Source organism: Mobula hypostoma, chromosome 13 (assembly GCF_963921235.1).
Source record: "Mobula hypostoma chromosome 13, sMobHyp1.1, whole genome shotgun sequence".
Classification (NCBI taxonomy): domain Eukaryota; kingdom Metazoa; phylum Chordata; class Chondrichthyes; order Myliobatiformes; family Myliobatidae; genus Mobula; species Mobula hypostoma.
The window spans coordinates 43,852,300-43,924,388 of NC_086109.1; the positions used below are offsets into that span (position 1 = coordinate 43,852,300).

Below are 72,089 nucleotides of genomic sequence, written 5' to 3' on the forward strand. Positions count from 1 at the left end.
AATTCGAAAGTCCAACAGATTTATACATTCAATTGGGAGAGACTTCTCTGGAGAAGGATTTCTTCATAGACGCGACTTTCCTGCTGGTTCTGTCCAAAGGATTCACCATGAAGGAAATAAACGGCGTAAAAACAACTGACCTTTATTTCGAGAGAGCAAACCTTGCATGAACTGCCTTTCTCTTCTGGCAGGAGTTATCTTCGATGCAGGTCACTACTTCTTCGACGAAGACTCAATGAGGTCGATCCTTTATTAAACTGCCGAACATTACCAACTTCTCTTAATCCTTCAGATCCTGTACTTCGATAAAGTCTTCACTCTCCAATACTACTGAAAAGGTACATCAACAAACCTGACAGAAATTGCCAGTCCAGCACTGCTGTACCTTACAATAGAACGTAGAACTCCATTTTAAATCGAAACTGTGTCTTAAAAAAAACACGCAACAGAGCGGAGTCTCTGGCTAACATTCTAACTGGAAAACTAACTGCATCACCCAAGGGGTCTCACTTCTATATACCTGTGGAGAACAGGTCATCATGTGACCTCCCATTGGCGGGAAAATTACATCAGGTGACCTCCAACAAAAAAAAACATTACACCATGGTCATAAGACAGTCACAAGATATCCATGAGGTATGTAACACTGCAGACACTGCTAATGTTGAGGTAGCGGGGAGAGATGTACCTCTGATGCATTGGGCAGAGTTCACTGCTTTTTGCAACTTCTTTTTTTTACTGTGCATTCAAACTTACAGTACAGCTGCAGAAAGTGGCAAGCCAACCCTCCTTCATTTTCAGAACTGGGTTGTTTTCAAATAAGTGTGATAAAAATTCTCCATTTAATACAATCAGGGAATCTTGTCTTAAACTTGCCATTGATATGTACTTAGTGCAGAAAAGATGCAAGTCTGAAATCATTAGCGACACGTTACCTAACTGTATGAAAGGGACTGATTACACCTGAAATCGAGGGGGACCAATATGCTTGTGGGCAAGTTTGCTAGAGCTTTTGGGGAGGTTTTAAACTGGGTTGACAGAGGGATAGGAACCAGAATGATAGGACAAAGAATGGGGTAGTTGACGTAAAGGTAGAAGCAACGTGTAGAGAGACTGTGCGGAAGGATAGAGTGGTAGATGGGGCATAATTACAGTCAATTGGATGGGTTGAAATGTATCTATTCTAACGCAAGAAGTATCAGGAACAAGGGTGGTGAATTTAGAGCATGGATCAGTACATGGACCTATCAGAAACTGATCGGGGTCTATCCAGACCAGAAACCCTGGATCAACAGTTGCATGCGAGCAGCGCTCACCATGCGACACAGAGCTTATTTTGCAGGAACTCAAGAAATGCAGCTATGATCTGCGCAAAGTCATCAAGGCAGTGAAATGACAATACAGGGACAAGATCCAGGCAAAACTCTTCACCTTATGACACGGTCCACACGCCATCACAGACTTTAAAGCTAAGCACAGTGGTGTTGCCAACATCGCTGCCTCTCTCCCAGATGAGCTAAATCTTTTTTACGCTTGATTCAATGTTGCCACCACTGAGCCCCTGAGGAGAGCCACCAAAGAGGCCTCTGCCTTGGTCATCTCTGAGGCTGAAGTGTGCAGGTGTTTCCAACAAGTGGACAGTAGCAAGGCTGCGGGACCAGACGGCATCCCAGGGCGAGTACTCAGAGTGTTCACAACACAACTAGCAGGTGTGTTTAAAAACATTTTTAATCTCTCCCTCTCCTAGTGTAGAGTGACTCCTGCTTCAAAATATCCACTATTGTTCCTGTACCTAAAAATACCAAGGTAACATACCTGAACGACTGGCGTCCTGTCGCACTCATCGCAATAATAAGCAAATGCTTTGAGAAGCTGGTCAAGGATTACATCGCAAACACAAGGAAATCTACAGATGCTGGAAATTCAAGCAACACACATAAAAGTTGCTGGTGAACGCAGCAGGCCAGGCAGCATCTCTAGGAAGAGGTACAGTCGACGTTTCGGGCCGAGACCCTTCGTCAGGACTAACCGAAAGAAGAGCTAGTAAGAGATTTGAAAGTGGGAAGGGGAGGGCGAGATCCAAAATGATAGGAGAAGACAGGAGGGGCAGGGATGGAGCCAAGAGCTGGGCAGTTGACTGGCAAAAGGGATATGAGAGGATCATGGGACGGGAGGCCTAGGGATTACATCTGCAGCTTGCTACCACCCAAACTGGATCCTCCACAATTTGCCTACCGACACAACCAATCAACAGATGATGCAATAGCCACAGCTCTACACACTGTCCTTACACATCTGGAAAAGAAGAATGCTTATGTGAGAATGCTTTTCTTGGACTTCTGCATTCAACATCATAATTCCCTCCAGGCTCAGCAAGAAGCTCAGAGACCTCAGCCTTCACTCTGTCTTGGGTAGCTGAATGCTGGACTTCCTGTCAGATCACCGGCAGATGGTAAGAGTGGGCTCCCTCACCTCTGCCTCTTTGACCCTCAACACAGGAGCCCCTCATGGCTGTGTCCTAAGCCCCTTCCTTTATTCTCTGTATACCCATGACTGTGTTGCCACCCACAGCTCCAATCTGCTAACTAAATTTGCTGCTGATACTACACTGATTGGCCTAATCTCAAATAATAATGGGGCCAACTACAGAGAAGAAGTCATCACCCAGACACAGAGGTGTCAAGAAAACGACCTCTCCCTCAATGTCACAAAAAAACAAAGGAGCTGGTTGTGGACTGCAGGAGGAATGGAGACAGGCTAGCCTCTATTGACATCAGTGGATCTGGGGTTGAGAGACTGAACGGCATCCGCATCACCGAGGATCTCATGTGGTCTGTACATACCGGCTGTGTGGTGAAAAAGGCGCAACAGCGCCTCTTTCCCCTTAGACAGTTGAAGAAGTTTGGTATGGGACCTCAAATCCTAAGGACTTTCTACAGGGCATAACTGAGAGCATCCTGCCTGGTATGGGAACTGTACCTCCCCTAATCGCAGGATTTTGCAGAGAGTGCTCCGGACAGATCAGCGCATTTGTAGTTTTGAACTTCAGGACATTTACAAAGGCAGGTGTGTAAAAAGGGCTCAAACTGTCCCATCTGGTATCATCCAGGAAATGGTACCGCAGCATTAAAGCCAGGACCAACTGGCTCCGGGACAGCATCTTCCACTAGACCATCAGACTGATTAATTCACACAGATACAATTGTATTTCTATGTTATATTGACTGTCCTGTTGCACATACTATTTATTATAAATTACTATAAATTGCACATAGCACATTTAGACAGAGATGTAACGTAAAAATTTTTACTCCTTATGTATATGTAGGATGTAAGAAATAAAGTCAATTCAATTCAGTTCAATTCATGTTGTGAACATTATAGAAACTTGACTTTCATAAGGGCAGGAATGACTGCTGGAAGTTCTGGGATTTAGATGTTTCAAAAGAGGCAGGGAGGGAAGTAAAAGAGGTGGGTGAATGACAGTGTTAATCCAGAATAGTATCACAGCTACAGAAAGAAAAGACATTGTAGAATGGTAGTCTACTGATTCAGTGTGGGTAGAGGTCAGAAACAGAAAGGGAGCAATCACTCTATTATTCTGTAGATTACCCCCCTCTCCCTTCAGTATCTCTGTTTCTACTGAACTACTACATCGACTCAGGCCTAGGGGGCCGGCTGGAGGGGAGCTGGAAAGGGAGATTTTGGAAAGATGCAAACATAACAGAACTTTACCATGGATGGGCCCAAGCCTGGCTGCAAGAGGAGGATGGTCGAGCATGGGGCGAGCCAGTAAAAACTCAGAGCTACAGAAACATGAACAGAAGCTCCAAAGACCTCCTCCCTGGGAGTGGAAGGGTCTTCACGAGAAGATGTTTGAAATTGTATGGTAAAAGTAAAAGCTGCAGGACTGATCAGCCTTCCATCAGGCCAAGATAGTGGACTCTGGCAAGATGCCCCTGGTGGGCCGAAGACGAATAAGCAATAATAGCAGGGTTGTTGTCATGGGTGACTTCAACTTGCCTAATATTGAGTGGCACTTCCTTAATGCAAAAGATTTAGATGGGTATAATTTGTTAGGTATGCCCAGGGAAAAATCCTGACACAATATATGGACAGGCTGGCTAGAGGAGAAGCATACAGGGATCTAGTACTAGGCAATGAACTTGGTCGGGTGACAGATCTCTTGGTGGATGAGTATTTCAGAGACAGTGACCACAACTCCCTGACTGGGTTAAGAGTAGACAATGTGGAAAGGTATTTAACTGCAGGAGAGTCAATCATGAAGCCATTAGGCAGGAATTTGGGAGTAGAAATTGGGAACATGAGTACTCTGAGAAAGGTACAATGGAAATGTGGAGGTTGCTTATGGAGCACTGCATGAGGTTCTGCACAAGTTTGTCCCGTGAAGGTAGAGAAAGGATGACAGAGTGAAGGAACCATGGTTGACTAGAGATGTGGAACAGCGAGACAAGAGGAAGAAGGAAGTATACTTAAAATTCAGGAAGCAAAGATCAAACAGGGCCCCTGTGAGTTATAGGGTAGCCAGGAAGGAGTTTAGAGAGGAACGTAGGAGAGCTAGAAGGGAACAAGGAAGTAGGATTAAGGAAAATCCTAAGGCATTCTACACGTACGTGAAGAACAGGAGGATGACGAGAGTGAAGATAGGACTGATCAAGGATAAAAGAGGAAAAACATGTGCCTGGAGTGGAAGGATGGAGGGGAGGTCTTACATGAGTACTTTCCATCGGTATTCACCAGTGAGAGGGACCTTGACAATTGTGAGGACAGCGTAAAACAGACTAAAATGCTGGATCACGTCAACATTAAAAAAGAGGATATGCTGAAGCTTTGGAAAAACATTTGGATAGATGAGTCCCTGGGGCTAGATGGAATATAGACCAGGTTAGCACAGGAAGCAAGGGAAGAGATTGCTGCGCCTTTGGCAATGATCTTTGTGTCCTCACTGGCCCTAGGAGTAGCATCAGAAGATTGGAGGGTCATAGTTTATTCCGTTGTTCAAGAAAGGTAATAAGGATAATTTTGGGAATTACATCAGTGGTGGGCAAACTATCGAAGAGGATCCTTTGAGATAGGATTTACGAAGATTTGGAGATAGTCTGATTTGGGACAGTCAGCATGGCTTTGTGAGGGGAAGGTCTTGCCTAGTGAGCCTGATTTAATTGTCTGAGGAAGTAACAAAACAAATTGATGAAGGTAGAGTAGTGGATGTTGTGTATATGGATTGTAGTAAGTAATTCAAAAATTCTCATGGTAAGCTCTTTCAGAAAGTCAGGAAGCGTGGGATCCAGGGAAACTTGGTTATTTGGATTCAGAATTGGCTTGCCCACCGAAGGTAGAGGGCGGTAGTAGATGAAGCATATTCTGCCTGGAGCTCAGTGAGCAGTGGTGTTTCACAGGGATCAGTTATGGGATCACTGCTCTTTGTGATTTTTATAAATGACTTGGATGAGAAAGTGGAATGGTGGCTTAGTAAGTTTGCAGATGACAAAAGGTTGGTAGTATTTGGATAGTGTAGAAGGTTGTTGCAGTTTACAAGGGGACATTGACAAGATACAGACCTCAGCTGAGAAGTGGCAGATTGAATTCATTCCAGAAAAGTGTGAAGTGATACACTTTGAAATGTTCTTGAGTGCAGAGTACAGGGTTAATGACAGGATCTTATCAGTGTGGAGGAACAAAGGAATCTTAGGGTCCACATCCATAGGGACCTTAAAGTTGTCACACAAGTTGATAAGGTGGTTAAGAAGGTGTATGGTGAGTTGTCATTCATTAATGGGGGGACTGGGTTCAAGAACCATGAAGTAATGTTGCAGCTCTGTCAAACTCTGATTAGACCACACGTGTACTGCGTTCATTTCTGGTTGCCTCATTACAGGAAGGATGTGGAACTTCAGTGAGAATGCAAGGGTGATCTACCAGGACACTGCCTGATTTAGAGAGCATGTTTTGTAAGGATAGGTAGAGCAAGCCAAAGCTTTTCTATTTGGGGCAAAGGAGGATGAGAGGTGATGATAGAGGTGTATGAGATGATAAAAGGCATTGATAGAGTGGAAAGCCAGTGCCCTTTCCCCAGGACAGAAATGGCTAATATAAGAAGGCATAATTTTAGGTTTTTTTTTACACAGAGAAGGGTGGGTTCATGGAACTCGCTGCCAGGGGTGGTGATAGAGGCAAATACATTAGGGACCTTTATGAGACAGTTAGATAGCCACATGGATGAAAGATAAAAATAGAAGACTATGTGGGAGGGAAGCATTGGATTGAACTTGTAGTACTTTATAAGCTCGGCGCAACGTCATGGGCTGCAGGGCTTGTATTGTGCTGAATGTTCCACATTCTATGTTCTAATAGCTAAACCTGGAAAATGCTTACGATGCTAAGAATGACTATCACTTAAATAAACAAAAGCTATGAACAAAAAATATTTGTATTTCTCAGCCGCAAAAAGAAATGTTGACATCGTTAACACCGTTAATAAGGATAAAACAAATGGAAACTACTCACTATGCTGATTACAGGAAGCTCAGCTTGGTTGCTGGAAAAGACTCATTATTTTAATACAAAGCAGAAGAATATTCTGAATTTCACTAAAGCACATAGAATGGAAAATGAAGTTGGTTCTTGCTTATCAAAAAAAGCATTTGTTTTTTGACAAGCAATATTGTACCAAACAAAAGCTGCGTTACTCTGAAGATAACTAATGTGCAAGAAGTAATTAAGTTTGAGAGTGAAAAAATAACTAACATTGTTTGGTATCCTCAATATCTTTTGATTACAAATTTACTTATTTTATTATATCAAATGTATAGATAATGAGAGTAAGAATATTGAATTATATTCACAATCTGGCTCTAACTTTTTAAAGAATATTCATTGTATATATATATAGAATCAGAATCAGGTTTATTATCACCGGCATGTGACATGAAATTTGTTAACTTAGCAGCAGCAGTTCAATACAATACATAATCTAGCAGAGAGAGAATAATAATAATAATTAAATTAAATAAATCATAATAAATAAACAAGTAAATCAATTACGTATATTGAATAGATTGTTAAAAAATGTGCAAAAACAGAAATAATTTATATTAAAAAAGTGAGGTCGTGTCCAAAGCTTCAAAGTCCATTTAGGAATCGGATGGCAGAGGGGAAGAAGCTGTTCCTGAATCGCTGAGTGCATGCCTTCAGGCTTCTGTACCTCCTACCTGATGGTAACAGAGAGAAAAGGGCATGCCATGGGTGCTGGAGGTCCTTAATAATGGACGCTGCCTTTCTGAGACACCGCTTCCGAAAGATGTCCTGGGTACTTTGTAGGCTAGGGCCCGAGATAGAGCTGACTAGATTTACAAAATATATATTTATAAATATATACAGATATAAAATTTGTTTCCACCTCAATATGCACATTAGCTCTTTTAGAAATTGAAGAGCAGTCTGATTGAAGTTTCATAAATGACCATTGATGTTGAACAAGAGATGATAGAAATGATCCACATCATTCCATCAACACATGTAGGCATACTTGTGACTGCTTAACTACAATTATAATATGTGGCAGATATCATATCTGAGCCTATATCAAAATTATGTGCACAACTACTTCTAAAATATTTCTAATTGAATAGATGATGAAAATACTGAAAATAAAACTCCCAGATAGAAAATAAAACATACAGGTAGAAAGATTTGTAAATTAAAATCCCTGAATCAAAATAAGGAAAACTTAAATCACAGGAACTGATAGTTTAAAAAGTTACAACATATATTCTTAATGTTTCATGTGAAGCATTAAGTCAAACCAGGGTACATCACAGTGGGGGGGGGGGCAACCCTGGGGAGAGTTGTGGAACAGAGGGGCAGAGGAATACAAGTACATATAGTACTGTGTAAAGGTCTTAGGCGCCCTACATTTATGGTTTCAGATGGTATGGCACCACAGACCCCTGATCTCAAAATCATTGAAGCTGTCTGGGATTGCCTGGAGAGACAGAGGCAAGCGAGACTGCCAAGCTCTGCAGAAGAACTGTAGCAAGTTCTTCAAGCTGCTGGGAGAATGTACCAGATGATTTTCTTATAAAACTGCACAACAGTATACCTGACGAAGGGTCTCGGCCTGAAACGTCGACTGCGCCTCTTCCTATAGATGCTGCCTGGCCTGCTGCGTTCACCAGCAACTTTGATGTGTGTTGCAACAGTATACCTAACAGAATTGATGCAGTTTTAAAGGCAAAGGGTGGTCACAGCAAAGGTGGTCCTGCCGAAAGGTTTCGGGCGGAAGGTCAACTGCACTTTTTTCCGTCGATGCTGCCTGGCCTGCTGAGTTCCTCTAGCATTCTGTGTGTGTTACAGCAAATATTGATTTAATTTTGCTTTTTTTTACTGTTTACTGCTGTTTATAGTGATTTTTTTGATACTGTATTTAGAAACTTTTCATTTCATTATTTTTGAAAGCATCTTCACTGTACAGAATTCTTTTTTACAGGTGCCTAAGACTTTTGCATGGTACTGTAGTTCCTTGAAGGTGGTATCTGAAACTCCTTCAATAATTCCAAAAGACTGACGTAGGGTAAATACTGAAAGGCTTTCATTCGCAGTGAGACGTGACCTCCATGCTGAGTGTCTGCCCCTGGTCTGAGGGAGAGGAGCAGGGCGAAATCGCCTTTATTCAGGGGACTGTGGGAGGAGCCACAGGGGCAGTCAGCAGAGGGGCGTGTCCAGACAGTTAACCCAGTTACAACATATATACATGGTTTACCACATTCACCCCTCCTTTTTTTTAAAAGAGTTCCACAGGGTGAAGTGACTGACAATATTTAAAACAAGTATATTTACAGGTTAAGTCTATCAGGCGGTCGAGTCCGTCGCTGTGATCTATGTAGCACCGGTGGTGATTGCATCGGTGACGGCGGTTGTGCTGGCTCCGGCCTGACTTGAGGTGTCAGCACGTTAGGCGTCGGTAATCCCTCGTGCGTGTGCATTGCGCCCGGTATGGGAGTGTCATGTGGTGTCTGTGTAGGGCTTGGAGAGTGCGGTGTCTGGTGGGTATATATATTGGTGGATACAGGGTTAATAGTCACCATAGAGTGTTCAGGGTAGAGGCCCAGTGCACCTGTGGGCGCCAGGTCACGGATGGAGATAGTGTCCTCCCGCCCATCAGGTAAAACCACATAGGCAGACTGGGGGTTCGCATGAAGTAAGTGAACCCTCTCGACCATCGGGGAGTATTTATTGCTCCTCGCATGTTTCCGGAGCAGCACGGGCCCTGGGGACGTCAGCCAAGTTGGCAGGGTGGTCCCAGTGGTCGATTTTCTGGGAAAAGAAGAGAGCCGCTCATGAGGGGTGGCATTGGTGGCCGTGCTTAACAGGGAGCGGATGGAGTGGAGTGCCTCGGGAAGGACCTCCTGCCAGCGGGAGACCGGCAGTCCCTCTGACATGAGGGCTAAGAGTGTGGCCTTCCACACCGTGGCATTCTCCTTCTCCACCTGTCCATTCCCCCGGGGATTATAGCTTGTGGTCCTACTAGTTGCAATTCTCCTAGCCAGTAGGTATTGGCGCAGCTCGTCACTCATAAACGAGGACCCTCTGTCACTGTGGGTATAGCATGAGTACCCGAACAGAGTGAAGAGCTTGCGCAGGGCTTTTATAACTGACGTGGTAGTGGTGTCGGGGCAGGGGATGGCGAAGGGGAACCGCGAGTACTCGTCGATAACGTTAAGAAAGTACACATTGTGGTCGGTGGAGGGAAGGGGGCCCTTAAAGTCAACACTCAGTCGCTCAAAGGGGCAGGTGGCCTTGATGAGTGGTGCCTTTTCGGGTCGGTAGAAGTGCGGTTGCACTCTGCGCAGACTTGGCAGTCCCTGGTCATCATCCTGATCTCCTCAAGGGAGTAAGGCAGGTTCCGGGCTTTCACGAAGTGGAAAAGGCGGGTGACCCCCCCCCCCCCCGGGGTGGCAAAGATCTACATGTAGGGCATATAGCCGGTCGATCTGTGCGCTGGCGCACGTTCCCCGGGATAGGGCATTGGAGGATTTGTTGAGCTTCCCAGGCCTGTACATGATGTCATAGTTGAAGGTGGAGAGTTCGATTCTCCACCTCAGAATTTTATCGTTTTTGATTTTGCCCCGCTGTTGGTTATATAAACATGAATGCGACTGAGCGCTGGTCAGTCAGCAGGGTGAACTTTTTGCCGGTGAGATAGTGCCTCCAGTGCCTAATAGCTTCCACTATGGCCTGGGCCTCTTTCTCCACCGTGGAGTGCTGAATTTCAGGGCCTTGAAGGTTACGGGAGAAGAGCGCCACCGGTCATCCCGCCCTGGTTGAGGGTAGCAGCCAACGCAAAGTCAGAGGCCTCACTCTCTACTTGGAAGGGAATGGCCACATCCACCACATGCATTGCTGCTTTGGCAATGTCCCCTTTTATGTGGCTAAAGGCCGTGCGGGCCTCGGCTGAGAGGGGGAATGTGGTGGACTTGACCAGGGGGCGGGCCTTGTCTGCGTAGTTAGGGACCCATTGAGCGTAATATGAAAAGAAGCCCAGGCACCTTTTGAGGGCTCTGAGGGTGTTGGGAAGAGGGAGTTCCAACAGCATACGGTCGGGTCAGGGCCAATGACTCCATTCTCCACGACACATCCAAGGATAGCAAGTAGGGTGGTCCCAAACACACACTTGTCCTTGTTATAGGTGAGATTGAAAGCTTTAGCCGCTAGGAGAAATTTTTGGAGGTTGTTGTCGTGATCCTGCCGGTCGTGACCGCAGATGGTGATGTTATCCAGTTATGGGAACATGGCCTTCAGTTGGCACTGGTCCACCATCTGGTCCATTGCCCTCAGGAAGACAGATACACCATTCGTGACACCGAAGGGGACACACAGGAAGTGATAAAGCCTGCCGTCCGCCTCGAAGGCAGTGTAAGGGCGGTCCTCCCGGCGGATGGGGAGCTGATGGTAAGCGGATTTTAGGTCTATGGTTGAGTACACCTTGTACTATGCTATCTGATTGACCGTATCCGCGATGCGGGATAGAGGGTATGTGTCGAGCTCCGTGAACCTATTGATGGTCTGGCTATAGTCCACGACCATCCTATTCTTCTCCCCGTTCCGAACAACAACCACCTGCACCCTCCAAGGACTTGTGCTTGCCTCAATGACCCCCTCCCTGAGCAGCCGCTGCACCTCCAACTTAATGAAGGCTCTGTCCCCCGCGCTGTACCTCCTGCTTTTAGTAGCCACAGGTTTACAGTCGAGTGTCAGGTTGGCGAACAGCGGTGGGGGAGGGATTTTGAGGGTGGAGAGGCCATAAGTGGCGTCGGTCGTGCGGCAGTTGGCATGATGTTGGGTGGGATGCGCGGGTCGGTGTGTGTGTGTGGTCAGTAATGGGGTATGTGACGTATCCCTACAAAACTGGGGATTTACGACAGTGATTGGTGGGAAGGGCCCATCATACTCCATTGTCACGCTTTTCAGGTGGCTCTGGAAGTCGAGCCCCAATAGCACAGGGGCATACAGTTGAGGCAAGAGAGTAATGTAAAGTCTCGATATTCTGTGCCCTGCACCACTAGCGTCGCTACACAACCCCCTTGGACCCCCCGCATGTCTGTTGTATGCGACCTGGAAGCCATGGCGACCCTCTGACTATCACGCGTCCGCAATGCTGCACCGTGTCCGGGTGGATAAAACTCTCTGTGCTGCCTGTGTCAAACAGACAGCCTGTCCTGCGCCCCTCCACCAGGATGTCCATCATTGACCTTGCGAGCTGGTGAGGAGCGCTTTGGTCGAGGGTCACGGAGGCCAGGGTTGAGTCGCTGTCTTGGTCCGGCGCGGTGGGGTGCCCCGTGAGCACCCGTTGGTTGTAGGTGGTGGGAGGTGGCGCCAACCAAGATGGCTGCCCCCATGTCTTGCACGTGGTGGCGGCGTGTAGGGAAGATGGCGACCCCCATGTCTCACATGTGGTGGCGGCGTGCAGGGAAGATAGCGGCAGGCAAGATGGCGATCCCCATGTCTCGCACGCGGCGCTGCTTGATCCCATTCGCGGTTTGGCCTTACAGACCTTGGCGAAGTGGCCCTTCTTTCCGCAGTTGGAGCAGGTAGTTTGTCAAGCCGGGCAGTGTTTCCAGGGGTGCTTCTCCAGTCCACAGAAGTAGCACTTCGCAGACTCATGACTGGCAGCAGCCAAGGTCGATTCGCCGGCGGGTTGCGGGGTCTGCGGCGCCGAGGCCATCGGGGGATCGCGTACCTGGAGAGCCTTAGAGTTGTGCAGAGCGGCCTCCAGCATATCGGCCAGCTCGATCGCTGAACTTAAGGTAAGATCAGCTTTTTCCAACAGCCGCTGGCACACAAACACTGACCTGGTCCCCGTGATGAAGGTGTCTCTCACTAGGAGCTCTGCATGCTGTACTGCCATCAGTTCTTGGCAATTGCAGGATCGCAGGAGCGTCTGTGGGGCTCGGACAAACTCAGCGCTTGATTCCCCGGGCCGCTGGTTTCGAGTTGCTAAACGGCGCGCATAGACGGTGTTTACCGGCCACAGGTATTGTCCTTTGAGTGTGGTCATCGTGCTGTCGTAGCTCGGCTGGTCTCTGATCAGCAAGTAGACCCGTGGACTGACCCTGGAGAGTAGAACTCTGCGCTTCGCTACGGGGTTGGTCGCTTTAATCTCCTCTAGGTACGATTCGAAGCAGGCCAGCCAGAGTTCGAAAGCATTTCCAGCTTCAGCTGTTTGCGGATCGAGATCTAACTTGTCAGGTCTCAGAGATTGTTCCATGCTTTAAAATTTACTGTGAATAAAATTGAAGCACCTTCAATAATTCCAAAAGACTGAAGTAGGGTAAATACTGGAAGGCTTTTATTCGCAGTAAGATGTGACCTCCATGCCAAGTGTCTGCTCCTGGTCTGAGGGAGAGGAGCAGAGCGAAATCGCCTTTATTCAGGGTCTGTGGGAGGAGCCACAGGGGCAGTCAGCAGAGGGGTGTGTCCAGACAGTTAACCCAGTTACTACATATATCTGGTTTCCCACAGTATCATGAGTAGACAGGGTGATGAAGGCCACGTTTGGCTTGTACACCTTCATCACTCGGAGCAATAAGTACAGGAGTTGAGACGTTATTGCTGCAGTTCTGCAAGACATTGGTGAACCCACAGCTGGAACATTGTGTACAGTTTTGGTTACCCTGTTATTGGAAAGCGTTTATTGAGATGGGAAAAGAGCAGGGATTGTGAGAATGTTGCCAGCATTTGAGGGCCTAAGTTATAAGGAGAGGTCGGGCAGGCTCGGCCATTATTCCTTGGAGCATAGGAGACTAAGGAGTGACCATATAGAAGTGTACAAAATCATGAAGAGCATATTTCCCAAGGAAAGGGAATTGGGTTTAGACCAAAATTAAAATCTAGAGGGCAAAGCTTTAAGGTGGTGATGGTGGGGGGGGGGCGGATTTAAAAGGGACCTGAGGGGCAACCTGTTCACACAGAAAGTGGTATGTTCATGGAACTATCAAGTGTGGTTGAGCCTGAGGAAGATAAAATAAAAACATTTTGAACAGGTTAATTAACAGGAAATTTTTAAAGGGGAATGAACTAAAAGCTGGCAAACGGGATTGGCTTGGATGGGCATCTAAGTTGGCAAATACAAGTTGGGTCAAAGAGTCAGTATTTGCACTGTGTTACTCTATAAACCATATTTCACATTCCGTCTCTGATGGCAGAAAAAATAGGCTAGGCACAGGCAGGTAGAAAGCAGTTTAAGAATTGGTTGCTTAACTGAAACTTCCTTCAGTTAGTCCTGACGAAGGGTCTCGGCCTGAAACGTCGACTGTACCTCTTCCTAGAGATGCTGCCTGGCCTGCTGCGTTCACCAGCAACTTTGATGTGTGTTGCTTGAATTTCCAGCATCTGCAGAATTCCTGTTGTTTAAGAATTGGTTCAGTCATTTGTATCAAATTGTGTAAATCATAAGAGATAAGAACTGGTGAAAACATTATTGTATTATTCAAGGCGTAATTAAATGTAAGGAAATGTCTGCAACACATTTAGGTAGATGGTCTCCAGTACATGTGTACATTTATATTTTGTTTATTTCCAGATTTGAACATCATTGGCTAGGCTAGCATTTTATTGTCCATATAAACGAAAAGACTGCAGATGCTGGAATTCTGAAATCAAACAGAAAATACCAGAAGAGATGCAACTTGTGGAAGCAAATGTTGGTCATGGTGTATCAACATCAGAGGGAAACACTGAAGCAAAAGAGTCAGTCAGAAATCAAACAAAGAAATCAAGAGTCAAACAAAAATGTTTTTATCTTATCTTCCTCTGGCTCCTTCAACTTCCTTAAGAGTAGCATTGCTTCGAAGAGGAATAACAATGAATTGGAATCAAACTAAAGTACTTGTTTGATTTGTAAATTTGATCGGTAACTTGAAATCAGACAAACGCCAAAGCTGAAAACTGCAGGGAATTTTCCGACTGCAATTGTTAACATTGGTTCTCTTTCCCAGATGCTGCCCGACCTCCTGAGCGTCCCCAGCATTTCGCTTTAATTTCAGATTGCCAGCATCTGCATGTTCCTGACGCTCGTTTCCTGCGCATGCGTGCTCCCACCCTCGGGCGCTGGGGCTGATGGGAGTCTCACTTCCAATATGGCTGAAGATCCCGGAGGGTTGTATTTTATTCACCCAACGATTTTCTTTTTTCTTTCCGTTTTTCCTGTTGGCTTTGCAACATGGAAGGACTCTCGATAGCGTGTTTCGGTTCTGTGTCGTCGCCGCCGCCGCCATGCCAAAGAAAGGGAACAGAAAACGGCTGAAATACCGGGGAAACATTTCTTCTGAAGCAGGTAAAAGCGACCGAGGGAAAGTGAATTCAATCAACGCGGCAGCGCAACCTAACTGCTAGTCGCTTCCCTTTCTTGGTTGGTTCTTTCTGTCTTAAGGGGCATCCGATTGGCTTATAGATGTGTCAGTCTTGGAGTTGAGCCGTTCATCGTTAGTTCGCCCATTTATCATTAAACGCGGGTCAGTTTTTGACCTGACTGAATAGCTGTGAATGGACCATTAAATGTTCTATCGATAGACGCTCGTGACAGTCGCATTCTGATCTTAATCGTTACTGTAATTGGGAGGATTGAACAACAAAAGGCCAGTTTGAATGGACTCCACGCCCATTTACCTGACTTTCCAGTAGTACCTGAAGACACAAGAGACTACAGAAACTGTAAACTGGAACAAACATACACACCTGCTGAAAGAATTTAGTGGTCCAAACACCATCTGCTAAAACAGAGGGTTCGTCGATGTTTCGACTCGAGATTAAGCGTATAAAGAGGAAAGAAGCCAATCTGACGGGAGAGGAGCCGTTCCTCCCTCCATTAAGTAGAACAGTCGTGGATTGTTCTTCAAATATTTTTTTAGTTGACTAAGCAGGTACTATTGGTTAGGTTATAAACAGGAAAATGTTTGTATTTAATAGTAAGGGGTTGTTAAATACAAACTTTTTGTTATTTATAATCTGACCAATAGTATCTGCTATACCCGGACATGATGTTTTCTACAGTGCATGGATTAAAAAAAAGTTTACTGGGCATGTTAAATTTCTATAATACCATAAGATATAGGAATGACTTAGGCCATTTGGCCCATTGAGTCTGCTCCACCATTTCATCATGGCTGATCCATTTTTCCCCAGTCCCCATCCCCCTCCCTCCAATCCCCTTACAGTCTTCTGGAACCATTCCTGAATCTAGTGATTCTTGAAAGATCATTACTAATGCCTCCAGAATCTCTTCAGCCACCTCTTTCAGAACTCTGGGGTCTACACCACGTGGTCCAGGTGACTTATCTACCTTCAGACCTTTCAGTTTCCCAACAACCTTCTCTCTAGTGATGGTAACTTCACACACTTGATGACCCCGACTCCTGTAACTCGCACCATACTGCTAGTGTCTTCCACAGTGAAGACTGATGCAAAGTACTTACTCTGTTTGTCTGCCATGTCCTTGTTCCCCATTTCTGCATCTCCAGCATCATTTTCCAGTGGTCCAATATCCACTCTTGCCTCTCTTTTACACTTTATGTATCTGAAGAAATTTTTGGTATTTTCTGTAATAGTATTAGGTAGCTTACTTTTATATTCCATCTTTACCTTAATGACTATTTAAATTGCCTTCTGTTGGTATTTAAAAGTTTCCCAATCCTCTAATTCCTGTCAATATGCCCTCTTTTTGAATTTTATGTTGGCTTTGACTTCTCTTGTTAGCCATGGTTGTGTCATTTTGCCTTTTAAATACTTCTTCCTCTTTGGGATGTGTATGTCCTGTGCCTTCCAAGTTGCTTCCGAAAATTCCAGCCATTGCATCTCTGCCGTCATCCCTGCCAGTGTTCTTTTCCAATGGATCCTGGCCAACTCCTCTCTCGTGCTTCTGTAGTTCCCTTTACTCCTGTGAAGTACTGATACATCTGACTTTAGCCTCTCATTCTCAGATGTCAGTGTGAATTTGGTCATATTATGATCATTTAACCCCCCCCCACCCCCCGGGTACTTTTACCTTAAGCTCTAATTAATTCTGGTTCATTGTACAACACCAAATCCAGAATAGCTGATCCTTAGTGGGCTCAACCATGAGCTGCTCTAAAAAGTCATCTTGTAGGCATTTTTAGAAATTTCTTCTCTTGGAATCCTGCGTCAACCTGATTTTTCCAATCTGCGTGCATATTGAAATCCCCCTATAACATAATATAACATTGTCTTTTGGCATGCATTTTCTGTCTCCCGTTGTAACTTGTAGACCACACCCTTACTACTGTTTGGTGGTCTGTACATAACTCCCATTAGGGTCTCTTTACCCTTGCATTAGCTCTATCCACAATGATTCAACACCTTCCGGCCCTATGTCATCGCTTTCTAATGATTTAATCTCACTTTTTATCAAGAGTCCCCTCTGTCTTGCTGTTTATCCTTTCGATACAATGTGTATCCTTGGACATTAAGTTCCCAGCTATAATCTTTCAGCTGTGACTCAGTGATGCCTACAACAAATACTTGGCAATCTGTAACTGCTACAAGTTCATCAACCTTAATCTGTATACTGCGGGCATTCAAATCTACCACCTTTAGTCCTGTAGCCTATTTCTTTAGTCCCTGAGAATGTAGAGGTGGCAGTGTGTTTTCTTGACCGAGACATCTATATAGTTGGACTAGAATAGCTGTTGGTGATGTTCATTCCTAGAAACTTGAAGCTCAGATAAGAGCATGTTTTTGTGATGTGGAGCATCTAGTCGGTTGGAGGACGAACCCATACTTAATTTTTAAAAAGAACTTGTGCAGACTCTAATTGGATTTGATAGTACTACCATATGCCGTGAAATTTGTTGCTTTGTTGGCAGCAGTACATTGCAATACATAAAAAAATTATAGAGATAAAAAAGTATAATGAAGTAGTGTTGATGGGTTCACTGTCCATTCAGGAATCTGATAGCAGAGTGGTAGAAGCTGTTCCTAAAACATTGAGTGTGTGTCTACATTAACAGGCAGCACCGGAGTTCAAGATAAAACCTGGATTGCTTGAGCTGTCACACAGCAGCTCTGCCTAATACTGCACACAATTAAATTCCCTTTCTCTGTTTTTGCTCTACCAATTAGATTTTTTAATGGACCTTTTCTCTTGTGCATCTCTGAATAATATTTCAAATAGGAATACAATTAAGGAAAATAGGGGCTGTAAGTGCTGGCACAGCCATTGGTCAGTTATGGAAAACTAGCATTGCAGATTCTCTGCTGTATTAATTTCAGTTCAGTTTCATTGGAGTATTGGCACTGTCTGGTGCTGGTTCAGTATGCCAAGTAATACTGTAGTAGTTCTATCAGTCTGAAGATGCTGTATGAAAAGAGTTTGGGTAGCCTTAGTTTGATCATGCATGTGTAGGTAGAAGTAAATAGCATTATGTGGGTGGTATGAAAAGTGAAATGTTAAGATTTGTTTTTTATTAACTTCTGGTATTCTACTTGACAAGCTTGGATGAGGGCTCCTAGCTGCACTTAAAAAGTTCTCATCTGGTGGCAACAAAGGATGTATGTTTTTATTTTTCTTATTTTACAGATCTGCTCATCAGAGTTTTAAAAATATTTAACTTTTGTTTTTCAGTTACTGTGGCAGATTATGCCGATTCGGACCCAGCTATTGTGAAGACTGGCAGAGTGAAGAAAGCTGTGGCAAATGCAATTCAAAAAGAAGGTTTGCTCTGGAAATATTTTTTGAATTGATTAAGCTTTTCATGCATAGATTTAGGTCTCCATCCATGAACTTTACTGCTGATTGTTACATTGATTGTTCCATCTTCTGTTTAAGGCAGAAATCTGAATGAGGTTTATTATAATTATCCCATAATGTGAAATTTGTTGTTTTGCAGCAGCAGTATAATGCAAAAACATAAAACTACTATAAAGTATAAAATAAATAGTGTAATAAAAAGAAATAATGAGGTAGTTTTCATGGACAGTTCAGAAGTACAATGGTAAAGGGAAAGAAGCTATTTCTAAATCATTGAGTATGGGTCTTCACACTCCTGTTCCACCTCCCCTATGGTAAGAACAAGAAGAAGACATATCCCAGATGGTGAGAATCCTTACTGATGGATGTCACCTTATTGGGGCACCACCTGTTGAAGATATCCTTGATGGCGGGAAGGGTTGTGCCTATGATGGGAGCCGGCTGAGCCTCCTGTGATCTTGTGCATTGCAGCCTCTATTACAGGCTGTAATACAATTAGTCAGAATGCTCTCCACCATGCATCTATGGAAATCTGCACGAGTTTTTGGTAACATACCAAATGGTCTTGCTGATGTTGAGTCTGATGTTATTGCGACATTACTTAACCTGCAGATCTATCTTACTCCTGTGCACTCCTTTGTCGCCATCTGAGATTTTACCAAAAGCAGTGGCGTCATATGTAAATTTATAGATGGCACTTGAGCTGTGATTAGCAACACAGTTAGGAATGTAGCGAGAGTAGAGCAGTAGGCTAACATGCATCTTTGAAGTGCACCTGTCTTTGCACATGTATGTATGACCATATACCTGATAAGTATTCAGTGTACTTTTCTTGCAAAGGATTAACTCATGATGGTTCACAGCCTAGAAAGAAGCAACCTGCATTAATACAGGAATTTTAGTGACATTACGGTAGAGTGTGCATTTCATTGAATGAAGTAGTTTTGAAATGTCATAAATTAGTGATAAGTAAGAAAACAAATGTGTTAAATAATTTCGGCAGAGTGAATTAAATCAGCTGGATGGTTTTTAATGATCTAGAGTCAGAAAGGTACAACACTAAATCAGACTTCCATCTACTGAGTCCATTAAGACCATTTCACTAATGTCGCATCAGTCCCATTTTCTGTTCTTCCCATGCTTTCATCAAATATCCCCAGATTGTATCACTCACTCACCCACTAGGAGCAATATGCGGTGGTCATTTAATGGGAGTAATGTTTATGGCTAACTTGTTCCTACTTTGAATTATAGTATGAGATCTTTTGTATCTATCTGATTAGTACTGCACTGACAATTTGCCAGTCTTTGGGCCAGATTTAAATCTTGTAATTGTGACCACCTTATTCAAGTGAGGCTGCTGTAGCATGCTATTGACTGATCACTGACAGAACACTTAGCATTATTTCAATTGATGTTGTGAATGGATTGTTGTTCTTCCTATCTTTAGTTTTTCCACTCAAATGTTATGAATAAAGCAGAAAGTTTAGGAATGAGGCATGATTGGTATGGACGTGTATTAGTATTTAAATGTGTGCCATTATACAAAGCTGCTTTTCCTTAACATTGTTAAAACAATTCTTCTGCCTATTTCTTTGGGCTTCCCTCCTCCTCCTGCCCCACAACAATTGACACCGAAATGTACAGAGGCTTTTCAGTTTTGGACATCATTTGAAAGCCAAGGTCTTTGACCAACCGTAGAATGACTGTGCCATCCTTCAACTCATCATTAGTGATTTCTAGTCTTCATGACACTGTAGAAATTTGCCAGTGTAAATTTTATCTTGGTCAGTGTCAAAGAACAAAGTCCAATTTTGTTGTTTTGCAACAGCAATGCATTGCAATACCTAATAATAAAAGCTAAAAATTACTATAATAAGTATATACATGTATAAAAGAAGAAAAAATAAATAGTGCAAAAAGAAAGGGGGAAAATACTGAGCTCATGGGTTCATTGACCATTCAGAAATATGATGATGGAGGAGAAAGAAGCTGTTTCTGAAACATTGTATGTGTGCCTTCAGGTTCCTGTACCTCTTCAGGGTTCAAAGTACATATATGTCACCATATACAACCCAAAGATTTATTTTCTTGTGGGCATGCTCAATAAATCCATCATCATCATTATCATCATCATCATCAGGTGCTGTGTCCAGTTTGAGCTTTGACTGCCATGGCCCACACAATCCTGTTTCGGGTCAAGAGGATCAATTCATTGGTATTCATCTCCAGTTCTCTGGCTGCTGTCTCCATCATCATTTGTCTTTGTCTTCCTCTTACTTTCTTCCCTTCAATATTTCCCATAATTACCATGCATTCTAACTCCTCCTTCCTAATCACATGTCCAATGAAGTTTCGTTGCCTTTTTATGATCTCATACCTTATTTCTCTTTTTGTGTTTGCTCTGTTCATGACATACTCGTTAGATATTCGTTTCGTCCATGATATTCTTTGCATCCTCCTCAAAAACCACATTTTTGCTGCTTCAATTTGTTTCCTCATGTTACTAGATATTGTCCAACATTCTGAGCCATATAACAAACTGGATGAATGTAACATTTCAGTACTCTGAGGCGGGTTGTCATGCCTAGTTTAGTATTGGTCAGTATACTCTTCATTCTCGTAAAGGTGTCTTTTGCCATCCCTGTTCTTCTTTTGATATCTGTGTCGCACCAACCATCTGATGTCACCCAGCTTCCGAAGTAACAGAAGTTCTGAACTTGTTGTATGTCTTTGCCATTTATTCTCAGCCTGCAGATAGGATTCTCTTTTTTGGATATCACCATACATTCTGTCTTTTTGCAATTGATAGATACACCCATTTTTGCACTTTCTTCAATAACTATATCAATTTAGTTTTGTAGTTCTTCCTTCGTACTTGCAATTAACACAGTGTCATCTGCATATCTGAAATATTGATGTTTTCACTGCCAACTTTGATTCCCAAGATGTCTCTTGTTTTTTGTAATATTGTTTCACTGAACACATTAAATAAATCAGGGTAGAAAACACACCCTTGTCTAATGCCTGTCTTGATTTTTGTAAACTGACTCACTTTTCCATCTATTCTTACAGCGGCAGTTTGTTCCATAGAAACCATAGAAAAACTACAGCACAGAAACAGGCCTTTTGGCCCTTCTTGGCTGTGCCGAGCCATTTTCTGCCTAGTCCCACTGACCTACACACGGACCATATCCCTCTATACACCTCCCACCCATGTATCTGTCCAAGTTTTTCTTAAATGTTAAAAAAGAACCCACATTCACCACTTCGTCTGGCAGCTCATTCCACACTCCCACCACTCTGTGTGAAGAAGACACCCCTAATGTTCCCTTTAGACTTTTCTCCCTTCACCCTTAACGCATGTCCTCTGGTTTTTTTTTCTCCCCTTACCTCAGTGGAAAAAGCCTGCTTGCATTCACTCTATCTATACCCATCATAATTTTATATACCTCTATCAAATCTCCCCTTGTTCTTCTACGCTCCAGGGAATAAAGTCCTAACCTATTCAACCTTTCTCTGTAACTGAGTTTCTCAAGTCCCGGCAACATCCTTGTAAACCTTCTCTGCACTCTTGCAATCTTATTAATATCCTTCCTGTAATTTGGTGACCAAAACTGAACATAATATTCCAGATTTGGCCTCACCAATGCCTTATACAACTTCATCATAACATTCCAGCTTTTATACTCAATACTTTGATTAATAAAGGCCAATGTACCAAAAGCTCTCTTTACGACCTTATCTACCTGTGACGCCACTTTTAGGGAATTTTGTATCTGTATTCCCAGATCCCTCTGTTCTACTGCACTGTTCAGTGCCTTACCATTTACCCTGCATGTTCTACCTTGGTTTGCCCTTCCAAAGTACAATACCTCACACTTGTCTGTATTAAACTCCATCTGCCATCTTTCAGCCCATTTTTCCAGCCGGTCCAAATCCCTCTGCAAGCTTTGAAAACCTTCCTCACTGTCCACTACACCTCCAATCTTTGTATCATCAGCAAATTTGCTGATCCAATTTACCACATTATCTTCCAGATCATTGATATAGATGACAATTAACAATGGACCCAGCACTGATCCCTGTGGCACACCACTAGTCACAGGCCTCCACTCAGAGAAGCAATCCTCTACTAACACTCTTTGGTTTCTTCCATTGAGCCAATGTCTAATCCAATTTACCACCTCTCCATGTATACCTAGCGACTGAATTTTCCTAACTAACCTCCCATGCGGGACCTTGTCAAAGGCCTTAATGAAATCCATGTAGACAACATCCACTGCCTTCCCTTCATCCACTTTCCTGGTAACCTCCTCGAAAAACTCCAATAGATTGATCAAACATGACCTACCACGCACAAAGCCATGTTGGCTCTCCCTAATAAGTCCCTGTCTATCCAAATGCTTGTAGATTCTGCCTCTTAGTACGACCTCCAATAACTTACCCACTACCAACGTCAAACTTACCGGCCTATAATTTCCCAGATTACTTTCCGATCCTTTTTTTAAACAACGGAACAACATGAGCCATTCTCCAGTCCTCCGGCACCTCACCTGTAGACACTGACATTTTAAATATATCTGCCAGGGCCCCTGCAAATTCAACACTAGTCTCCTTCAAGGTCTGAGGGAATACCCTGTCAGTTCCTGGGGATTTATCCACTTTAATTTGCTGCAAGATAGCAAGCTCCTCCTCCTTTTCAATCTGTACAGTTTCCATGATCTCACTACTTGTTTCCCTTAATTCCATAGACTTCATGCCAGTTTCCTTAGTAAATACAGAAGCAAAAAACCCATTTAAGATCTCCCCCATTTCTTTTGGTTCCGCACATAGCCGACCACTCTGATCTTCAAGAGGACCAATTTCATCCCTTACAATCCTTTTACTCTTTATATACCTGTTAAAGCTCTTTGGATTATTCTTCACTTTGACTGCCAAGGCAACCTCATGTCTTCTTTTAGCCCTCCTGATTTCCTTCTGAAGTATTTTCTTGCGCTTTTTATACTCCTCAAGCACCTTATTTACTCCCTGTTTCCTATACATGTCATACAACTCTCTTCTTCTTTATCAGAGTTGCAATATCCCTTGAGAACCAAGGTTCCTTATTCTTATTCACTTTGCCTTTAATCCTGACAGGAACATACAAGCATTGCACTCTCAAAATTTCTCCTTTGAAGGCTTCCCACTTACCGATCACATCCTTGCCAGTACAGATTTCTAATTTGGCGGAGGTCTTTCGAATCTAGATCTAGAGTTTTCTGTAATATTTCAAATAACTTACTGTGCTTCACCTTATCAACTGCTTTTGTGTAGTCGATAAAACAAACAAATCTTTTTGCACTTGAATAGCTCATTCTGATAGTATCCTTAACATCAATAGTGCAAATCTTGTACCTTTGGCTTTCACAAAACGATGTTGTTCTTTACCTATTTCAGCTTTTATCTTACTTTTAGCTCTTGTCATCAAAATTCTTCGAAGTATCTTAGTGATATGACTCATTAAACTTATGGTCCTATGTAATTCATATTCTGTTGCTCCAGGTTTCTTAGGAAGAGTGATAAATACTGATATTTTTTCATCTCTTTTGGTATTGTTCGAGTCTCATAAATGTCATTGATTAAATCAGTAAGTTTTTCAATTCCATAATCTTCAAGGGCGATAATTTGTTCTATTACTAATTCATCAGGACCTGGTGCCTTTCCGTTCCACAAATAAATAAATAAATAAATCCACAGTAGAATAATAACCATAATAGAATCAATGAAAGACCGCACCGACTTGGGCTTTCAACTAGTGTGCAAAAGATAAACTGTGCAAATACAAAAAGAAAGAAATAATAATTAGTCAATAAGAAATAAATATCAAGAACATGAGATGAAGAGTTCTTGAAGGGGAGTCCATAGGCTGTTGGAACATTTCAGTGGTGGGACTAGTGAAGTTATCCCTACTGGTTTAAGAACCTAATGGTTGAGGGGTAATGTTCCTGAACGTGGTGGGTCGAGTCCTGAGTCTCCTGTACTTTCCTAGTGGAAGCAGCTAGAAGAGAGCATGACGTGGGTGGTGGGTGTACCTGATGCTGGATGCTGCTTTCCTGCAACAATGCTTCATGTAGATGTGCTCAGTGGTGGAAAGGGCTTTACCCATGATGGACTAGGCTGTATCCACAACTTTTTGTTGGATTTTCCATTTAAAGGCATTGATGTTTCCATACTAGGCTATGATCCAGCCAGTCAATATACTTTCCACCACTTGCTTTTGAAGTTTGTCAAAGTTTTAGATGTCATGCTGAATCTTCACAAACTCCTAAGGAAGTAGAGACGCTGCCATGCTTTCTTTGTAATTGCACTTGTGTGCTGGCCCCAGGACAGCTCCTCTGAAATAACACCGTTGGCCTTAAAATTGCTGACCCTTTGTACCTCTGAACCTCCGATGAAGACTGGCTCATACAGTTTTAAGGTCAATGATCAGGTCCTTGGTGTTGATGACATTAAGAGGTTGTTGTTGCACCACCCAGCCAGATTTTCAGTCTCCCTCCTATATGCTGATTCGGTCTATGACAGTGATGTCGTAAACAAACTTGAATATGGCTTTGGAACTGTGCTTAGCCACGCAGTTAGAAGTGTAAAGTGAGTTGAGCAATGGGCAAAGCACACAGCCTTGTGGTACATCTGTGCTGGTGGAGATTGTGGAGCAGATGTTGTTGCCAATCCAAACTGGGGTCTGCAAGTGAGGAAAACAAGGAACCAATTGCACAAGAAGGTATTGAGGCTAAGATCCTGAAGCTTATTGATTAGTTTTGAGGGGTTGATGGTATTAAAAGCCAAGCTGTAGTCAATTAAAGAGCATCCTATGTATGTATCTTTGCTGTCCAGATGTTCCTGGACTGAGTGAAGAGCGAATGAGATGGTAACAATGAGAAGAGGGCATGTCCTTAATGATGGATACCACCTTTTTGAGGTATCACATTTTGAAGAGATCTTGGATGCTGGGGAGGCTAATGCCCATGATGGAGCTGGCTGAGTTTACAACTTTCTGCACACAAAATGCTGGAGGAACTCAGCAGACCAGGCAGCATCTATGGAAAAGAGTATAGTTGCCGCTTCAAGCCGAGACCCTTCATCAATGCTTCCTGACCTTCTGAGTTCCTCCAGAATTATGTGTGTTGCTTGGATTTCCAGCATTTTTAGATTTCCTCTTGTTTACAACTTTCTGCAGCTTTTTCCAATCCTGTGCGGTGGCCCCTCCATACCAGACAGTGATGCAACAAATTAGAATGCTCTCTATGTTACATCTGCAGAAATTTGTGGTGTTTCTAGTGGCACACCAATTCTCCTCAAACTCCTAATGCAACATAGCTGCTGCTGTATCTTCTTTAATTGCATCAATACTTTGAGTCTAGGTTAGATCCTGAGAGATATTGACACCCAGGAACTCAAAAGTGCTCACCCTTTTCACTTCTGATCCTGCGATGACAACTGAAGTGTGTTTCCTCGACTTACCCTTCCTGAAGTCCACAATCAGTTCATTAGTCTTACAGATGTTGAGTGCTAGGTTGTTGGTGCAACACTATTCAACCAGCTGATCATTCTTGTTCCTGTACGCCTCTTCATTACCATCTGAAATTCTGCCAACCATTGTGCCATCAGCAAATTTATAGGTGCCATTTGAGTTGTGCAATCGTGGATTTAGAGAGAGTAGAGCAGTGGGCTTGGCACCCATATTTGAGGTGCCCCAATGTTGATCCTCAGTGAGGAGATGATATTTCCAATCCACACAGCTGGTGGTCTCCTGGTGAGGATGTCAAGTATCTAGTTGCAGAGGGAGGTACAGAGGCCCAGGGTTTGGAGCTTGTTGATTAGAACTGAGGGTATGATTGTGTTGAATGCTGAGCTGTAGTTAATGAACAGCAGCCTGATGTAGGTTTTATTATTGTCTAGGTGATCCAAGGACAAGTGGACTGCCAGTTCGATTGCATCATTTTGACGATAGGCAAGTTGCAGTGTGCCCAGGTCTTTGCTTAGGCAGGAGTTGATTCTAGCCATGATCAACCTCTCAAGGCACTTCATCACAGTACATGTGAGTGCCACTGAGTGATGGTCATTGAGGCAGCTCACCCTGCTCTGCTTGGGCACTAGTATGATTATCACCCTTTTGAAGCAGGTGGGAAACTCTGAATGTATTGACAGATTGAAGATGTCCTTGAACAGTCCAACCAGTTGGCTGGCACAGGTTTTCTGAGTCCAACCATGTACTTCATCAGGGCCTGGCACCTTGCGAGGGTTCACTGTCTTGAAAGATGTTCTGAGGCAGCCTCCTTTCAGAGATCACAAGGTCACCAAGTGCTGCAGGGATTCACACAGGTGTAGTTTCATTCTTCCTTTCATAGCATGCATAAAAAGTCATTAAGCTCATCTGGGAGTGAAGCATCACAGCCGTTCACGATGTTAGGGTTTGCTTTGTAGGAAGTTATGGCCTCCAAACCCTCCCAGTACATCCAATTCTGTCTCTAACTTCAATTGGAATTGCAGTTTTATTCTTAAGATAGCCTACCATAGATCATACCTGGACGACTTGTATAGCTCTGGATCACCAGTCCTGACTTGGCCTCCACAGTCGTCTGTACCAATGAGTTCCATCAGTTCACTACCTCAAAGAAAGAAATTCCTCCTCATCTCTGTTCCATAGGTCTGTCCTTCTATTCTGAGACCGTGCCTTCTGGTCCTAGACTCCCCCACTATAGGAAACATCCTCTCTACATCCACTCTATCTAGACCTTTCAATGAGATACCTCATCCACTCCCCTCTTAAATTCAAGTACAGGTCTAATGCCATCGAATGCTTCTCATATGCTAACCCTTTCATTCCCAGAATCATTCTTGTCATCACTCTCTGGGCCCTTTCCAATGCCAGCACATCCTTTTTTAAATAAGGGGCTCACCATATTCCACACGTGGTCTGACCAATGCCTTTTAAAGCCTCACCATTATATCCTTGCGTTTATAATCTAGTCCTCTTGACATAACTATTAACATTGCATTTGCCTTCCTTCCTATAGACAACCTGTAAATTAAATTCTAGGAAGTCCTGCAGTAGGGCTCCCAACTCTCTTTGCACATCTGGTTTCAGAAAGCCCATACAGTTTGTTAGACTATATTCCATCTACCACCTCACTGCACATTCTCCTAATTTGTCCAAGTCCTTCTGCAGACTACCTGCCCCTCCACCTATCTTTGTTTCATCTGCAAACCTGGCCACAATGCCATCAATTTCATGATCCAGATCATTGACATATAATATGAAAAGAAATGGTCCCTACACTGATTCTGTGGAACACCACTGATCAGCGGCAGCCAAACAGATGAAGGGTCTCTTTTATTCAGACTTGTGCCTCCAGTTAGTCCGAAACCTCAGCCTCTGTCTTCCCAACCACTGAAGTCAGGCTAACTAGCCTATAATTTCCTGTCCTTTGCCTCCCTTCTTTCCTAAAGTTTGGAGTGGTATTTGCATTTTAATAATCTTCCAGAACCATTCTAGAATCTAGTAATTCTTGGAAGATCACTACGAATGCCTCCACAATCTCTTCAGCTACCTCTTTCAGAATTCTGGGTGTAGTCCCATCTGGTCCAGGTGACTGATCTGCCTTATCCACCTTCAGATCTTTCAGCTTTTCAATCACCTTCTCCTTAGTAATAGCAACTACACTCACTTCTGCTCCCTGATACTGTCAAGTTTCTGGCATACTGCTTGTGTCTTCCACAGTGAAGACAGACGCAAGATACTTGAGTTCATCCAGCCTGCACAACTATCATATCCATCTTGTCAGTCTTCCAAACGCTCGTTCATATGTACAAGTTGTCCATAAGTCAGACATTCATAACGTGGGATGGGCACAGTGGAGAAGTCCCTGGGGTTTACTGGGTTTGATGATAAACCCTTAGTATCGTAAATGTTAGGCCCTACCTATATTGAAGAATGAGCTTCAGATTTTCCAGCTAAGTTGTTGTAAGGCGGACAAGATTATGAAACAAGTGGCTAATTTATTAATTATATTGTTTTGCAAATTTCAACCAGATCCTTGTTTCTGGGTGGTAGTGAAACTTTAGCTAGAACACATTTTATATTTGTTAACAAAAACATTTCATATTGGTTAATAATAGTTTGGATTGCTCCTGTTAATATCCACTGCCTTCTGTTCTACCTCAACTGTCAGTGACGTTTCTGGATGAGGATTTGAGTGGGACTTCTGTAATGGAGGAATGAGTGAAGCAATGGAGGCTGCATTGCTCCTTGCAGCTGGGCTGGGGAAATTGGCTGCCATTAGAAGCAGAATTCATGTGTGTGACAGCACTGATAGCCTAGCCAATAAGAAGTTGCACGAAAAGCATATTATTGTGGATTCTTCAGTTTTGTTAGGGCTTTGCTTGAATGTTACTGTAATGCTCGGGTTCGGCCAGCAGCTCTGGCCCGGCCAGATCTTATTTGGGTGGATGTTGTGTGATGTGTTCCCCTGTTACAAATCAGTACCACGAAATAACAAACAGTACACAATATGCAATTAAACGATTGAGCTGTATAATTCTTAATTTGACTATAGGGTTAGTAAAGAAACAAAAAAAGGAAAAGGGCTCATTCTCATGAAACAGTCTAATGTGCAACATTGGAGCTTATGGTTTTCCCGCCTGTTTGTTCTCCATCGATTTTTGTTTCTCCCTTGGTGTTGACTTCTGATCCCATTCCAAGTCCACTCTGTCCTGCAGCCTACAACTTCCCCATTCTGGCATCTTCCCTCTCCATCTTCCGTTGAACCAAAGACTGCGAAACCTTCGCTTGGGCACGGAGGAAAGAAAACACCTCCCCTCATTGGCCAGTCCACTTTCCAAAGCCCCATTATCTCTAGTCATAGCCCAAACACTGCGCTACAGAGGAACCATTACATTAGCAGGGAAACCTTTCCCAGGTCATTGCATTACCATGTTACAGAAGTTTTTTTGTATACTGTGGATAAATATTTTAATTGTTTCATATTTAATAACTTTGTCATCATTAGTGATGGCCCCATAATTTCAAATGTTGCCTGTAGGTTGAACCCAGGACCATGGGAACAGAATATTTTGAATTGGAATGTTCTGTTTTGCACATTTAATATAGCAATACTATTTAGCATGGCCTTAATGCATTGTTGAAACATCATTGAATGTTTTCTAAAATATTTCATTATAAATTTTTGTGATATTTTGGAATTACAGGCTGGTCTAATGTATTTGTAATATTGTTTTAGTAAAGTTGCTGTGTGGATTGGAGGCATCTCAAGTCCCTGCAGCAGAAGAAGCTCTTTCCTCTGTAGCTGGGGATCATTTGGACTGTGACAGCAGTGATGAAGTAGATGCTGATGGCCACTCAAATGAGTTGAAGGTCTCTAGGAAAAAGAAAAGTAAACGACAGCAAGGTAAGATTTGCCTCCAAAATTATATATTTAAATCAAAAATGTTGAATATTTTCCAGAGTCCTTTGCGTGATTTTTAAATGCATTTCAGGAAAATGGGTAGACCAGTTTTTTAAAAATTGTTGCAATAAAATTGCTTGTTTGGAAATCAATGATGGTTCAACTCCTGATTCATCATTTCTTACACTTCCCTTAAACTCATTTCCCCATTTCCCATGTTCCCATTAAACTCACCAGAGCCCCTTAAAACAAGTTATTATACGTCTGTGCAGCATCTCAATAAAAAAAAATTCAGTGCTTTGTAATAATAGGATTAATAGACAATTGGGAAAAACTGTCAGTCTAACTCCACCAAAATATTGTGTGTGGATTATCTGGGTTTTGGTGCAGTTATCACAGTGTTCCTCTGGTTAAGTGGTTCTTATGCTTGTATCACTAAAGTTGTGCCTTGTCACATGAAGTTGATATCCAAGTTCTGCATTTCTTTGGCAAACATTTGCTGTAAGTAAAGCAAGTGTGTTTTTTTCCTTTTTCTAGTTCTATTGCCTTCCATTGTCAAGTTGTGGTTTTATTATGCTCAGTAATTTACTTAAGCAGTATCTCCAAATCCCAAATGTTCCAAAGGATGTCATTATTACAGAGTGATGAGATTGGAAAAATATGAATGGTGCATCACACAGTCAGCTTGTGCATCTGGTATAATTGCAGACCTCAGTATTGAATTCTCCTGTCATATTATAACTTTTAAAAATAAAGTGTGTGAAGTAGTTTCCCTATCTGTTACATTTGTCCAACATTTCAATCACCAGCCTTGATTTTGTTATACTTCAGAAAAATATAAATGAAAGGAGTAATCTTGTACTGCGTGCCTAACAATTGCAATTGATAGTTTTGATTTACAGTTACAATAGCAACTAATTCCTGTGTTAACCAAAATGGAATTTATTTTATTGTTATAGCCAAAAAAATGCATTTTACCATCCAAATATATAAATTATATTCGTCAAAATGAACAGTTTGTTTTCCCTCTTTGCCAGTGGAGGATGAAGAGGACTGTGGAGAACAATACCCGATAGATATTTGGTTATTCCTGTCATCTTACATACGTCCTGAAGATACTGTTAAATTTGCTCTGATTTGTAAAAATGCTTGGGCTGTTACCTGTACAGCTGCTTTTTGGACCAGATTGTACAAAAGGTGAGTTTATTTCTGAGTACTATTTTTATTCTATACATATTGCTAGCTACAAGTGTTAATTCAGAAGCTGATTTTTGTAGATGCAGCAATAGGTGTGAAGGTGCCCTTTTTTAATAGATGGAATTTGCACACCATTTATGACCAGTATGTTAACTATTCTGTGCAGGCCAGGATGCATTCTGTGCACACAAGTTGTCTCCTAGGGTTATCTTTGCAAATCATACTTTGGTATTTTAAGTTGAAATCAAAGTGCAGCTGTAGTGTTGCCAGGTTTTCCATGCCCACCATTTTCCTAAATGCCCAAGTTAGGAGTAGAGATTTATTTGGTAATTCTCACATAGTTTTGATTTGGATTCTGATGGAAATGTGAGATTATAAGATACAGTAACTGCATTGTAATCTGAACCAATTAATGGTGAACAGCTTGGAATGACATTAGATATCTTTTTCTTTCATTCATCCTTGTGTATCTTCAGGGTTCAGCATAAACGTGCTTTATTTACGTTGTTTTTAACGAAAGCGTATTTGTTCTCTTAACCGATCCATAATTCTGCATAATTTATAGATATTACTGTCCAGATGTGTACTTGCCTGAACGTTTACAACGCGAGGTCATAGGAAGGTTTAGTTCACTGCGGGCCTCTGTGATTCGTTCGTTGTATCTCATGTATGAGCCATTTCGTTCTCGTTTGTTAGAGAAACCAGCAATTCCTGAGTCAACTCCAACCACGTTACAGAATTGCAGCGTAAGTGGAAATTTAATTTCCAGTAATTTTCCATTGTTTGGACTGGTGAACTCTGATCATATAAAGTCTTTTAATTGCAGTAATCAACCCCAAGTTTACTTTTGACAGAATTAATGTTGCACAAAGACTTGTGGAATGCAGATTTCCCAGTCTTTCTACAACAGAGCATAAAAGCAGAAGTAAGCTGTTTGATCCATTTCATCTACTCCACCATTCATGGCTCACCATTCCTATGAGGGGATCAGCTATACTAGATTGGGTGTTATGTAATGAACTAGAGATGATTAGGGAGCTTAAGGTAGAATAACCCTTAAGAGCCAGTGATCACAATATGATTAAGTTCATATTGAGTAAAGAAAATTACAGTGGTAAGAGAGGAGTTGGCCAAAGTAAATTGGAAGGAGATGCTGGCAGGGATGACAGCAGAGCAGCAATGACATGGGTTTCTAGGAAAAATGAAGAAGGGTCAGGATAGATGTATTCCAAAAATGAAGAAATACTCAAATGGCAAAATAGTACAACTGTGACTGACAAGGGAAGTCAAAACTAATGTAAAAGCAAAAGAGAGGGCATACAACAAAGCAAAAATTAGTGGGCAGACAGAACATTGGGAAGCTTTTAAAACCCTACAGACAGCAACTAAAATAATTATTAGGAGGGAAAAGATGAAATATAAAAACAAGCTAGCAAGCAATATCAAAGTGGATAGTAAAAGCTTTTTCAAATATGTTAAAAAAAAAGTTTAGAGTGGATATAGGACCACTAGAAAATGAGGCGGAGAAATAATAATTGGGGCCAAAGTGATGGCAAATGAACCAAGTGAGTATTTTGCATCAATCTTCACTGTGGAAGACACTAGCAGTGTGCCAGATGTTGAAGGGTGTCAGTGAAGGGAAATGAGTGCAGTTACTATTACAAGGGAGAAGGTACTGACAAAGCTGAAAGACCTAAGAGTACATAAGTTACCCAGACCAGATGAACTGCATCCTAGGGTTCTGAAATAGGTAGCGGTGGAGGCATTAGTAATAATCCTTCAAAAACCATTGGACTCTGGTATAGTGTCAGGACTGGAAAATTGTAAATATCATTCTACACTTCAAAAAGGGAGGAAGGCATCAGTAAGGTAATTATAGACCAGTTAGCCTGACCTTAGTGGTTGGGAAGATGTTGGAGTCAATTTCTAAGGATGAAGTTATGGTTTACTTGGTGACACAGGACAAGATAGGACAAAGTTGGCATAGTTTCCTTAAGGGAAAATCTTACCTGGCAAATTAATTGAGATTGTACATAGGATAGATAAAGAGGATATAGTAGATGTTGTATATTTGGACTTTCAAAAGGCCTTTGACAAGGTGCCACATGTGAGGCTGCTTGAAAGAGCCCATGGTATTACAGGGAAGTTACTGGCATTGTCAGAGCAATGGTTGATTGGTAAGAGGCAGCGAGTGGGAATAAAAGGATCCTTTTCTGGTTGGCTGCCAGTGACTAGTGGTGTTCCACAGGGGTCAGTGTTGGGACCGCTTCTTTTTATGCTGTATATCAATGATTTAGATGATGGAATAAATGGCTTTGTTGTCAATTTTGTAGATGATACAAAGATTGGTGGAAGGACAAATAGTGTTGAGGAAACAGGCTGCAGAAGGACTTAGATTTTGAGAATGGGCAAGAGATTGGCAAATGAAATAGTGTTGGAAAGTGCATGGTCATACACTTTGGTAGTAGAAATATATGTGCGGACTATTTTCTAAATGGTGAGAAAATCCAAAAATCTGAGATGCAAAGGGATTCCAGAGTCCTTGTGCAGAACATTCTAAAAATGAACTTGCAGTTTGAGGCGGTGCTGTGGAAAGCAAATGCAATGTTAACATTTATTTCAAGAGGTCTAGAATACCAGAGCAGGGGTGAGATGCTGAGGCTTTATAAGGCACTGGTGAGGCCTCACCTTGAATATTGTGAACAGTTCTGTGCTCCTCATCTAAGAAAAGATGAGCTGGCATTGGAGAGGGTTCATAGGAGGGTTACAAGGATGATTCCGGGAATGAAAGGGTTATCGTACAAGGAACGTTTGATGGCTCTGCGTCTGTACTCGGTGGAATTTAGAAGGATGGGGGTGATCTCATTGAAACCTTCTGAATGTTGAAAGGCTTAGACAAAGTAGATGTGGAAAGAATGTTTTCCATGGTGGCATGTCTAGGACAGGAGGGCACAGCCTCAGGATAGAGGGGTGTCCATTTAAAACAGATGCGTGTAAATTTCTTTAGCCAGAGGGTGGTGAATTTGTGGAATTTATTACTATGGGCAGCAGTAGAGGCCAGGTGGTTGGGTATATTTAAGGGAGAACTTGATAGATTCTTCATTTGATGCGGCATCAAAGGTTAAGGGGAGTGGGGCTAAGGAGGGGAAGAAAGGATCAGCCATGATTGAATGGCGGAGCGGACTCGATGGACCAAATGGTCTAATTCTGCTGCTATGTCTTATGGTCTTCTGTTTTATGTCAGGCACTTTGCTGAATTAAATGATTTAATTCCACGAATGTTTAAAAATCTGTCTTATCTTTTTCCTAGATCTGCATGAAGTGAGCCTTCATAGCTCACCAGGGTAGAAAATCCACTAACATCTGGGTGAAGAAATTGTTCACCTCAGTCCTGAATATTTTGAGACTGTGACCTCTGATTTTAAACAATACAAGATTATTGTGCCCTGTATGTCCTGTAACATCCATGAAATCTGGCACTGAGAGCTCTTTCAGTGATGATGTATTAGTTCTGAATGCTTGTTATCTTTTCCTTGATTGCTTCCTATTGCAATAATATTGACCTAACTTCAAACAGCTGTTCACAGTTTTACTTCTACTCAATGAAATTGCCTTTTCCCTTATGTAGGACTTTTATTCTGCATTTATCATCCTTCTTGTATATGTGTGCTAAATTAAACTAGTCTTATTAAATTATTATCTGCCTCTAATACATTCTCCCAGTGCTGCCTTCATTACTAATCTAAAACCAAGTTCAGTTCCATGACCATTTCTTTTGCTAAGTCTGAATTTTACTAAAAATGTTTTAATAAAAATTTTGCTCCTACTCAACTTGTTTGCTCAGAATGTTCCATTCCACTTAATGTTCATCATCATCATCAAGTGCCGTGCCCGGTTTGAGCTTTGACTGCCATGGCCTACACACTCCTGTTTCAGGTCAAGTGGGTCAATTCATTGGCATTCATTTCCAGTTCTCTGGCTGCTGTCTCCATCATCATTTGTCTCTGTCTTCCTCTTGCTTTCTTCCCTTCAATCTTTCCCATAATCACCATGCATTCTAACTCCTCTTTCCTAATCACATGTCCAGTGAAGTTACGTTGCCTTTTCATGATCTCATACATTATTTCTTTTTGTGTTTGCTCTGTTCATGACATCCTTGTTAGATATTCGTTTCGTCCATGATATTCTTTGCATCCTCCTCAAAAACCACATCTCCGCTGCTTCAATTCGTTTCCTTATGCTGCTAGATAATGTCCAACATTCTGAGCCATATAGTATAACTGGATGAACGTAACATTTCAGTACTCTGAGGCGGGTTGTCGTGCCTAGTTTAGTATTGGTCAATATACTCTTCATTCTCGTAAAGGTGTCTTTTGCCAACCTATCCTTCTTTTGATGTCCATGTCGCACCTGCCATCTGATCTCACCCAGCTTCCTAAGTAGCAAAAGTTCTGTACTTGTTTTATGTCTTCCCCATTTATTCTCGGCCTGCAGATGGGATTCTCCTTTTTGGATATCACCGTACATTGTCTTTTTGCAATTGATAGATACACCCATTTTTGCACTTTCTTCAACAACTATATCAATTAAGTTTTGTAGTTCTTCCTCCGTACTTGCAATTAATACAGAGTCATCTGCATATCTGAAATTATTGATGTTTTCACTGCCAACTTTGATTCCCAAGATGTCTCTTATTTTTTGTAATATTGTTTCACTATACACATTAAATAAATCAGGAGAGCAAACACACCCTTGTCTAACGCCTGTCTTGATTTTCGTAAACTGACTCACTTCTCCATCTATTCTTACAGCGGCAGTTTGTTCCCAGTACAGATTTCTGATTAGGTGGAGACCTTTCGAATCTAGGTCTAGAGTTTTCTGTAATATTTCAAGTAACTTACTGTGCTTCACTTTATCAAACGTTTTTGTGTAGTCAAGAAAACTAACGAACAAATCTTTTTGCACTTGAATAGCTCGTTCTGATAGTATCCTTAACATCAATATTGTGTTTCTTGTACCTTTGTCTTTCACAAAACCGCATTGTTCTTTACCTATTTCAGCTTGTATCTTACTTTTAGCTCTTGTCATCAAAATTCTTTGAAGTATCTTGGTGATATGACTCATTAAATGTAATTCATATTCTATTGCTCCAGGTTTTGTAGGAAGAGTGATAAATGCTGATTTTTTTCATCTCTTCTGGTATTATTCCAGTCTTATAATTGTCATTGATTAAATCAGTAAGTTTTTCAATTCCATAATCTTCAAGGGCGATAATTTGTTCTATTACTAATTCATCAGGACCTGCTGCCTTTCCTTTCTTCATCTTATTTATTGCATTACGAACTTCGGATTTTAGAATACTTTAGACCTTCAGTGTTTTTCTTAATTTCTGGTTTTTCGATCGTCTTCAAACAATTCCTGAATATACTCAATCCATTTGTTCATAACCTCATCTTTTTCCATGATAATGGTACTGTCCTTTGCTTTCAAACATCCACCTGAAGAACAGAGGAGCTTTTTACCAGTGATATTCTTGATTTGATGATGTAACCTTTTTGGATCAGTAATAGGGACTCTATTTGCTCACATTCCTGGTTTAACCATTCTTCTTTGGCTTTTTGACATAAGCTTTTAGCCTTTTTTATCTAAGGACTTATATTCTATAGGATTTGCTTTCTTCTGTCTCCTTTCCTCTGTTAGATTTTTGATTTCATCTGTCATCCATTTATTCTTTGTGCTTTTTCCTTTTTAGGAATCACTGACTTTGATTCTACCAAGGCATCCTTTAGAGAGTTAAGTTTCATTTCTACATGATTGCTATCATCTTCAACAGATTCTATTTCTAGACTTTGAAATCTATTCCTTACTTCAATTGTAAATTTTTGCCTTAAGTTTTCTTCTTTAACTAATTGCAAGTAGTCAAGGGATTGTTCAGGCTGCATTTGTTTTTTTAAGTTTTACTTTTACATGACATATTACTGGGTTACGGTCACTATTACAGTCTGCACCTGGATATGTTTTGCATTGAGTCACAGTTTCTCAATCTTTGGTTTATAGTAATAAAGTCAATTTGATTTCTAGTGTTATCACCTGGACTTTTCCAGGTCCACAAGTGTCTTGGATGGTTTTTGAAGTAGGTATTCATAATGACCTGATTATTCATCTTGCACCATTCTACCCATTTCTCACCTCTTTCTTTCCCCTAGTCCAAATTTTCCTATGGTATTTCCATCAGCACCTTGTCCTACTTTAGCATTTAGATCTCCCATGACAATAACAATATCTTGAGGTTTGCATCCATTCTTTGCTTGTTCAAGCTCTTCATAGAATTTATCTATATCCTCATTTGTTCCATCTGTTGTAGGTGCATATACCTGTATAATTGCTAAATCAAATGGTTGTCCTCTGAATGTAACAAGGAGCAGTCTTTCTGATATTGCCCAATGTCCTAAAACACTTTTTGCCATATTTTCATCTATAAGAATTCCTACTCCATTAGTATGGGATGTTCCACAAAAATAAATTAGTGTTTTATTTCTATTCTGACATGTTCCAGCACCTATCCAATGAACTTCGCTAATTCCCATGATGTTAATCTTTAGTCTTTCCATTTCATTTATCACATTGTCCAATCTTCTTGCTTGATATAGGGTTCTTACGTTCCAAGTGGCAATGATATTCTTTTGTGTTACTTTAATTTTATGAGCAGTAGCTTGATGAGAGTCGGGGATCCCCTGCTGACCAGAATCAACTCTACTGAGTGAAACATCTTCAGAATTGTCTTGAAGAGCCTCTTGACTGTTGTTGTGTGATACATTTTGTGAGTTTGACCATGGTTTTCTTAGCAAATAGATTCTAGGAAACCTAGTATCTAGCAACAGTGGTTTGCTATTGCCTGCCGTTGGGCGAACTGAAGAAATCGCCATTTCTCTTCCCAAATGTTCGTCCGCCTATACTATAGCCGTTGACATTTGAGGTCCTAGCTCATCTGCCTTCTCCGTCATAAGTTCAGTTACTGAACCTGCCGGATCTGCCGTTGGCCTTCGCTCGTATCCTGAGCAGGAACCCTTGTAGGTGCTACCGTTCTGGGTCATAGAGCGGCCCTGGGAGCAATGAATGACTAAGGGGTAACTCCACTTTTCCCAAAGTTCTGAAAGTCCCCAATCAGAGTCTCATCACCAGTTGCAGTTTAGAGTCATACCCAGGACCACACTTAATGTTAGCCTAGTTAAAACTCTCCAACTCTCGCTGCCTTTTTTTTGCTTTTATACTTGTGCTGAAATATCTGCAGTCTTATCTCGTACTTTGCAAGAGGGCCTGTGTATAGATCTTAAGATGATTGTCCCTATTTTTGTTCCTCAGTTCAACTAACATGACTTCATCTGATCTTTCTGGAAGGCCAGCTGTGGTTGTTTCCTTAGCTGCTATAGCTATGCTAGTACATAGTTCAACCCTGTCTATCTTGGCTAGTTTTGCCTTGTAATCAGCAATGCTCTATTAACTTTCCTGACCATCTTCACATCCTGTTTCAGTCATGGCCACACTCACTTCATCACCTTTAGTCCTATAACCTTGTTGGTTTATTTTAAAAGTATATGGGTGAAGCTCTGACCAAATACCTTTCCTTATATTTTTCATAGAGGTGGAGGCTATTTGGACCATATTTCTACACCAGATCTGAGCAATCCCATCTGTGGCATTTTCCCCACTATTTTTCTCTGCTCCTGCATAACCTCTCTTGTGTTCATCAACTTCTGATTCTTATGTCACACACTTACACTAGGGGAAATTTACAGTAGCCTGTCATTCTACAGGAATATCTTTGGAATGTGGGATGAAACTGCAGTGTCTGTGGGGGAATGTGCCCAGCCAGTCACTGGGAGTATCTAAACTCCACACAGACAGTGGACAGCATACTAGATCAGGTGTACTGTGCATCAAAGTAATGCTTTTTCAACTATGTTGCTGTGTTTCACATCTAACTTTGGACTTCTCCTTCATATATTGCTGTGACAGGCCTTGCCAGAAAGGAAGGAATTAGCCCTGGCTATTGAAACTCTCTGTGTTCACCTTGAATAGATGCCACCTTACTACATGTTCTCTTCAGACACGCATTTATTTACGTATCTACTAATCATATGTATTCACTGACATATAATCAAGTCCCTGCCCTCCTTTCTACCTCTGTTTTGTATGGAGCTAGTGTGCACAAAGTACTTCAAAAGTATTAAGTGTCTGTCATTAGATTGTGCTTCTACAAATGCAGATACATTACCCTGTATGAACTTGAGTAGTTTAGCTATTATGTATGTCTGCAGTAATGGAATTCCACATGAATATTTGTTCCTTTAGTTGGTATATTGTTCAAACAATTAATGTGTTTGTCTTATAGGCAGCTGTTTAACATTTCTGTTGGGCTAATTTTAGCAGATCGAGCAAAATTAATAATGTAGTTACTGTTGTGCGCTTTTATCTAAATATTGATGACAATTTATAAAAATGATGGAAATATGTAAGTATATGAATGCCTTTAATTTGTGTGCAACAAATCTTACTGGCAAAGCATTATCTGGTGTTACTGAAGTTGTAATTTTTAATTATTTACTCTTCCAATTTCCTAGAATGATTTCTTTGTAACTAATGTGTGAAGCTGAATGTTTGAACATTGACCATAAATAAATGTTATTTTTAGTGCTTACTGTACTGGTGCAAGAAAGGAAGTGGAAATAGATCAGACCAAAGATGGGAGTTCAACTATAAATTCAAAAAGCAGGTGTGCACTGAAGTTTTAAGTTGATAATTAGTGTTTTCTAAATGTAGCTTTTTTGTGTGTTTTCTAAATGTTTTAACAATATCACAGATTTTTTTTTCAATTTATGGAACTAAGTAGAAGTTGCATTCTCAGTTTTATCTCTCTGGGTAGATACCAAGCTAAGTGCAACTTGTTACCATAGATATATCGTTTGCTTTTATCAGACTCTTCCGAAGGACAACTTATTTATGGTTAAACTACTTGCATTTAAGGAAATCGCAAGAGTAACAGAAAGCATGCTTTTGATGTAATTAAGATGGACAAAAAGGCTGCAAAGAAGCAAAATTGTCAAGCAAACAGGCCTGGAGAACTTAACCACTAGGGGGGTGGGGGTGGAGTTTTCTATTGTGGATATCCTAGGTGTATCCCGACTCTTGTTGAGTCCAAATAGAAATATTAATAGAGTAAAAGGGTTATGTCTGGCCTTGACTTCCCTGAGCTAGGTAAAAACTGTCCTTTGGATTCTTATCTCTATAGAGAAACTACCAGTAGTTTTTTTTTTGAGGAATTAATAAGCAGGATATACAAAGGAAAATCAGTGGATGTTGATTATTTGGATTTTCTGAAGGTCTTTGACAAGGTGTCATACATGAGGCTGCTAAACAAGATAGAGCACATGTTATTACAAATAGAGAGACAGGGTGTGTTGAAGCAGGGAATCTGTAGGAGAGCTTGGACAGATTAGGAGACTGGGCAGAGAAGTGACCGATGGAATACAGTGTAGGGAACTATACAGTCATGCATTTTGGTAGAAGGAATAAAGGTATGTTATGTTTTGTAACTTCAGAAACTAATTGAAAGAAAAACAGAGGAGCCAGGATACTTGCCTACTGAGTTTCTTTTCTTTTTAGTGAGGCACTCACATATGATGTGACATAATGACATATACTATTCATGTACTACTTACATATAAACAAAGAATGCTTAATCAAACAATATATTTACAGTATTACTCAAATACTACTTAAATAATAAATTCACTGCAATCCTCCTTGCTTAGCTATAAACTCCAAGTCAATATAGAATACGTTTCAACACAAATACATAGCTCATTGCTCTCTGGTTGTTATATATTACAAATTATATTATAGACATCCACAGAATAGTAATTTTTAAATTGTCCCATTCAGCCCTAAAGATTTAATTGCTGTGGATGATTTCTTACTTTTGCAGGATGACGTCTTTTCTGACACGGGGGATCATTCTACTTGGCAGATGAGACTTGTGGCTGTGAAATAATTCCTGGGTTTTGCAGCCTCCGTACTGGTTCCAGGAGTTGACTCTGGAACTGCAGGAAGTTGTACAGCTCTGGACACTTTTCTTCTTTAACAATCCAGTCTAGTCTCCTCAACTGGTCGATGCATTCTCTCCAGATAACATCATGCGCAATCTCTACTGTGTAGCATACTGGTCCAGTTCTCTCCTTAATCTTTCCAAGTACCTACTTCTCATCTCAGTCATCCTTCTCTGGGAGTGAAGCATCAAACCTCCTTGTTTGAGGAGAACTGAATTTGTTTCAGCTGTTTGCCCTGCAAACTCCTTTTGAGATTTGGTTTGAGGAGATCCAAGCGTGAGCGCAAGGAACGACCCAGGAACAGCATAGATGGTGAGTGGATGGCTTTGCAGTATGCTGTATCACGACATGCAAAGAAGAAATTGGCAGGCTTCTGATTCACTGCAGTGTGTTCTTTAAACTCTGAACCAACCTTTTTGCCAAGTCATTCATATTCCATTTATTCTCAGGAATGACTGAAACTGTTCCACAACAAACTGTGGTCCATTGTCACTGACTAAGTGTTCTGGGATACCGGTTCTTGAGAAGAGGTTTCTCAACACATCAACAGCATGTGAGGTTATAGCGGAGGCTATTGGGAACATTTCTGGCTACTTTGTAGCTGTATCCATTGCTACCACGAAATCCGTGCCCACGAATGGTCCAGCAAAATCCACATGAATCCTCTGCCAGAGCAGTGCAGGCCTTTCCCAGGGATGGAGAGGCACTGTTCTTGGCATCTTCTGGATGTGTATGCAAGCTGCTCGATCTACTGATCTATCTTAGGGCACTAGACAAAGTTTCAAGCCAACAACTTCATTTTGACCATGCTCAGAATAATGCCGTGTATTGCAACTCCTTAAACATTTTAACTCTCTGTTTGGGTGGTACAACAATTCTCAGTCCCTATAGAAGGCAACATCGGTCAAGGGCAAGTTCATCTTGGCACTTTCTGCTTTCCCTTTGGATCATTTCTGCCAGAACGGGGAGACTTTCAATTTACATGAGGGAGAATATGCCAAGAGAAATGTCCACATTTGTAAATTCTTCAGCTATTACCTTTGCCGAGGGTAAACTGAGCAACCTCTCAGCATTTCCATGACAGGCTGTCCTCTTGAATTTGATCTTGTAATTGTGTCCTCCAAGAAACAGAGCCCATCTCTGCATTCGTGCTGCTGCTGTTAGTGGAACACCCTCCTGTGGATTGAAAATGGACAACAGTGGTTGATGATCAGTAATGAGGGCAAACTCTTTCCCGTACAAGTACTGGTTGAAACGTTTTACACCACAAACCAAACTCAAGGCCTCTCTTATCAATCTGTGCGTAATTTTTCTTTGTAGTGTTAAGGGAATGTGATGCAAAGGCTATGAGGCCTTCACGTCCATCACATAACATGTGACATGACTGCACCTGTACCATAAGGCGAAGTGTCACAGGCAAGCTTCACTGGACAATGTGGATCATAATGTGTGAGTACAGTTCTGATGTCACCATTTCCTTTACCTTTTGGAAAGGCATCTCACTGCCTTGTTCATTGCTATTTCTTCCTAATCTGCAGTAATGAGTTCAAGGGTTGACACTTCCTTTGGTCTTGGGGCATCTGCCATTTCTGGAATTCTCTCAGCACACTTGTGTAATGTGTCTGTCAATGGTGTGACCACAGTAAGTGATGCTTGATTTAAAGAATTCAGACTTGTCACGTTGTGCTGTGGGCCCATAATCTTCTAATTGTTAACACTATTGAATCTTCTAATTGTTAACGCTATTGACAGTTTGGAGATGTTCCCTGTAATTCCTCATTTGTAACGTTGAGTGCCTGGGCAGCCTGTCAGCACTTGGTCCGGAGCTACTTCAAAAATAAGTCTATTATAGCGATAAAGCCCTTTGTGGGTGCTTATGGTGAAAAACACTTCGGGCTGTTCTTCTATCTTCATCTGTAGGTAGGCCTCAGCTAAGTCAGCTTTGCTACAGTGTTTCTTTCCAGAAAGATTTGCAAAGGTATCCCCTATCCTAGGCAGAAGGTATTGATCTACTCTCAGTACTGGATTGATGGTGACCTTAAAATCACTGCAGATCCTGACAGACCCAATCTTCTTGGCTACTGGGACCAGTGACATTGTCCATTGGCTCCATTCAACCTTGGAAAGAATTCCTTCAGCCTCCATGCGATCTTGCTCACTGGCTACTTTATCATGGATGGTATAAAGAACCAGACAGGCTTTGAAAAACTTGGATGTTGCATTTTAATTTAGCACTATTTCATCCTTTATATGTTTGTGTTTTCCGATGCCGCCCTCGAACACTGCTGTGACATCGTCCAGTACCTTTTCTAATCTACTCTCAGCTGACTCTGTTACAGGGGATGTGGTATGCTAATAGTGGATGGATCTCCACAATCATGTTGTAGTTGCCTGAACCATTCACAGTCCCACAATGTTGGCCCTTCTGTTTTTTGGTTGTGTACTTCACTATTATGAATGTCATTCTCACAGGAGCTATTATTTCTCCAGTTTAAGTTCTTAAGTAGGATATCTGCAGGCTTCAATTTGGTATCTTTGAAATGCCATTTGAACTTATTTTGAGGAATGACTGAAACATCTGAGCTAGTGTCCAATTTGATTTTAATTAATTTGCCATTCACTTTTCTTTTTCAATCTTTTTATTAGTTTCATAAAATATAAACATAACATAGCAATAATACAAAATTGTTGGAAATACATTGTTATACTTAAGATGAGTAATTATAAAATCAAATAGTATAAATTGACAAAGCTCCCAATCATGTAGGACAACAATGAATAACACAGGACAAAAAAAAAATAACTGGAGAAAAATCATGAAAAAGAAAAAAAACAAAAAAAGGCAAACCCCACCCCCAAAAAAAACAATCTAAACAGAATTAGTCAACTAAACTAAAAAGACTTGGGCAATTTTAACAATGTAAAAATGGAAGAGAAGAGAACCTTAGTGTCGACGACTCCATTCCTCTCAACCAATAGTACAGAGAAGTAAAATAAGTTTGGAAATAATCAAATTACATCATATGAAAATGCTGAATAAATGGCCTCCCAAGTTTTTTTCAAATTTAATGGAAGGGTCATAAACCACACTTCTAATTTTTTCCAAATTCAAACACAACATAGTTTGTGAAAACCAGTGAAATACAGTAGGAGGGTTAATCTCTTTATTCAGCAAAATGGATCTTCTAGCTATTAAAGTAAGAAATGCAACCATCTGACAAGCTGAAGAGGTTAAATGATTTGAGTCTATCATTGGTAACCCAAAAATAGCAGTAATTGGGTGAGGTTGTAAGTCTATATTCAAAACTGTTGAAATAATATCAAAAATATCTTTCCAATATTTTTCCAACAAAGGACATGACTGAAACATGTGAGTTAAAGAAGCCATCTTGAAATGACATCTGTCACATATTGGATTAATATAAGAGTAATAACGAGATAGTTTATCTTTGGACATGTGAGCCCTGTGCACTACTTTAAACTGTATCAACACATGTTTAGCACATATAGAGGATGAATTCACCAATTGAAGAATTTTTTTCCCATTTTTCGATCGGTATAATAATCTTAAGTTCTCTTTCCCAATCAGTTTTAATTTTATTGGAAACATCAGGACATAAATTCATAATTATTTTATAAATAATTGCTACAACACTTTTCTGAGAGAGATTTAGATCTAAAATTTTTTCCAAAGTATCCATTGGATATGAGTGTGGAAAATGAGGAGAAGCCGTAATTAAAAAGTTTCTAATCTGTAGGTATCTAAAAAAGTGAGATCTGGATAAGTTATATTTATTAGAAAGTTGATCAAAAGACATGAAACAATTATCCAAAAATAAATCACAAAAACGTACCATACCTTTGGTTTTCCAATCAAAGTAAGCTTGATCCATAATGGAAGGTTGAAAAAGGAAATTAGATATAATGAGACTTGCTAAAATAAATTGATTGAACCCAAAAAATCTTCGGAATTGAAACCATATACGTAAGGTATGCTTAACTATTGGCTTATTCATTTGTTTATACAATTTAGAAGAAATAAAAGGAAACAAAGTTCCTAAAACCGAACCCAGAGGAGACCCTTGTAATGAATTACATTCAAGATTTACCCAATGTGGATTTAAAGATACATCCAAATCTTGTAACCAAAATTTTAAGTATCGAATATTAATTGCCCAATAATAAAATCTAAAATTCGGGAGGGCGAGCCCCTGCTCTTTTTTAGATTTCTGTAAATACTTTTTACTTAGCCTAGGATTTTTGTTCTGCCATATACATGAGGAAATTTTTGAATCAACATTATCGAAAAAAGATTTTGGGATAAAAATTGGAACCGATTGAAATACATATAGAAATTTAGGCAAAATAATCATCTTAATAGCATTAATCCGACCAATCAAAGACAAAGATATTGGTGACCATTTAGTAAACAAAAGTTTAATCTGATCAATTAAAGGTAAAAAAATTAGCTTTAAATAAGTCTTTTTCGTAATTATTATCCCTAAATATATAAATGAGTCAGTAACCAATTTAAATGGTAAACGCCCATAAATAGGTACCTGCTTATTTAGGGGAAATAATTCACTCTTATTAAGATTCAATTTGTAGCCAGAAAAATTACTAAATTGAGCCAACAAAGCTAGAATAGCAGGAATTGACATCTCCGGATTAGAGATATATAATAACAAATCATCTGCATATAGTGATAATTTATGTATTTCATTTCTGCAGGTAATACCAAAAATATTGGGTGAGTCATGGATAGCAATTGCTAAAGGTTCAAGGGCGATATTAAATAGTAAAGGACTAAGTGGGCATCCTTGCCTAGTACCACGAAATAGACGAAAAAAGGGAGATCTTTGATTATTAGTACAAACCGAAGCTACCGGGGAATAATATAACAATTTAATCCAAGATATAAATATCAAACTAAAATTAAATTTCTCAAGCACACTAAATAAATAAGGCCATTCAGCTCTGTCAAAGGCTTTCTCAGCATCTAATGAGATAATAATGGGGTAATAAGTGAAGGGGTATAAACAATATTCATTAACCTCCTAATATTAAAGGATGAATAACAATTTTTAATAAATCCAGTTTGGTCCATAGATATAATTTGAGGTAATACCTTCTCTAACCTATTTGCTAAAATTTTTGAATCTACATTCAAAAGAGATATCGGTCTGTATGATGCACAATCAGTAGCATCTTTATTCTTTTTAAGAATTAAGGGAATAGAGGCTTCATAAAATGATTGTGGTAATTTACCTAAACTGATTGCTTCTTTGAATATTCTAGACAACCACGGAGAGAGGATAGAGGAAAGGGATTTAAAAAATTCCACTGTAAACCCGTCCGGACCGGGTGCTTTACCAGAATTCAATGATGAGATTGCAGTTATTATTTCTTCCTCTGTAATAGGAGTTTCTAATGATAAGCAATCTTCGGGTGATAATTTCGGAAAATTCAGTTTACTTAAAACATCATGCATGGTATTAAAATCACGAGGAAAATCAGAGTGATATAAAGAGGTATAAAATTCTTGAAAGGTTTTGTTTATCCCATCATGATCAACTGTCAAAGTATCATCGTGTTTACGAATCTTAGTAATTTGGCGTTTAACCGAAGCAAATTTCAATTGATTAGCCAATAATTTACCCGATTTATCACGATGAATATAAAAATCACTTCGAGTTCTCATTAACTGATTTTCAATTAAGGATGTTAATAGTAAGCTATGTTCCAATTGAAGTTCAACTCTGTGTTTGTACAGCTCCTTACTGGGAGAAATAGTGTATTTTTTATCAATTTCTTTGTTTATCAACCAACAAAAGTATTTCATTCTTAGCACGTTTTTTTTCAAACCAGCCGAATAGGAAATTATCTGACCACGGATATAAGCTTTAAAAGCGTCCCAAGCTGTTCCATTGGAAACTTCTTCCGTAGTATTAATTGAAAAGAAGAAATCAATCTGTCCCTTTATAAACTTGACAAAGTCCAAGGCTTGAAGCAAAATAGGGTTAAATCGCCATTGTCTATTAGTACAAGAAGTATCCATTAACTTGATAGAAAGTTTCATTGGAGCATGATCTGAAATGGCAATAATGTTATAATTACAATCAATTACAGATGGGATTAATCAAGAGTCAATAAAAAAATAGTCAATTTGAGAATAAGAACGATGAACATGTGAAAAGAATGAGAATTCTTTATCCTTTGGGTGTAGAAATCTCCAAATTTCTGAAATACCAGAATCAAACATAAAAGAGCTAATAAGAGTAACCGACTTACTCGGTAAAGCCGGACTACCTATAGATCTGTCCAACATGGGATTCAAACATAAAGTCACCGCCCATTAGCAACATATACTCGTTTAAGTTAGGAAAGGAAGTGAATATGTGTTTAAAAAATTCAGGGTAATCCACATTTGGAGCATAAACATTAACCATAGCAACCTTTTTATTAAAAAGTAACCCAGTGATTAACAAAAATCTACCATTAGGACCTGAGATAATGTCTTGATGAATAAATGTAATTGAGGGATCTATAAAAATTGAGAGGCCTTTAACTTTGGCTTGGGAGTTCGAGTGGCATTGTCCTTTCCAAAACTTAAAGAAGCATTGATTATCCTCTTGCCTTACATGAGTTTCTTGTGCAAAAATAATATGAGCATTCAGTCTTTGGAATACTTTGAAAATCTTTTTCCGTTTTATTGGATGGTTTAAACCATTTGTATTCCAAGAGACAAAATTAATAATGTGAGCCATAATTTAAGATTAACCCTTTGGTGAGTAAAGGGTTAACCATAATGCGAACTCATGAAATCGGAAGAGGAATACATGATCAGAGAGGAACTGGAAATCACGACACTGCAGACATCTTTGTAGTACTAAATCAGCCCAATAGAAAAAATTAAAAAAGAAAAAGACTACCCCACCCATCATCCCCAAGAACCCCGAACTAAGCCAGAAAAGGCCGAAGAAAGAACTAACTAATACTAAATCTAACCCCATTTCTGCAGGAGGCAACTCCAAAGATGTATGTTATATAGATGACCCCCCCTGGAAACTGATATATATATATATATATATATATATATATATATATATATAAATTAAACACTATACTAAAATAATCTACATAGTATAATTATTCAGATACATAAATAAGAAAAAGTTGGTATCAATATGTATGATTAGTTAATTATAAATGAGAGTAAATAAAATATCGCTTCCAAAAAAAAGGGGATTATGGGAAGAAGAAACAAGAACATGGCGTCTCAAAAAGAACAAAGGAGATTATGCAAAAAGAAAAACAAATCGCCATTTTAATTGTACAGAAACAAAAATAAAGAACATATAACTGAAAATGATCGTCAGATCAAATCGTTAGTAATAATATCGGAAAACAAAAAGTTAAGGAAAAATTAAAAGAAAGTAACGTTATTCGCAAGAAATAACTATTTTATGTAAGTTGTAAAGTATTAACTAGTAGTAAGCACAAAACAAAAATCTTGAGCTTATAAAAAACCTTCGTTTTACGGTAGTAGAAGGTTTATTTTTTTTTTAAAAAAAAACACCAGAGGAAAAAGCTGATACTGAGAGCACAGAACATGAATTAAAGGGTGGTGTCCGCATCAGATGGGTAGTTATCATCCAAAAAGCTTTGAGCGGCGGTTATGGAATGGAAGACGTGACGAGATCCATCAGGAAGAGAGACTCTGAGACGTGCAGGATACAATAATGCCGGTTTGAGATTTTTTTGATAACATTCCGACATCAGAGGTTTAAAAGTCAGTCGCTCCTTCATCACTTCGGAACTGTAATCTTGAACTATCCTGAAGGAATGCTGGCGATACTTGATCATTCCTTGTCGACGAGCAGTCTGGAGAAGCTGTTCTTTAACATTAACATAATGGAAACGAAGAATAATTGGTCTCTGTTTGGATACAGCCGATGCCGACTTTGACCGCGGTATACGGTGGGCATGGTCAAGTAATGGAGGCTCGTTGGGAAAAACTGAACGTATCCTTTAAAAGTTGAGCAAAGAATATTGAAGGGTCTCCGTCCTCAACATCCTCGGGTAGACCAATTATATGTAAGTTTTGTCTTCTCGGTCGATTTTCAAGATCGATGACTTTGGATTTAAAATGTTGCAGTTGTTTAATGGTCGAAGCTAAATTCTGCTCTAAGTTCTCGACTTTTGAATCCATCTTCTGAGATTTAATATCCAGTTCAGAGATTTTACTTCGATGTTTTTGAACTTCACAATCCAGGGATTTCAGAGATTCCGTGATTGATTTTCAATCTTCATTAAAACTTTGACGTTGTTGTTCAAATTTATCAGATAAACTTTCAGATAGATTTTGACGTTGTTCCTCGAACTTTTCCTCTGGAAACTTCATCGTAACCTCATAAGATAGCTCCGTTTGTTTAGAGTCACCTTTTCCTTTTCCTCCGTTTCCGTCAGAATCTTTCCCGTCTTTGGCTTTGGATCTTTTACTCATTTCTTTGAATTCCAGAGTTGCAATTTAAGAAAAAATCAGTAAAATAGAATAAATTTTCTGGTGTGGGTAAAAATTGATTAGATCAAGGAGATCATAGGTTAAAAAAGATGATGGGAATGGAGCGGAGCCAGAAGCGACCTCACTCCATGAGCGCTCCCTGCAGAATCCCTGCCATTCACTTCTGATGTAAATCATATTGCTTGTCTCTTGTTAGTTTTCATATTGTAAATTTTAAGGCTACCCAATCCTGTGTAACTCATTATTATCAGATTTTTCATCAACACCATGGAGATTAGTGTTTTTTTTTTAAAACTGCATCTTTTTAGTCTTTTTCTCTTCCCTGTGCAGTCTATTTACTTTTGTATCCCCGCCATGCTCTTCGCGTCCTACTTCCCACTATTCAAGACATTTACAAAGACGGGTGTAAAAAGGGCCTGAAAAATCATTGGGGACCTGAGTCAACTGAACCACAGCTGCTACCATCCAGGAAACGGTACTGCAGCATAAAAGCCAGGATCAACAGGATTCTTCCACCAGGCCGTCAGACTGATTAATTCATACTGACACAACTTTATTTTTATGTTATATTGACTGTCCTGTTGTGCATACTATTTGTTATAAATTACTATAAATTGCACTTTGCACATTTAGACAGAAGCTTAACGTAAAGATTTTTACTCATGTACATTAAGGGTGTAAGTATTAAAGTCCATTTAATTTAGTTCAATTCTCTGTTACATTTTCTGCAAGTTTTGCCTTTAAACTTGCATTTTTCTGGTGTATGTGAGCCCCTGCCATAACAGTAACACAATTTATTCTGTTTCAACTGCTCTTTTAAATATGAGTTGTACTTTGTTTAGTAGCCATTTTTGAATGCTTTCTTGTAAGTTTCCACAAACCAAACAATCTTTCAGTGCATCATTAAAGCCCATCATTGAATTTATATCTATTGAATATTAAAAGGCCTAGATAGAGTGGATTTTGAGAGGATGTTTTTCAGAAGTGGAGGAGTCAAGGATCGGAGGGAACAGCCTCAGAAGAGAAGGAAGTCCATTTAGAACATAGAACCGTACAGCTCAGGAACAGGCCCTTCAGCTCACAATGTTGTGCCGAACCAATTAAAGTAGTAATCAAATGGCCAACTAAACTGATCCCCTCTGCCTACGCAGATGTGAGAAAAATGGACATTATGTGCCTATCTGAACACGTCTTGAAAGTCTCTAGTCGATCTGCTTCTTCCACTACCCCAAGCAGCGCATTCCAGGCTCCCATCACACTCCGGGGTAAAAAAAAACTTGCCCTTCACATCTTGCAATTACGCCCTCACACCTTAGGTGCATGTTCTCTGGTATTAGACATTTCAACCCAGACAAAAAAAGCTCTACGTATGCCTTTCATAATCTTATAAACCTCTGTTAGATCTTCCCTCAGCCTCTGCAATTCCAGAGAAAACAACCCAATTTTGTTCAGCCTCTTGTTACAGTACATGCAAGCAGCATCCTTGTAAACCTCTTCTGCACCCTCTCCAAAGCCTCCACATCCTTCAAAAAGTGGGTCAAGTAGAATTGTATGCAGGACTCCAGACATAGCCTAACTGGTGTTTAATAAAACTGCAACACAACTTCCTGACTTTTGAACTTAGTGCCTTGACTAATCAAGGCAAGCATGAATATAACTTCTTAACCACTCTTTCAACCTGTGTAGCCTCTTTCAGGGAGCTATGAACTTGGACACCAAGATTCCACTGCTCATCAATACTATTAAAGTTCTTGCCCTTAACAGTGTACTGTTTCTTTAACATTTGACCTTCCAAGGTGCAACACTTCACATTTGGCTGGGTTTAACTATCTGCTATTTCTCCTCTCATATCTGCAACTGATTGATATCATGCTGTATTCTTTACCAGTCTTCAAAGCTATCCACAGCACCACCAATCATTGTATTATCTGCAGACTTATATTTTCATCCAGGTCATTGAGATATCACAAACAGCAGAGGTTTACAGATACAGATCCCTGCAGAACACCGATGATCACAGACCCCCAGTTAGAATAAGTCCCTTCGACCACTACCCTCTTGTCTTTTATGGGCAAGCAGTTCTGAATCTAAATGTCCATCATGAATCATATGTATCTTAATCTTCTAGATAAGCCTCCCATGGGACCTTGTCATGGTGCCTTGTCAGATCCATGTAAACAACATCCAGCGCTCTACTTTCAACAATTACTCTCATCACCTCATCAAGAAACATGATCAAGTTAGTGAGAAACAACTTGCCCCTTGCAAAGTTAGGTTTGCTCCCTAATTAGGCCATGGTTTTCCAAATGTTCATAGAACAGATGTGGAGGAATTTCTTTTGAATAGAGATCTGGAGGAGTTCACCGGACGGTGGCAAATCCTTGGGATTTCTTGTCAGAGACAGCTGTGGAGACCAAGTCATTGGGTATATTTAAAGCAGGGTTTGATAGGTTCATGGTTAGTAGGGGCGTCAAAAGTTACAGAAGGGAAGAGAGGGATAATAAATCAGCACGATCAATAGTGAAGACTCAATGGACCAATGGCCTAATTTTGCACTGTCTTATGGTCTGTTGAAAATTTTGACTGCAAGCAATATAGTTTCTTATTACTAAAGTCCTTGGAATGCTGTTGAAACTCAGGTTACTGGGTAACTTAGACCTGTGGATTTCTAGCACAGAAAAGTGTTCACACCTTTAGGAGTATTTAGATTTTGTTTGGTGGAAATTAATAGCTGTCATGCTTTAAGCTACAATCTAATTCCCAGTTAATTTTTTTTGTCTTTAAAATTTCATTTGTTTTACCTCCCTCACATATTTGCTGTCAGAGCTAGTAGATGAGTCAGTTTGTAGTTGAAATGGTTTATTGTCAAGTAATTTGTACAACTTGTATCCATCAGTCACCTAAGTTGAAGAATGGCTGTCAAAATGGACTACAGTTTCCTAGACAGTATGAACAAGTACACAAGAACCCTGACCAAGACTGCTACTTATTGCAGATCACCACTCTCAATTTCATCTTCACACCTGTGGTTATGGGAATGACATTAGCTTTGGTAAGATCAAGTTTGAATGTTCTAAATGTATTAGTGTGCATAATTTCTTTGGTTTAAATTTGTTGTGCTTCCGATTTCCTAGTATTTGTAGTATTTCCTAGCATCTCATCAGCCAAAGAAGGGGATAAGGTGGGGTGTGACAAATACCTTTGCAGCTTGACTGATAATTGAAATTACCATCAATCATTTCCATTCTACATGCCTATATCATTAACCATACATCTGTAATATTAATCAAATTAGGAAAATAGAAGATATATTGTTTAGCTGGCTATGCAATCTGGGACCGTTTCAAGAAAGATACAATTAAATAAAAACCTTTTTTAAACAGCTGGCTTATTTCTTTGTCACTCTGGTACTATTGTTTCAGGAGTAGGCAAAATTTGAAACATGGCAGATACATCGTGTGGGGGAAAAAATGTCTTGTTCTAATCTGTGGAAAAATCTTGTGACTAGTATTGCAAAAGTCTTCCATGGACAACTTTATTAATTATTTGCAATATTAAACCAAATTACATATGTTTAAAAACTTGTTTGAAGGTTGCATTGGCTTTTATTCGGATTGATTTATCTGCTGCTGAATTTACTTCATATAACAACATTTGTCATACCTATGGAACATCATCTCTGTGGTATGCAAGTTTTGTAGGCTGTCTTACAAGTTTGCCGTTAAAACCTTTACTGACTAATGTACTGTATGTTCAGCCTTCTCAGGTTGTTAAAAGCCTTTGTTTCTTTTACAGTTTACAATAAATGTGAGCACTGATATGAGGCACCATCGTGTCAGAATGCTCTTTCAAGACTCCCCGCTTCCACAAGGCAAGAAGCCTAAAAAGGACCAAGGACTCCAAGTTATCTTGGATCCTGTGCATAGTGTGCGTTTACTGGACTGGTGGCATCCACAATATCCCTTTTCTGCCAGTATTTAGTATTATTTCCCTTTCAAACAATACAAAACTGGGAGGAAAAAATTGGCACTTAATTGAATTGCATGTTAGATATGGAGAATGAGTTCAGTTTATAGAGAAGTGACTTAAGGAATGTAGAATTTTGTGATTCATAAATGTCAAAGGTGATTAGCAGCTGAAATGCAAGTATTGAGGGCTGAAGTGTGTACAGCATTTGGAGCCCGGATCTGAGAATCAGGAAAAACTAATCTTGTCTGGAAAGTAATTTGTTTAACAGTAGTTCATCTTTACATCTTTCTCATTTTATACACAGAATTTGCAGATTGCTTGATGTTGTAGGAATTGGTTTTCCCTTATTTTGACAGTATGAAATATTAAATACTTAGCAGTGATATATGAGCAGTAAGAAGTTGCATATACCGAGTACCCATGTCACTTAATGACATTCTCATGTAGTATGCAATGTTTTAAATTAGCATTGGTGGTAACCGATAGAAACATTGCTCTCTTTTTAATATATTTCCACAAAAGGTGATTGCTTGCTTTTATAGTAATCTGGAGACTGGAGCCAAAAGTTAACTCATTGTAAAGAGGATCTTTGTATGGTGCATTATTTTGAAGTTCCTAAATTTCTCTGTTAATTATATATTATTTAATTCTGCACAATTAGAAATGGATTAAAATATATTACATTTAGTTTTGATTTGTATAGTTTGTTGATGGGATTTTGATTGCAGTGGGGGATTGGTTTAGAAATGCACAAAATGGTTATGAATTACATTTGAAAAGCAAAAAAGCTGAAATTACCAAATTGTAAGTTGATAATTTAAACATTGTGCATTCAATTATCTAAGCCATTTTTGAACCTCTGGAAAAATTAAAAAATTCATTCAAATGTTTCCAATAATCTGAAAAGAATCACCCTGCTTTTTTTTGCATTTAAAATTTCGCTGTTTGCTGTCTGTGGACAGAAATTGTTATGCACAATACATGAAAGATGCTGATTTCTTTAAATGAAAATGATTTGGAACACTAAAAGTGACTGATTTGTCAATTGAAAATTGTTTCATTGTCATACTACTTGTTTTATATTGCAGAACTTGATTTGTTTTGAATTGACCTTCACTACTTTTAACACGCTACCTGTCTCCATTTAAAAACTACATGGTCAAAGATTTCATTAATGCGAATGTGTTACATAATGAAGTAAAGTCAAACCCAAATCAATCTTAACTTACTAGTCATGATAAATTTCTGTTAGTGGAATGTGATGAGTATGAGTAGTGTCATTGAATACAATATCATGGATAGATAGCATGGATATCACGTTTCTGATTGACAGATTTGATGATTGCAGGAAATTGTAGAAATACTGATTTTTGCACAGTACATGGCAGCTTATTTCAGTTAGTGGCACATATTTCAATGCTATGTGAAATTGACAGCAATGTCCTTTCTTTACTGTTTTACGTGAAGTACGTTGTATTTGAATTTTTTGGAACAACGTTTTTCAAATGTGCATGCATATACAATATAATTAGACAGTTTGGAAGTTGAGAGTTTATAAATCGGATGGTTCTAACATGCACAAAATGCAGAAATTTACAGCTGAGCTTAAGAAAGTTGCAGACCTTTTAGCTTCTAGGAAACCATTAGGACATAGCTACTATTTTATCTCAAGATTTTTTCCTCAAAATTGTTGGAATTGGCCTTTAATTGTGACTGTTGGTTCAAATTTTACCATTTGGTGCATTTATTTATTAGTATATGTATTCAAAGGGTAAATAATTTGCCAAATTTGTTTTAATCTTATATTTTAACCATAGATGTAAAATTAAATGTTCAATTTTCAGCCAGGGATGATTCATTTGTACATCAAAATAAACATGCTGTGAAAATTCAAGCTTACTACTGTCCCTAGTATACTTACTTTATTTCTTCTAAAAGTAAAATCTAGTATTTCTGTGAAATGTAGCTAATTATTCATTAAAGTCAGTACCTTATGTTTGGTACATGTTCCAAATTATTCAGAAATTTCAGGTAACATTGAAGAAATCTTCTGTTAGTTGTGAAGGTGATTGTCTTTTTAAAATGTTGACTTTGAAAACCAGCATCTCATTTGTAAGTAGCATGCCCAGAGTAATGTCTTTAATCAGAAGTTTGCTTCATCTCAGAAACCTATTTGCTTAACCTTTATTTCTCCAAGCCTTCTTTTGCAGTACACACAAGAAGGCAGGCAGATGATCAATGAATAGTAGGCAAAGTTTACATATGGGTGTTGCTATTTTTTGACACAGTGAAGGGGGTTTATGGATTACCTAGTTTTACACTGCTTTTGAAGGTCATCTGATTACGCAGATCAGCTTATGAGCCATCATTTAAGTTTTTGAGTGTGTCTTGAAATCATTTAATTTCTCACCTGGTAATTTACAAAAATGCAGAAAACTGAACTAACCAGAAATTTTTCAGCCAATGCCAAGTACTGTTGGTTACATGCGTGCTACTGAAATACAGCTGTAATGAATAAGATGCTTCTTATTAGATTCCAAGACACTGGACAGAAGTTAATGATATATCCATCTGTGTTCTGAGTAGGAAAATTTAATAAGTAGTAGATCTAAATGTTGATTAAAAGAAAAATTAATTTTCTAATTCTGCATTCTGGATTTAGTCCTCTTGTGGTATTGAGTTAATATATGCATAATTAGAGATAAAAAGACATTGGAGGAAAGTAATTAAGCTTCACTATCAAATATAGCTGTCTAATTGTTGGCATATTGTTCAGATGTAACTTAAAACAGATCTGCAAATTTGTGTAAATACCCTATTTTGAAATGAACTTCTCTATTGAGATTAAATAATTAAAGTACCACTAAGTAGACAAAACAGATGTGGATGTATTCATGTGAGGTATTGATGTCGTCTGAAATTTCACTGCTATTGAACATGTACTAATATTGCAGCAAGCCAGAAATTGTATGACTAAATATTATTCAAATTGACTGAAATATATCATGGTTACTTTAACTGGACTATGTAAGTGTTGAACTTGATGTTGGTTGACAACTGATGAGCATGATTTCCTTCATTCTTTTCTTGAAAGTTTCTTTCATTGGACAATTAGAATTTTCATTTTAAAATGTACAACATAAATTTTATGAACATTTAAATAGCATATTTGCTAAACAAATCATTTTTGAATGACATTATTTTCATTTTTAGACAGTAGTCTCAGACCTTAATAAAGTTCATGATGGTATAAATTTCTGTGCTGTAAGTTGTGTTGATGAATTTCTAAACTGAATATCATATTAGCAGCTTCATTGGGGAAACTGAAGAGCTGAGGACGAACATTTTTTTAAATCTGATTTTTGAATTTTAAAAAAATATAAAATTTGTTTAAATAAGGGCACTTTCTTTTTTGGGGTGAGTTTGTATTCACTTAAGAATGAGAGAGGTTTTTCAATATCATTTGATAAATGAATATATGTTGTTGATCCACATTTTAAGGGGCATTGAAGAGAAGAGTAAAAGAAATTTAGGAAAAGAATTCCAGAGATGAAAACTGTAAACACTATATCTCAATATTGCTGGTGGAAATATTAAGATCTGGAATTATCAAGAGGTCAGAACTAGAAAATAGATATTTTAGTTTGGTGTTTATGGCTATTTTGCAAATGGTGTAACCTTTGTCCCCTACAAACCTGCCATTTTCAAAAATACACACTTTATAAAACTAACCAAAAATGTACACTTTATAAAACTAACCATTACTTTAAAGTTTCAATGTAATGGACATTAATCTCTTAATTGTATGACTTTATCTGATTGTACACCATCACAAAGTATATTCAATAACTAAAGATGAAGCTCAATAATTCTTTCATCCCACCCTTCTACCTTCCCCCTCTGAACTTGTCTATTAAACAACCATCTTGGGCTCCTCCCCATCCACTTTCCTGTCTTGCCCTGGCTTCTGCCTCTTCCTTTCCTGACCTGCTGAAGGGCCTTGCTCCAGAATAACTGTCCATTTCCCTGTATAGATGGTGATTGACCTGCTCCAGCATTTTGTGCGTGTTGCTCCTGATTTCCAGCATCTGCAAAATCTCTAGTCTCCAGCAAGCACAATCTTAAAACTTGTGAAGGGACTGGAATTATAGTTTTGTATGTAGAGAACAAAGCAACTAGTTTCTAATCTTGGTCAACATAATCATTGTAGCTTAAGTTTTAATGGCTTAGTCATTGAATGTGTATACTATACTGACACTAATCCCATTTTTAAAATTCCCCATTGATCCTACAACTTACTTACGCACCAGGAACAATTTGTTGTGACCAATCCAGGCTTTATAATGGGAGAAAACTTAAGCACCCAAAGGAAAAATGTGGCAATGGAGAGAATTTGCAAATTCTACACAGGCTGCACTCAAGATTAGGATTGAATTTGGGTCTCCACCACTGAGAGAGTGATTTCACTAACTGAGCAATGTAACAGGTTGAATCAGTGGTGGGGAAGGGAAATGTTAGCATGCATTTCGAGAGGACTAAAATATCAAAACAAGGATGTAATGCTGAGGCTTTATAAGGCACTGGTGAGGCCTAATTTGGAGTATTGTAGGCAGTTTTGAACCCCTTATCTAAGAAAGGAGGTGTTGATATTGGAGGGGATCCAGAGGTGATTCACGAGAATGATTCCAGGAATGAACGGCTTATCACATGAGGAGCAAGTGATAGCTGTGGCCTGTTATTTGCTGGAATTTAGAAGAATGAGGGGGGATCTCATTGAAACCTATCAAATGTTGAAAGGCCTATGTAGAGTGGATCTGGAGAGGATGTTTCCCATAGTGAGGGAGTCTAGGACCAGAGGACATAACCTCAACAGAGGTGAGGAAGTGTTGACTATTTAGGAAATGCACTGCACAACTCGTAATTAATGGCTCATACTTTATTGTCCCTATACAAACAACGATGTAACTATGTTGATCCCGGGCCAACAGCTTAGAACATGATTTCTATTGTTCTCTCTGTAACACTCACAAAGAACACTTGTCCAATTTGTAACACTGAAACAGGGGGTCTCAGTTGGCCGGGTGATCGATCTTTTATTTCCCCAGCCCCTGGTATGGGGGAAGTTCTTCCTTGCACTGGTGGGTCTCTTGATAGCACATTGGAAGTGTCCACTTTTATATTTGTTCCTTACCAATTCAAATATTGCATTCCAGTGTCATTGGCTGTAGGTTATCTGATTGACCTTTAACACCTTTTCATTGGCTCTGCCAATAGAAAGCAGGAGAATGGGGTTGAGAGGGAAGTAGATCAGCTTTGATCAATTGGTGGATCAGACTCGGAGGGTCAAATGACCCAGTTCTGCTGCTATGTTATGGTGTGAATGAATTTGAAGATAGGTGAAATCTAATCTGCAGACAAAAGTATTATAATGTTACAGATATGATCACTAGGTGGCAGTCTATTACTGTTCTACACAAAGTCATTGAATCTTGCATATGTAGCTCATATTTTTCAGCACTGCTGATTCCATTCAACCAATCCAGGTGAAGTGTGATTACTTAATCACTATTAAAAGATTGGAATATACTTCATAATTTGTATATTATACCAATCAACTCATCAGCATAAATACAAGAGGTTCTGCAGATGCTGGAAGTCTAGAGTAACGTACTCCTGATGAAAGGTCTCAGCACGAAATATTGACTGTTTATTCCCCTCCATAGATGCTGCCTGGACTCGTTCCTGCAGCATTTTTTGCTTAACTCATAAATGTAACCTGGATAATTCTGTCAATGCAGACACTGATTATGCAATGCATATCATGATAAACTATGGTAAGCATTTCGCCTAACCTCAAATTTCCTGCCTTGTGGAACTACAATACAAACACCTGAAAAGAATTGGTCTTATTAATTTAAAATGAAGCTTATAGGGAACATGATAATATCTAAACACAAGAAAATCTGCAGACTCTGGAAATCCAAAGCAACACATGCACAATGCTGGAGGAACCCAGCAGGCCAGGCAGCATCTATGGAAAAGAGTAAACAGTCGATGTTTCAGGCCGAGACCCTTCATCAGGACTGAAAAGAAAGAGGAGAAGTCAGTGTAAGAAGGTGGGGGGAGGTGATAGGTGAAACAGGGAGAAGTAAAGAGTTGGGAAATTGATTGGTGAAAGAGATGAAGGACTTGGAGAAGGAGATACCTGATAGGAGAGGACTGAATATGGAAGAGAGGGAAGAGGGAGTAGCACCAGAAGGAGGTGATGGGCAGGTGAGGTGAGAGAGGGAAACAGGGATAGGGAGTGTTGAAAAGGTGGGAGGCAATTAGTAGAAGTTTGAGAAATAGATTTTCATGCCATCTGGTTGGGGACTTTCCAGACGGAATACAAGGTGCTGCTTCTCCAACCTGAATGTGGCCTCATCATGGCAGTAGAGGAGGCCATGGATTGACATTTGAAAATGGGAATGGGAAGTAGAATTGAAATGGGTGGTCACCAGGGGATCCTGCTTTTTGTGGCGGACGGAGTGAAGGTGCTCGGTGAAACAGTCTCCCAGTCTACGCTGGATCTCACCAATATACAGGAGGCTACACCTGAAGCACTGGATACAATTGGGATGGCCCCAATAGACTTGCAGGTGAATTGCTACCTCACCTGGAAGGACTGTTTGGGACCCTGAATGGAAGTGAGGGAGGAAGTGTAGGGTTAGGTGTGGCACTTGTTCTGCTTGCAATGATAAGTACCAGGAGGGAGGTCAGTGTGGAGGGATGAATGGACAAGGGAGTCGTATAGGGAGTGATGCCTGGAGAAAGTGGAAAGTGGGAGGGAGGGAAAGATGTGGGAGGATAGGGTGACAGCATATGTACGCGAAATGAAAGAGATGCAGGTGAGGGTAGTGTTGATGGAGGAGAGGAAGGGATACAGGTGAGGGCAGTATTGATGGTGGAGGAAAGGAAGCCCCTTTCTTTGAAGGAGGACATCTCAGTTGTGCTGGAAAAAAAAGCCTCATCCTGAGAGCAGATGTGGTGAAGATGAAGGAACTGAGAGAAGGGGATGGCATTTTTTGCAAGTGACAGGGGGGAAGAGTCCAGATATCTGTGAGAGTCAGTAGGTTTATAGAAGATATCAGTTGATAGACCATCTCCAGAGACGGAGACAAGAGATATCGTGAAAGGGGAGAGAGGTGTTGGAAATGGGCCAGGTAAATTTGTGGGCAGGGTGGAAGTTCAAGGCAAAGTTGATGAAATTAACGAGTTTAGTATTGGTGCAGGAAGCAGCCCCAATGCAGTCATAGATGTAGCATAGGAAGAGTTGGGGAGCTATGCTGGTGTAGGCTTGGAACGTGGAGTGTTCCACTTAACTAATAAAAAGGCAGACATCGCTGGGATCCTATGTGAGTGCCCATGGCTACACCTATAATATGAAGGAAGTGGGAAGAGCCGAAGGAAAAATTAATGAGGGTAATGACCAGTTCTGCCAGTCAGAGGAGAGTGGTGGTGGAGGAGATTTGGTTGGGTCTGTTATCTGGAAAGAAGCGCAGAGCTTTAAGGCCTGGGGATTCGAGCCAGGGGATTTGAACTAAGCAGGAGAAGCTGGACTGAGTTTGGAAGAGCTGACCTGGGTGGAGACTGTGCTGCTGCGTGCTACTCAGAGGTACCGGAGTTGGTACCTTCAAGTTGACGTAAAGGCAGCATGAAGTGAAACCGAGAGTGATTGTCCTGGATGTTCCTTTTGTGATCGCAAGACCTTGTTGGACATTGATTGCTGCAGGTCTGCTTCCCTTGTTTTGTAACGAGACAGGTGGCGAGGCAGTAGTGTCAACTTGGTTGTAGCTAGGACTAAGCCTCAGTTCTCAGGCTTGCATTGTAGCGTGGTATCTGGGCTCAGTTGGTGGTGGTCGCTCCCTTTGGTGCTGCCCTCCAGTGGTGGATTGGTGGAATTACAGACTGAACTGTGAGGAACCAAATCATCAATTTGTTGGATTTGTCACCCAGGACTTGGACTAAAGATTTGTTTTCTTCTGTGACTATGTTTCTTTTTCCTTTCTCATTATTTCTCATGTTTTTGCACCTTGGCGCCAAAGGAATACTGTCTCATTTGAATGTATCTATGTATAGTTTGAATGACAATTAAACTTGATTTGATTTGATGGGGGAGTATCTAAAATCATGTAAGGGACATATCAGAATAGATAGAAGAAAACAATTAATAATTGGGTCATTAAAACAGGTGTAAATAAAGTGTGGTTTTCATTTTTAATTTCAGTATTAACATAACAATCAGGAGAATAACATTCTTTATTGTAAATATAGAAAGGCTTATTACTATAAAAAGCATTCTCCCCCTCCCCACCCGAAGTTTTCATGTGTAGTTTTACAACATTGAATCACAGTGGATTTAATTTGACATTTTGATACTGATCAACAGATAAAACTTTCCTGTCAAAGTGAAAACAAGTTTCTACAAATTGATCTAAATTTCTCACAATTATTAAACACAGAATTATTGATTGCTTAATTATTCACCACCTTCAAGTCAGTATTTAGTAGATGTGCCTTTGGCAGCAATTACAGCCTTGAGTCTGTGTGGATAGGTCTCTATCAGCTTTGCACAAATGGAGACTGCAATTTCCCCCCCCCCATTCTTCTTTACAAAACTGCTCAACCTCTGTTAGATTGCATGGGGATCATAAATGAACAGCCCTTTTCAAGTTCAGCCACAAATTCTCAATTGGATTGAGGTCTGGACTCTGACTTGGCCACTCCAGGACATTAACTTTGTTGTTTTTAAGCCATTCCTGTGTAGCTTTGGACATATGCTTGGGGTCATTGTCTTGCTGGAAAACAAACCTTCTCCCAAGACACAGTCCTCTTGCAGACTGTATCAGATTTTCCTCCAGGATTTCCCTGTATTTTGCTGCATTCATTTTATCCTCTACCTTCACAAACCTAGGGTGTGCTGCGGTGTATGATGCAGCCACCACAGGTAGGGATGGTGTGCTTTTTATGATGTGTGTTTTTGCTTACACCAGATCATTTAATCTGATGATTAAAAAACTCAATTTTGGTTTCATCAAGCCATAGAACCTTCTTCCAGCTGGATTCAAAGTCTCCCACATGCCTTCTGGCAAACCCTAGCCAAGATTTCATGTGAATCTTTTTCAACAGTGGCTTTCTCTTTGCCACTCCCATAAGGATGCAACTGGCAAAGCACCCGGGCAACAGTCTCTCCCATCTCAGCCACTGAATCTTGTAACTCCTCCAGAGTTGTCATAGGTCTCTTGGTGGCCTCCCTCACTAGTCCCCTTCTTGCACAGTCACCCAGGTTTTGAGAACGGTCTCCTCTAGGCAGATTTATAACTGTGCCATATTCTTTCCATTTCTTCATGATTGACTTGATTCAGTGTTTTGGAAATTTTCTTGTATCCATCTCCCGACCTGTGCTTTTCAATAACCTTTTTGCGGAGTTGTCTGGAGTTTCTTTTGTCTTCATGGCATAGTTTTTGTCAGGATACTGACTCACCAGCGGTTGGACCTTCCAGATACCTGTGTATTTTTAATACAATCAAATTAAACACCTTGAATGCACACAGGTTTATATATAGCTCAGACACTAACTAATTATGTGACTTCTAAAACCAATTGGCTGCACCAGTCATGATTTGGTCTGTCATATTATAGGGGGTGAATACTTATGCAATCAATTATTTCATGTTTTATATTTATAATTAATTTAGATCACTTTGTAGAAATCTGTTTTCACTTTGATACCACCGAGTGTTTTTCTGTTGATCAGTGTCAAAAAAGCCAAATTAAAAGCACTGTGATTCAATGTTGTAAAACAATAAAACATGAAAACTTCAAAGAGCAGTGAATAGTTTTTAGAGGCACTGTATATCCCAGCCCCCTATTGTGACTACGGTGCATGAAAACACAATCCTAGAATAAAGACCTGAAGCCAATCTGCCTGTAATTTTATTAGATCGGGAATCACTTATGTAGGAAAGATGCATTTTGCTCTGTTGAGTCGGAAGCAACTTGGCAGACATTGCCCTGAAATAGCTGCAAGTATAAAAATAAAACAAAACAAATGAGAAGAAGATGATGGTTGGAGACCTGTGGAAAGCAGAAATAGAACAATTGCTACGTAACTGGCAACAATGAATATCAATTGAGTCAGGTTATATAAAAACAACCAAATATTTATTAAACACGGATAAACAATAAAAAACAAATGAGCACCTTAACTGGAAGTTAACCACTATGTGGCCGTTCAACAAATCGCCACTCAGTACTGGTTCTTCAAGCGGTAAATATGAAAACAGTTTTTAAAGCGGTAAAGTTAAACACAGTTCTTAAAATGGTAAATTCGAAAGTCCAACAGATTTATACATTCATTTGGGAGAGACTTCTCTGGAGAAGGATTTCTTCATAGACGTGACTTTCCTGCTGGTTCTGTCCAAAGGATTCAGGATGAAGGAAATAAATGCCTTAAAACAACTGACTTTAATTTCTTCTAGAGAGCAAACCTTGCATGAACTTCCTTGCTCTTTCTGCAGGAGTTATCTTTAATGCAGGTTGCTACTTTGTCAACGAATACTCAATAAGGTCGATCCTTTATTTAACTGCCGAACATTACCGACTTCTCTTCACCCTTCATATCCTGTACTTCAATAAAGTCTTCACTCTCCGATACTACTGAAAAGGTACATCAACAAATCTGGCAGAAAAGGTAAACTGCCAATCCAGCACTATTGTACCTACAATAGAACGTAAAACTCCATTTTAAAAATGAAACTGCGTCATAAAACAAATACGTAATGGGCACGGAGACACTGACAAACGTTCTAGCTGGAAAATTAACTGCGTCACTAGAGGTCTTCCCTTTTATACCCGTGGTGAACATGTCATCACGTGACCTCACATTGGCAGGAAAATTACATTAGGTGACCTCCAAAAGACCATTACATCATTCTCACAAGAAAGTCACAAGATCTCCTTGAGGTATGTAACACCTCCCTCCAAAAAAATTGGTCTGTTAAGGAACAAAATTTTAACCAATTAACAATTTACACAAAAAAATACAAAGATATAAAATTTACAACATACACAATATATACAGTCTTATCTTTCAGCACTTTACAAACTAATATACAGTAGGAGTGTTACAAATGTTAAAATACCACTCCATAAAAAAATTTTCATTGTACATTTAACATCTAGATAGACAATCAGTGATCACATTACCTTTACTCTTAATATGAGTGATCAAAATATTGTAATCCTGTAATATTAAACTGTGTTATTAAATTGGAGTTTGATTTCCTTAACCCTTTTCCTTAACAGTCATAGTGGCATGACCAATTTCACTTTTAGCTAAGTTAATAGTTAAGTTAGCTTTTGAAAGTCTCTCAAATAGTTTCTCCACCGCAGTAATATGTGCTTTCCACGTAATATTTCCTATAACTAAATCATCAATATAGGCATCTGTATCTTTTAATCCATGAATCACACTATTAATCATCCTCTGAAAAGTACCTGGTGCATTCTTCATCCCAAATGGAAGAACATTATATTCATATAACCTAGATGGGGTTACAAATGCAGAAATCTCTCTACCTCTATCCGTCAATGGAACACACCAATAACCTTTTAACAAATCAATCTTTGTAAGCAATTTGGCTTGTCCAACTTTATCCACACAATCATCTCCCCTAGGGATTGGATATGCATCAGTTTTTGTCACAGCATTCACCTTCCTGTAATCTGTACAAAACCTAATACTATTGTCTGGCTTAGGCACCATAACACACGGTGAACTCCAATTCGAATTAGAATGTCTAATAATATCATTCTCTATCATATACTTAATCTCTTGTTCATCAAGTTCACATTTTTCCCTGTTCATTCGATACGGATGTTGTTTTATGGGTTTTGCATCTCCAACATCTACAACATGTGTAGCTATGGTGGTTCTTCTAGGGACGTCTGGAAATAAATCTTTATATTTAAAAATTAATCGTTTCATCTGCTCTCTCTTCTCTTACTGTAAATGAGCTAACTTTTCATCAATATTTTCTAGAATTTTTGAATTTGGTAACCTGGCTGAAATAATGTTGGGTTTAAAATGAGTTTCAGATGAATCATCCATTAAGTTTTTAGAAAGATCAGACTCATTATTGATCACAACAGTCATAGTAGCAGCTTCTCTCTCATAATATGGTTTTATCATATTTATATGACACAGCTGTGTTGTCTTTCTCCGATCTGGGGTTTTTATCACGTAATCCACATCATTTACTTTAGATTTAATCTCATAAGGACCATGAAATTTAGCTTGTAATGGGTTCATTCGCACTGGGAAAAGAACCAACACCTTATCTCCAGGCTTAAATAACCTCATTCTAGCTTCCTTATCATACCAAGTCTTCATCTTCTCTTCAGCCAATTTTAAATTTTCCTTTGCCAAGCTACAAGCTTTATATAATCTTTCATTAAATTTTAAAACATAATCTAGCAAATTAGTGTGTACCTCTTTATTAATCCACTGTTCCTTCAACAAGGCCAAGGGTCCTTGAACTCTATGCCCAAACACAATTTCAAAAGGACTGAAACCTAATGATTCCTGCACTGCCTCTCGTACTGCAAAAAGTAGTAAATGTACACCTTCATCCCAGTCCTTTTCATTTTCCACACAATATGTCATAGTTTTTAATGTTGAATGAAATCTCTCCAAGGCTTCTTGTGATTCTGGATGATAGGCTGATGAGATAATCTGTTTTGCTCCCAGTTTATAAACTATCTGCTGAAACAAGTCAGACATAAAATTACTACCTTGATCCAATTGTATTTCCTTAGGCAACCCAAAATAAGTAAAGAATTTTATAAGAGCCTTTGTCACAGTTTTGGCTGTTATATTCCTAAGAGGTGCTGCCTCTGGAAACCTAGGTGCTGTGCACATAACAGTTAACAAATATTGATGTCCAGATTTAGTTTTTGGTAAAAGACCTACACAGTCTACAATGATTTTTGAGAATGGCTCACCAAAAACTGGAATTGGTTGCAGTGGGGCCACTGGAGTAACCTGATTAGGTTTACTCAGAATTTGACAGGTATGACACGTTCTACAAAATGTCGCCACATATTTTCTTAAACTAGGCCAATAAAAATGTTTAGAAACATTGTTCGTAGTTTTCTTTACACCTAAATGACCACCCAAAGGTATACTATGAGCCATAGTTAAAATCTCATTTCGATAAACTTTAGGAACTACCACCTGGTGATTAACTTCCCATTCCTCACTAGCAGGAATTATAGGCAATCTCCACTTTCTCATTAATACTCCCTTTTCAAAATAATATCCTACTGGCACTTTTTCAATTTCACTATCTGGAAGAGCTTGCTCCTTTAATTTAACTATCTCGGGATCTCTACCCTGCTCTGCTATCATCTCCTTCCGAGATGAAGACAAATACTCATGGTCAGACTTACTACCAAAATCCTGATCAAATAATGTAGGTAAGAAAGTTTCTAAGACATCCTCAAAATTTGAATCTTGTGTTGAACAGTCATGGGTAACAACCTCATCCTTTACATCGGTCTTTTTAGCCATAGCTCTCATTACAACACAGGAAGAATCTGTGTTAGAATCCCTCTGTGGTTCCTCAGAATTAGGATTTATTGTCAAATGCACTTCAGGAAAAACTTGTACACCTATCATTCCCTAACAAAAGAGAAACATCATTCACAGGTAAACTGGATTGTAGTCCTACTTTAACAACCCCTGTAACTAATTCTGACCTTAAATTTACTCTATGTAAATGTACTGGCATAAGGGCACGCCCAACTCCGTATTATAATTTACCTCACCAATGTCAGACTCATCACTAAACTTTAGCACACTCTCTAATATTAGTGATTGAGAAGCTCCGGTATCTCTAAATATTATTATTGGTACTGAATTGGATCCTTCTTTCAAGGATACAAATCCTTCTGTTATAAAAGTTTCATATCCCTTCTTAACTTGGTCAGACTCTGACAAATCTTCATTAATGTTTTCTGAACCCTGTGGCTTTACAGGTTTTTCAATATGCTGCACACAAGCTTCTGGGACGGCTTCCTTCTCTTTTTTTTCAATTGAAAGCAGTTAGCTACTACATGTCCAGGTTTCTTACAATAATTACAAATAATGCCAAAATGTCTTTCCTTCACATCTCTCCCTTCATCCTTACTTTTCTCACTAACTTCAGATTTAATTTCTGGTTTACCTTGACTCTCTGTGCTATTTTTCCTTTTAAAAGTTCTACCTGGAGAAAATTTATTCTTATGAATTAAAGCATACTCATCAGCTAATTTAGCAGTCTCTTGCAATGTAGCAGTGTCCCTTTCATTTAAGTATGTTCTCACTTCAACAGGAATGCTTCTTTTAAACTCCTCCCATAAAATCAACTATTTTAATTTATTATACTCCCCATTCACAATTTTAAAGGAAACCCATCTCTCAAAACACACAGGTTTTTCATAGGCAAATTCCACATAAGTTTTTTCCATCGATTTCTTCAAATTTCTGAACCTTTCTCTATACGCTTCCGGAACCAACTCATGCCTTTAATATATGCTGTTTAACAATATCATAATCCAGTGCTTGCTCAGCATCTAAAACTGTATAAACTTGTTGTGCCTTGTCTTTAATTAAACTTTGTAACATCGCTGGCCATTGGTCCTTCGGCCACTTTAAACTCAGAACAACTGTTTCAAAATGTTGGGAATATTTGTCCACTTCAACCTCATTAAATGGAGGAGTCAAAATAATCTCACGACTAGCAATAAACTGTTTCTTAGAACCAGAAGACTGATTGCCCATCCTTAATTTCTCCATCTCTAACTTAAATTTCCCCTTGTTTTCAGCATCTCTTTCTTTAAATTCCCTTCATTTATTTTGCTCTTTTTCTTCAAATTCCCTATTTTTATTAGCCTCTCTTTCGGCCATTTCCTCTTTAAATCTTTCAAACTTTATCTGTTCAGATGTAACTGCATTTCCAGATTACTCATTGGAAACCTATCTAACACTTCATCATCAAATGTTTTCAAACTAATATAATGCTCAGCGATTTTTCTTTGAATTAAGGCCTTTGTGGTTCCCTTCACAATTCCCTTAATATCCAACCTCCTAGCAATCTCCAATACAACAGGTTTTCTCGCATTCTCTAAAAACTCCGGGTCAGGCGAATCCATAAAGACGTCAATATTCATTGCTGCTGAATACCACTCACGCACCAATCAAACTAAAAAAAAATCGGATATTCCCCTTTTCCAAATCAGAATGACAATTAAATCAGCACTTAAACTCAAAAATTTAGAACAAGATCCCACGAGCCCCCACAATATATGTTACCTAGCCGGCAACAATGAATGTCAATCGAGTCAGGTTATATAAAAACAACCAAACATTTATTAAAAATGGATAAACAATAAAAAACAAACGAAAACCTTAACCGGAAGTTAACCGCTATGTGGCCATTCAACAAATCGCCACTCAGTACTGGTTCTTAAAGCAGTAAATGCGAAAACAGTTCTTAAAGCGGTAAAGTCAAACACAGTTCTTAAAATGGTAAATTCGAAAGTCCAACAGATTTATACATTCATTTGGGAGAGACTTCTCTGGAGAAGGATTTCTTCATAGACGTGACTTTCCTGCTGGTTCTGTCCAAAGGATTCAGGATGAAGGAAATAAACGGCTTAAAACAACTGACCTTAATTTCTTTTAGAGAGCAAACCTTGCATGAACTTCCTTGCTCTTTCGGCAGGAGTTATCTTTGATGCAGGTTGCTACTTTGTCAACGAAGACTCAATAAGGTTGATCCTTTATTAAACTGCCAAACATTACCAACTTCTCTTAATCCTTCAGATCCTGTACTTCGATGAAGTCTTCACTCTCCAATACTACTGAAAAGGTACATTAACAAATCTAGCAGAAATTGCCAGTCCAGCACTATTGTACCTTATAATAGAACGTAAAACTCCATTTTAAAAATGAAACTGCATCATAAAACTAATACGCAATGAAAACAGAGACACTGATGAACGTTCTAGCTGGAAAACTAACTGCGTCACCAGGGGTCTACCCTTTTATACCCGTGGTGAACATGTCACCACGTGACCTCACATCGGTGGGAAAATTATATCAGGTGACCTCCAAAAGACCATTACATCATGCACACAAGAAAGTCACAAGATCTCCATGAGGTATGTAACAACAATGAATAAAAATGATACTGAAACCTTGTGTGTCAATACTAAGACTAGCCTTGAACTCAAAAAGAGGATCAGGCTGAGCAGGAACTGGGAGGATAGGGTGGGGCGCGAGAGGAAGGAAAGACTTTTCTGAAAACCTGACTGAGGCTCTATACAAGCTCTCATTTTAATTCTTAGGGATTCAGATTTGGTGAGAATTGGGGCAGCTGCACGGCCCATGAGAGTGACGATTTTGAAATGGGGGGAAAGAATAAGAGTTCAAAAAAAGAGAAAAACCTTGGAATTCAATTATAGAGAAAAACAAGAGAAAATCTGCAGATGCTGGAAATCCATCAACACACACAGAATGCTGGAGGAACTCAGCAGGCCAGGCAGCATCTATGGAAAAGAGTACAGTTGACGTTTCGGGCCGAGACCCCTCAGCAGGGTGGGAAAAAAAGATGAGGAGTAAGAAAGTGGGGGGAGGAGCAGAAGAAACACAAGGTGAAAGGTGAAACTGGGAGGGGGGGATGGTGAAGTAAAGAACTGGGCATTTGATTGACAAGTAAGATACAGGGGTGGGGACAGTAGTGGGGGTGGCGGATCTAATAGGAAAGGATAGAAGGCCATGGGAGAAAGAAAAGGGGGAGGAGCACCAGAGGGAGGTGATAGACAGGTAAGGGGATAAGGTAAGAGAGGGAAATGGGAATGGGGAATGGTGAAGGCGGGAGGGGGGGCATTACCGGATGTTCGAGAAATCAATGTTCATGCCATCAGGTTGGAAGCTATCCAGACGGAATATAAGGTGTTGCTGTGTCATAAATCAAGTCTGTGTGAATTCACACTAACCGCCATCCAGGTTAGCACATGATTTTTGCACATAAGTGCCGGTATTGACCCACACTGAAGTTCAAAGTCATGCAGTGATTATCATGAAGCCATCCTTAGGAGAACAACACATTAAGTTCTGCTTTTCTTACTATTTAAAGGGGGTACACTCCTGGCACTGGGTGACTTGCCTGGGCATCGCCACAATATACAGCAGTTTGCTCTCATCTTCCTTACCTCGAGCTGATCAGCGAAGAGACCCCAAGTTACAGGTGACCGATCCTTGCTGACTTCATTCCTTTCCCTGTGTCAACACTCCATCGTAACTCAGTGGGATGATGAAACGATGAGCACGTGTGGGGTATGTCCCCACTCCTGCAAAGCAGTGATGAGTTCAGCCATGCCATGCCTCTAATTCTGTAATATGTGCCACTGGGGAAAGGCAAGGTAGACTAGGGGCTGCAGGTGATGGGCAGTACAGCAGATGTGAGTGGTAAGAGGTTTAGGAATCTGTGCTAGGGGCCAGTCCCACGCATTAACATCATCTCAGAGGACTTAAGTGAGGAACACAAAAGGGAACTTCCGGACTTGGTTTACACCCAGCCCTCCTATTTGAACAAAGAGAACACTTGTGATGAGTTCACATGTTCCTGTGGCTATTGAGAGCTGCTGTCAGCTGGCTGTTCAGTGAAGGCAGCGATTACTTCACAGATGGCAGCTCTCTCCTTTCTGACTGCATCAAGTTGTTCACTGGTGGCACGCTGTTGCTTCTCCGTGACAGAGACAGGCCTCGGGATAGATTTGTGTGAGAATGCGCAGAAGCAGAAAGACGCGTGCCATCTGTCGATGCCTCCAGTAGGTGCCGTATGACCAATGGCCACTGAATCTGTGCAGAATGACATTTTGTGTGACTTGAGGGTAGGGGTGAAGGAGGGAAGAGTAGAGAGAGGGAAGGATGCAAGGGATAACAATGACAAATGTGCCGAAGGCTGGTATGGATGCTTAACATGATGGTCTGCAAGGAGGTCGAGCTCCTAGCTCCTATAGGAGCTTCCTATAAGAGTTAGGAGACCACTAGTCATATGGAGATGGGCTCCTCCTTGGTCTTTGTCATTCCTGCATCCAGTGAGGTAATCCTAATAGCATGCAGGCATTTTATTGCATATCCAAATCATTCTAATAATTAAGATTCCTTATCAAAGTCCCTTGGGGCAGCATGGATGCATAGACCTAGCCTCTGATAAATTTGCATGGATTCCCTAAAGCAGTTGCCATAATGCAGCCTGCCCACGTCTGTTGTATTGCTAGTGGTTTGCTGTTTCTAATCTACTTTCCCTCTGATATCAGGCCTCTGGTGTTACGTTGATCAATGGCGCTTTGACCATCATTATCAGATTACCATTAGAATGTCTCTCCTCCCCCTTGCACACCACACTTCCCCTTCCTCCACTTTCTGTGCTTCTGCTATTTTCTGGTGGTGTGCTGACAAGGAAACCAGGAGC

The 72,089-nt window shown here is 39.9% G+C and overlaps 1 protein-coding gene across 1 annotated transcript; it reads left to right on the forward strand.

The window, feature by feature from the left end:
- Positions 1–14,600: 14,600 nt before the first annotated feature.
- Positions 14,601–56,769, forward strand: tmem183a (transmembrane protein 183A). Its single transcript, XM_063065587.1, has 7 exons — positions 14,601–14,854; positions 18,158–18,247; positions 29,566–29,733; positions 30,768–30,927; positions 31,493–31,673; positions 52,454–52,609; positions 53,353–56,769. Exons 1-7 carry the CDS (start codon positions 14,638–14,640, stop codon positions 53,536–53,538), a joined length of 1,158 nt encoding a protein of 385 aa, XP_062921657.1. The 5' UTR covers positions 14,601–14,637; the 3' UTR covers positions 53,539–56,769.
- The last annotated feature ends 15,320 nt before the right edge of the window (positions 56,770–72,089 follow it).

Bases quoted from the DNA above. Each gene is read 5' to 3' on its own strand.
- tmem183a (XM_063065587.1), top strand. From the start codon at position 14,638: ATGGGAGTCTCACTTCCAATATGGCTGAAGATCCCGGAGGGTTGTATT. The intron at 29,734-30,767 runs GTAAGATTTGCC...CCTCTTTGCCAG, and splicing joins GAAAAGTAAACGACAGCAAG to TGGAGGATGAAGAGGACTGT. The intron at 52,610-53,352 runs GTAAGATCAAGT...TTTCTTTTACAG, and splicing joins TGGGAATGACATTAGCTTTG to TTTACAATAAATGTGAGCAC.